Source organism: Ruditapes philippinarum, unplaced genomic scaffold (assembly GCF_026571515.1).
Source record: "Ruditapes philippinarum isolate M1 unplaced genomic scaffold, ASM2657151v2 ctg537_1_1_1_1, whole genome shotgun sequence".
In the NCBI taxonomy this organism is placed as follows: Eukaryota; Metazoa; Mollusca; class Bivalvia; order Venerida; family Veneridae; genus Ruditapes; species Ruditapes philippinarum.
This window is the reverse complement of record NW_026857371.1, coordinates 1-72,089: the sequence shown is the minus strand read 5'-3', so window position 1 is coordinate 72,089 and position 72,089 is coordinate 1. Positions and strand designations below refer to the sequence as shown.

The following is a 72,089-nucleotide window of genomic DNA, read 5'->3' as shown; positions in this document are numbered from 1 at the left end:
CTTCTGTACTTGCCATATTATACACAACAAAAAAAGACGGCTGAGAATTTGGGTCCGATATTTTCAGAGTCACCACATCTTCACTAGCATATTTTATAAGGAGATGATTTTCATCGAGAAGTTGCATTTTCCACATTTTAAGTGCGGCAAATTGTTCAAAGTATTGGTAAAACTTGCGAAGCTCGTACATAGACCCGCTACATTTAGCTTTTGTATAAAGAAACACAAGTAGACGATGTTTTAAACTGTTCATTGTTTTCTCCATGTACTGAGTCTGTGACGACCGACCTGAAATATAAATAAGGCAGCTAAAAATATTAAAATAAATAACATGTAATTTAAAATGTGTCCATAACTGCAAGCAAAGAAAAGTCTGCATTTGGTAAATTGGCTTGAATCATGTTTACTGCAGGAAAGCTGCAGGACCTGCATGTGGTCTTAAATTAAGAGTGGTGGAATTAGACAAATTGCTAAACAGTTTAAGATGCAACACTGTTAGCCATAAGGAGGATCCATTCAGACTTTTATTTTATAGAAAGAAAAAAAAACACCAAAAAACCTTTAATGTATTTTAGCTAGATTGTGAAAAATGCATCACTTATGACTTAGCATGTCTGTATTAAAAGTTCGCCATATTTGAAAACAATATTCACAAATACTCTATACAGTAGGCCAACATATTCCAACTCAGAAATCTTCCAGTTAGACACTGTTACCACTTGATAAATTTTAAAACTTTTTGCCTATATCTTATACTGTAATACACATTTCCTCATAAAACTTTACACAACAGTTCAATACATTTAGTTCTGGATGTAAGTATGAATTAAAGATATGCATAAATTAAAATACCTGCAGAATCATGGAACATATCAAAGTAAAGGCCGTCATCTTCATGGCAGAATCGTCCAATACTTCGAACATCTATAAACTCTCCATTAGGTGTGACATGAAATATATGTATAGTTTGCTGCAGCACTGATAGAACAGCCAATGTGTTTTTATATAAATACAAGCCTTGATTATGTGACAGAAATATTTTATCGTATTTAAAACTCCGAGAGTCGCATAAATGCCCGGTTTCAAGTTCCACAATATGCAGGCAATAGTCTTCCAAAGGTGAGCGAGGGGTTGCGTTGACTGCTTCGTTATTCCTATGAGTCTCGAAAAACAATGGGTGTGGCTCTTCTGGTACATTTTGCGCCGAACCAACTATCACAAACTTACCATCGTCAGTAAAAAGGCTGCACTCGCGATTCAAATGTCCACCGTTTGTAGCTACTAATGCTGTACATTTCAATTTAAAAAACTTTTCAAAAAGTTTTCCTCTGATTTCCATTGTATGCGGGTCAGAGGTGGCGGCTGCAATGTCACCTTTAAGATTTTTCATTATTGTCTCGGCTGCAGACGAGCCTTCAAACGTATAAATTTCAATTGAAGTCTGATCTGAAGAAAACGCAACAAAATATCGCCCATCTGATGAAAACTTTCTAAGAAAACATGGTGGCTTTTCAACATTCACTACAGTGAAGTTTGGAAATATGTTAGTGTAAAATACCCTTGCTCTGTGAAAATGAGACCCTGGTCTACCAGCATGTGTTTCTCTTTGCCTCAACCTGTAAACTGCATTTTGACTATGAATTTTACGAGGTTTAAGATAATATTCCAAAGGCAGTGAATTATCAATTTCTCCTTTCTTCATATTGTCTTTGATTTTTCCTGTTCTTCACTTAATTATAGGGTAGTTTCTGAAAAAGAAATAAATATATGAAACAAAAGAGTTATTATGGCATCTGAGGTCCAAATCTAGAAAACTTCATGGGCATGATAAGTTACATATCTAAACTGTGGGCATTGTAGTTTACCAATACCTATGCTCTAGGCATTGCAGTTCTCAACATTAAGAATGAAATAAGTTTTCCCATGTAAGTCTAATAAAAGAAGAATTTGTAACAGAGTTACCAACGTCGCCGCCTCGGGAAGTTTTATATGAAGCACAAAATTGTCCTATTTCAAAAGATTGAGGTATGGATCTCAGGACTTTCAGTCCACAATTATGATCAATGCTAGATCTGCAAATGCAACAATAAATTTATTAAAGAAATAAAATGAAACACAGAATTAACAAGGGTGCCATAGTCACAAATCAGCCCGTTTACGAAAGCTTTAGATGGAGATGGGGGCATTATGGATAAGTGTTATCTAGCAAGCAAGTTTTTATTCTTGGCACTGTGTTGTTAAATGAACCTTAAAACAAATCAGTAGGGAAGATATGCACAGGATGTGTGACCTTGACCTTGGTCGCAGGGACCTGAATTGTATGCACGGCACTCAGCCTCACAATGATGAACATTTGCGCCAAATTATATTGAAATCCCTCTATGCATGTAGAAGTTTTGCTCCAGACAAGCGTTTTTCTATGAGCTCTAACTGTGACCTTCACCTTTGACCTAGAGACTTGGTTCATGTGCAGGACACTACGTCTCATGGTGGTGAACAATTCTACAAAGTAACATTAAAATTCCTCCATGCATGTAGAAAATATGCTCCGGACAACATCTGGATATTTAATCTTCTCCAGTGACCTTGACCTTGCAAATATTAACCTAAATTAAATGTGTCACACCTGTAGTCATGATAGTTACCATTTGTGCTACAATCCATCAATAAATGATGACTAAATGGTCCCTATTCACATCTTCAAATTTTTATCTGAACCTTGACCTCTATGTGTAACTTTGACTTTGGTCGCAGGGATCTGAATTTTGCGTGCGACACTCAGCCTCACAATGGTGAACATTTGTGCCAAGTTATATTGAAATCCCCCTATGAATGTAGAAGTTTTGCTCCGGACAAGCGTTTTTCAATGAGCTCTAAGTGTGACCTTGACCTTTGACCTGGAGACCTGGATCATGCATGGAGCAATACATATCATGGTGGTGAACATTTCCATAAAGTATTATAAAAATTCTTCCATACATGTAGGAGATATGCTCCAGACAAAATCTGGATATTTCACCATCTTTAGTGACCTTGACCTTGCATATATTGACCTAAAGTACATGTGTCACAGCCGTAGTCATGATAATGACCATTTGTGTTACAATCCCTCAATAAATGATGAATAAATCGTCCCTATACACATCTTCATATTTTTATCTAAACTTTGACCTCTATGTGTGACCTTGACCTTGGCTGCAGGGACCTGAATTTTGTGCGTGACACTCCGCCTCACAATGGTGAACATTTGTGCCAAGTTATATTGAAATCCCCCTATGAATGTAGAAGTTTTGCTCCGGACAAGCGTTTTTCAATGAGCTCTAAGTGTGACCTTGACCTTTGACCTGGAGACCTGGATCATGCATGGAGCAATACATATCATGGTGGTGAACATTTCCATAAAGTATTATAAAAATTCTTCCATACATGTAGGAGATATGCTCCAGACAAAATCTGGATATTTCACCATCTTTAGTGACCTTGACCTTGCATATATTGACCTAAAGTACATGTGTCACAGCCGTAGTCATGATAATGACCATTTGTGTTACAATCCCTCAATAAATGATGATTAAATCGTCCCTATACACATCTTCATATTTTTATCTGAACTTTGACCTCTATGTGTGACCTTGACCTTGGCTGCAGGGACCTGAATTTTGTGCGCGACACTCCGCCTCACAATGGTGAACATTTTGTGCCAAGTTATATTGAAATCCCTCTATGCATGTGGAAGTTTTGCTCCGGACAAGCGTTTTTCAATGAGCTCTAAGTGTGACCTTGACCTTTGACCTAGCGACCTAGTTCATGTGCGTGACATGGCTTCTCATAATGGTGAACATTTCTATGAAATTTCATTAAAATCCCTCCATGCGTGTAGGAGATATGCTCGGACAAAATCTGGATATTTCATCATCTTTAGTGACCTTGACCTTGTATATATTGACCTAAATTATATGTATCACAGCCATAGTCTTGATAATGACCATTTGTGTTACAATCCCTCAATAAATGATGACTAAATGGTCCATATACACATCTTCATATTTTTATCTGAACTTTGACCTCTATGTGTGACCTTGACCTTGGCCGCAAGGACCTGAATCTTGCGCGCGACACTCCGCCTCACAATGGTTGAACATTTGTGCCAAGTAATATTGAAATCTCTCTATACATGTGGAAGTTTTGCTCCGGACAAGCATTTTTCAATGAGCTCTAAGTGTGACCTTGACCTTTGACCTAGAGACCTGGTTCATGTGCGCGACACTGCTCCTCATAGTGGTGAACATTTCTATGAAGTTTCATTAAAATCCCTCCATACATGTAGGAGATATGCTCCGGACAAAATTGGACGCCGCCCGCCCATACGCCCGACCGCCCGCCCGCCAGGGGCGTTCCCATAATATGTCCCGCTTTTCAAATGTGCGTATAAAAATGATCATGTTAAGCTTTGACCTCTAAGTATGACCTTGACCTTGGAAGTAGGGGTGCAGGTTTTGTGTATGACATATTGTCTTATTATTGTAACTTTTTGAGCCAAGTATTTTCAAAATCCCTTGAACTATGAAGGAGTTATGGATCGGACACAAAAATATACCCTATAACAGACTATATTAATCTTTGACCTCTAATTGTGACCTTGGAGGTAGGGACCCCATGTTTTGCGCCTGACATAGCGTCTTATTACTGTGATTATTTGTGCAAAGTATTTTTAAAATCCTTTGATCTATGAAAAAATTATGGACTGGACACAAAATATACCCTATAACAGACTATGTAAATCTTTGACCTCTACATGTGACCTTGACCTTGGAGGTATGGACACATGTGTTAAGCACGACATATCATCTTATCATTGTGACTATTTGTGCCAAGTATTTTCAAAAAATCTTGATCTATGGAGAAGTTATGGACGGGACACAAAATATACCATTAATGCATATAACAGACTCTGTTAACCTTTGACCTCTAAGTGTGACCTTGACCTTGGCGGTAGGGGTGCAGGTGTTGAACTTGACATATCGTCTTTTTATGTGATTATTTGTGCCTAATTGTTTCAAAATCCCGAAGAAGTTCTAGATAGGACACAAAATATACCCTAAAACAGACTATTTTAACTTTTGACCTCTAAGTGTGACCTTGAATTGGAGGTAGGGGTGCAGGTGTTGTGCATGACACATTGTCTTATTATGTGACTATTTGTGCCTAATTATTTCAAAATCCCGAAGAAGTTCTAGATCGGACACAAAATATACCCTAAAACAGAATATGTTAACTTTTGACCTCTAAGTGTGACCTTGAACTTGGAGGTAGGGGTGCAGGTGTTGTGCATGACACATTGTCTTATTATAGTGACTATTTGTGCCAAGTATTTTCAAAATCCTTTGATGTATGAAAAAGTTATGGACTGGACACAAAATATACCCTATAATAGACTATGTTAATCTTTGACCTCAAAGTGTGACCTTGACCTTGGAGGTATGTGACAGGTTGTAACGCATGACACATCGTCTCATTAGTGTAAACAATTGTGGCAAGTATTTACAAAATCCCTACAAAGATAAGAAAGTTATGGACCAGACACGACATATACCCTCACATAGACAATGTTGACCTTGAATGACATTATGAGCAAGTACGACCTTGACCCTGGAGGTAGGGGTCTGGTTATTGACACATCGTCTTATTATAACAAACATTTGTGCCAAGTTATTTCAGATTCCTTTGATAAATGACAAAGTTATGGACCGGACACGAAAGTGTGACGCACGAGAGGACACTTGTTGGGTAATTCTATTCATTCCGTCAGTATTGTTGGGTACTTTTGTTCTCTTATTGGGTACTTTTAAACAAAAGAAGTACCCAATAAACGAATTCCTACGAATGGACATTTATTGGGTACTTCTTTTGTTTAAAAGTATCCAATAAGAGAACAAAAGTACCCAACAATAGGAATGAATAGAATTACCCAACAAGTGTCCTCTCGTGCGCTGGAGGTTCCAAACAAGTGTCCTCTTGTGCGCCCGGATGGACGGACAGACAGACAGAGCCTATTTCTAAATCCCTCTTTTTTTCTTCGAAAAGGCGGGGGACAATAACTGACACCTGGAATGGGCTTTTAACTTTTGTGAAGTACCACATTGTTTAGTCCAATATATAAGACGTTACAGGCTTGTTATAGTTTTTGTCGGTCAAGCCTGACGTCTAATAGTTATTGCTCATAAACACATAGCATCATAAAAAATTCAAAAAATGTCTATTATCTTGCCTTTCAAGCTTTATTCAAAAGCTTATCTTCTTTTCTTTCAATTTCATGCTCAATCATAAATAAAAACTCTCAAACAATGTACTTATCAATTTAAAATAAAATATAAACATCAATCAATTTTTGTCTATCAGCCATACTGGTTAAGTAAGGTGCTTTACAGATTTATTCATGGAAAAATATATTCGAACATGGGCAATTATTTCGTTAAAAAAATAGTCTGTTAGAATCTTCTGACTCAGTTAAACGCTTGCATTTAAATAAGCCAATCAGATTTCGCGCACTGTATGGCGGCCATTTGTTTATCGGCTGTATAAGGAATTTTATTGTACATGAAAGGATTTAATCATGATTTTTTCAGATGTGACAGTTTAATTATTTTGTCCAAATGTATTCATTTTTTAGTTTTGTTCATAAATAGGTCAAAATTAATGTAATTATAGGACTACACATTGTGATGCTACATGCCAAATATCTAAGCTCTGGCCATTGAAGTTTTGAAGAAGAATTTTTAGACATGTTTATTATGTAAATTAAATGTCTCCTGGAAGGGTCCAATTTTGATCCCCAGGAGCATGCTTTAAATATTTCTGTAATTTAAGGACCACAAGATGATGTTAGCCTGGAACCCTGTTGTATCGATCTATTTACCCATAAATCACAACTGCAGTTAAAAAATTTAAATCTCCCTGAATCTTTGTTTTGTATCATTTATTTTTTATTCTTTTGTCATAGTATTTACATGACAAACATCACTGATATATAGTTTTTAGCTTTGGAATATACGGATATTTACAGACATGTCAAACAGGTTGAAGAATTAGGTCACGCCATTATATTGATGCATTGTGAGAATCGCTCAGTTAGTCAAAGTTTGGGAAGCCTGAACCATGTTTATGTTAGATTTTTCAGTCAATTAGAATCAAAGATGTCTGTTTTAAAATGTCAGCATAAATTTAGGAACTTTCAACAGACAGTTAATGTACTTTTAATAAGAACACACTATTTATAAGTCTATTTATAATCTACAAGCAGGCGCGTAGCTGCCTATACGCGAGTACGCAGCTGAATCCACATTATTTTGACCAAAAAAAATTTTTTTAGTAAAAAAAATGTGGTTTGAAATTCAGCCGCGTTCGCCAGATCTGATAATTACCACACTGAATACTTTATAAATCATATAGCCTAAATCGTACACCTGCATACCGTAGTATTTTTTTGTAAAGTTGTCGGCCTTTGCAGCTCTTCAAAGTCGGAAGTTTGCACGCGCCGTATTTTCGAAATGTAAACAAATGTTTACATCGAGTTCTTAAAGAAGTCATCAGCAGAATCAGCGATAGAAAAAAGGTAATTATAACTAAAATGTTACTATGTATGCCTAGTGTTTATTTGTTTCGGTCTGTTTGTTAAACTTGCTGTGAAATGTAGACTAGTTGAAATAAACGAAACTCCATTTTTATGCTAAAATAAATGGATTTTCGTTGGTCAAGAAAGCTCCACGGAGGCCCCAAAACGCACCAAATTGCACCATTTATTTCAAAATTTTCAGGGGGGGGGGGGCATGCCCCCTGACCCACCTAGATTATTTTGAATCCACATTCTTTATAGGCTAGCTACGCGCCTGCAAGGTCTGATAGTACCTAAAACATGTTTTTGATCATTTTTACGCACAAAACAAATGCGAAAGATTTTCGTGATTTGTATGTAAATGTAAGCAATCAGTAGCTAGTGCATTTTGCAAAAAAATCGAAAAATTTGTAAATAGATCGATACAATGAATAGCACGATACAATGGGGTTCCACTATACATGCCCAATATTTTTCTGAAGGAATTTTAAAGATTTGTATGGAAATAGCATCTAGACATATAATTACAAGTTGGAAATAAATTATAACAGTGTTGTTCAAACCATTTGACAGATCATACTTAGTAATCTTTAAATTACTTTATGAAAATATATGACGACTTCAAATGAAAACACTTCAACACTGTTCAAAATGAAAGGATAGCAAGAGATAGCATTAGCTTCTTTACTGTACACTGTCACAAAAAAACAAGATCCATGCCTGTTTACTTATCTTTAGCTAACATATCTTACTTCGTGCAATCAACGCCTGGCAATGTCAAAAATTTCATAAATCTGTTTATTTTCTTATTTTCAGATTGGGTGTTGTTGTTGTTCACCGGCTTGACGAACGCTCTAACACGAATACGCTATTTAAATATTGTTGTAGTCTCATACACCCATTACCTCCCTTGGCAGAATTGTACTGAGTAGGGGAGATCACTGCGTAAAAAATTTCCCTCTGTGTTCCCACAGTTACTTCCCTTTTACGGATTTTTTTCAAATGTTAATGTTAATTTTTGAAAAATAATTTATTATAGTACTGACTGGCTTATTTTCTTTCCCGTCCATTCAGTAGGTGCTCATTGTTGCGAGGCACAGTACATCGGCAGAAGATTTACAGAAGTTGGACGGTGAAAAGGGGATAAACCGAATTTTTGAACCCTAAATGAACACGATAATGGCCCCCAACAAAGTTCATTGGGCGGCAATGTACAAGGAGATTCCACTAGGTACGCAGGTTCAATTTTACGTTTGAAAGCCAAGTCCTTTTAGCTGAAAAACAAACAGCCCTTTTTATCTTATTCCTGCCTCCTGGTCTACCTTAAACCTCCTTCCATTGTTTGTGGACAATGTCCACATGTTTCACGAAGGCAATGAGTCTAATTGACTTCCCAGGCATTTATGGCACAAACCACAATTCTTCTTTACAGCCTGATGCAAGTGATACAGCCGTCAGGAATAAAAGGGTTACACAATATTATAGTAATGTTACGTCTCATTTACATACTTTTTGGCTGAAAATTCATTTTGTGTAGACCTACACCTTACGTTTTGATAATTTATAAAGTAGGCCTAATATATTAAACAATATAAGATTTTGTCCCGAATTCACATACAAATGTAGATTTTCAGTAATGAAATTTATACAATGGCGCAATAGATGCACAAAACAACAATGTTGTTGTTTGTATATTGTACTTCTTATCTCTAACGGAATCAGAAAATATTATTGCGTAATGTCGTCTGCTTAATTTGTCTTGCCTCGAGGTCTGTGTTGTCGTTGTCAAGGTGATCCCCCGCTGTTTCAGCCACTGTGACTATCAAGGCACCTGATACCCCGCTGTTTTGATCAGTCCTCTTAATTTCGCGCTTATGTCTTCAATAATGGATTAATTTCTTTCACTGTACGCTGTTGTAATATCACGAAACTGTTAAGGAATATATCTTATTATTTAAATATTTCGTTTACCCTACACACGTCTTTAATTACGAGTATGCGTACCCGCTGGTCTTGACCTTCACTGGTCGCATGGACAAAATATGTTGCCACCAGTATGCTAAGTGTTTATTGCTTACGTGTCAGCATGTTTGTGATTTGCAAGCTTCATATAACTTCTAAATTCCATTTGTTTTCTCGCTTAGGACACACGCATTCTTTTATTTGAGACCCAAATACCTCTTTCCATGAAGTCAAATAGATGGTTACGTGATAATCGCCGTATGACCACATCTGCGGATGCTTCTAAATCATAAATCTGAAATGTCGTTTCAAAATGTTTGCATGTTATGTTATTGTAAATGAAATAAACTTTAATTTCTTAAAATTGCTCCCACTTTGTTTGTAAGAAATATATAAATTTTGTAAAACAAAGTTTTGCCCAACTATGTTTATATCTGTTATTTATATGGCATTACTAATGTAAAGCAGAATGAATAAATAAATAAATATATATATATATAAATAAATAAATAATATGTATGGGTATGCATCATAATATTGTTTTCATATTTACTTTCATCAAACTTTTTAGCATGGCTTTACGTAAATCGTAACTTTTTCTCTCGCCCACATGCTATGTAACTAAATTATTTACCTGTACTCGAAGATATTTTTCTCTTCGACCTAAGATATAGTTGTTTTGTAAATGCAAATGTTAGTAGCATTCTTAAAATGGAATGTGATAAATGAAGGTATCAATTATTTATCGCTTAGAAGCAGTCTTGGTTTTCTTTGTAGCAAAATCTCTGTGTAAAAAAAACAACAGCCGCCTTACTCATGCATAATGGATGATAATGAATAGAGTCCGCGTTCAAAAATGCACTTTATTATCTTTATTGTGTTTAATATGGCAAAGATATTTGTTTCCTATTTCATCGGTCGCGGATTAAATTTCATTAATGTTAAAAGAGCATGAGGAGTCCGGAACAGGTTCCAGACACCGACACTGGTTAGTTTAGAAAGCGGACGTGAAACGGGTGGAATCTGCGCTACAAATGAAATGACTTGCCATAAAACAAATAAATGTTGATAATTAAAATACATTTAAACAATATACAAATGTACTCATTATTCTCATTTTTTACGTGTTATGAAAAAAAAACAAAAACTATGATTGACGCAAATCGCGTCATGTCTCGCTTGAATAATTAAGTTTTAAGACCCCCTTCGCGCCTGGCATTCGACGTAACTTAATAAGGATAGTAAATATTGTTATTAGTGCGTTCGGTACTTTGATTAGTGTATATTGAACTATGCTGCAAAATATGATAAATGAATGCATTCTGAGGAATTTCTCATATAGATTTGCAAGGTGTTTCAGAAAATATGCTCATAATTATGCCAACAGACACTGCATCATGCAGATGTGCGGAATTCATACTATCATACAATAATTGTCTTGTCTGACGTGGCATATCCTAGCTATTTATTTTCATGTCTTCATTAAAAGAAACGCATCACCGATTTTCTTTTACCAAAATATTACGGAAAGAGCCGAAAAGATATGATTTGTTTAATTCGTGGTATTATCTGCATCAGAAAAGGTAAAGATGTTAGATCGAACATTAACCGGTTGATGGCACATCGTTTGATAAAACATTAGCAATAAATAAGCGGTATAAGTTTAAAAAGCATGTTTGGAAGTGCCTTATCTTGCAAGCTATTTTGAATCTAATCATGTTACCCTATAAAAACAGTAAGATAGTCTGGTATTTTGTACGATGAAATGCGCGAAATCACATAGGAAATAAATCGTGGAAAGTTTTTCATTGTCTTTTCGTTGCTTTTATTTCCTGATGCATTTTGTATTTTTGTACTGACTGTATGGTGATGTTATACCTTTACTAGCGGAGAAATACATCAGCTGCCCTTGAATTGTTTCAGGTACGATCGGGTCCATAAGTAGAATTACTTAGTGAACTACTATTGCAATAAAGTTTGACATTCCGGAAGAAATTCCAACCAATTAGACAAATTCAGCAAGAATGTCCTAGATTTCAATAAACAAATGTTTGCAATAAGCATATTGTTTCTTTACAGATCCTGTAACACAATTTTTTTTCATGTTTTTATATCATAAATATGATGCTCAAATTAAGATTTATCAATTTTGTAGGTTCCAAAAAGCATTAATTGTACAGATATAACCGAATTTATCATTTCATGTAAATAAAGGGAGGTAACAAATAATTATTTTCTATTAAAGTCTAAGTTAAAGTTTTCAATATATTTTAATAATTACTTATAATATATGATATTATTAGATCTAACTGTTACTTTTGATATGACTTTTTTCATTTTCATGATTATTTGAAGGTTTTTCATGAAAATAAAATTCTGCATTAGTTGTGTAATATTTGATGCTTTGATGTATTGTCTAAATAATTTACATTCGTCATTATATATAAAGAGAGTGATTTTTATTATTATAGCCGCGGATCATCCCAAAAATTAAAGACGGGAAAACAATATTTGAATACAAAACAGGAACGGGAATACTTCCATTAGGGTCATCTGTTTAGAAAAATATAACAAACTTAATTTGATGCATGCGGATTGTCCGCATACTTGTAAACTTTTATCAGCTTTTATTCCTTCGTTCGTCGTTCATTCATTAATTCAGCCGTTCCTTCCTACCCTTTTTCAGTTATTTATTTATATTTTCTTTTTCATTTTGTATTAATCAATCAGTTGTTTTGCTTTAGGTATCGCTGGCTGTTGAAAATGAAAAATGAAAGTGGGGGATGTCGAATAGAACTATTTCACATAAATATATAGCTATTACTACATTTTTTGTATTACTTTAATTAATATCCGTTTCATTTCTAAGCATTTGAAAATACATTTTACATGATAATTTTTACATTATAAGTCTAAACAGGTGTGTAGTGAAATTTCATACCCCCAAATTACAGATAAATCTTGCAATAATAAATAAGTTAGTTCCGAGATATTTGTTACTTTTTTATCTCTTTTTTTCCCTTCTCTTTTTTACCTGGGTGAAAACTGAAAAGTATACATTTCGTGAGGTAGAAGAAATGGTATAGTATTTATAAATAGAATCCGCATTATCTTCTAGACCAATATATATAATGTAAAACACAGGAATCTGCGAGTAAGTGCTGATGATATTATCAGATTATATGCTTCAAGGCACAACAGATTTTTCATAGCGTGAACTTTGTGCATATTCATTGTGTATTGCGCAATCTATTGATCAATAATTACAAATCGCTAAGCATCTGTTATCAAGGAAATTAGTAACATTTGGTTGTTTCGTTCTTTTTGTAGGCTCGTGGGGTTAATCAAGTTCATCTCTCGTCAATTATATTGTGGACAGATTTTAACCGATAAGCCACCCTGGAAAATACATTGTTTTTAACGCAAACATATCTGTTACTACATGTATATAAATATACATGATGTTTTTTTTTTAATAATTACATTTGTAAATTCAAACATATTTGTTATAACATAAACATGGGTTTCTAACATTCATTTGTAAATGCAAATTCCTATTTTTACTACACAAACATTGTTTTCTATACTACATTTTTAAATGAATTAATTGTTACTATATATATGCATGGTCTTTTTAAAGTGCATGAACATTTGTAAATGAAAAATATACTGCATAAACTTGGTTTCTATAGAATTATTCGTGAAAAATAAATGAAGACGTAAAATTCGGTTGATATGAATGGTCCGCGACAATGAATTATTAATTTTGTACAACACCAACTTAATTGTTGCAAATGGCAAAACGTTTCTAAATGTAAAATACAGTTGAACTCATCGGATGTATTTATTGCTCGTAATATTTAAATGCAAGTAGGATACTCAATTTTATGGAGAAAAATCAACACATAAACACAATAAAATACCAAAACGAAATACATGCATAGCACGTACTTATGATGTGAACGTTTAACAATTATCATTATGAAAGCAAACAAACTTTATTATCATCCTCTTTTGTAGGTCTTTGATTATGATTTCTTGACTACTAGCAATAACTTTATATAATCTATAAAACATTTGTTTTTAAATATTTTAAAGGCACATTATGCCTCTGAAACAATACTTTTTCTAACATGAATTTTATACTATTAAGATAATAATTATGGTTTTAGAGAATGTTTGATGCTTTTTACTAGAAGAAAGTAGCGATAAATGTGAAATAATTTGAATATGAAAATAGCATAATGTAAACAAAGTAGTATTTTGACATACAAAATACTCATTCAATATTGCCAAAAAGCAACAAATGAAAATATGGTTTAGGTAATTGGACAATGAGAAGCTTTTTGGATGTTATAGAAGTACACCAATATTAAAAAGCTTATGAGAAATAAAATTAAAAACATTTCTGAGGCATTATGGGCCTTTTAAGAAAACGTTTTCTTATCTAATTTTAAAAACAGACTTATGTTGGATTTTGTTATGTACATTTTTTCTATTATATACATGTGACAACTTTTCGATACTTATTAATATTGAGTGTGATTCCCGTTATAAAGTGGATATCTTGTGTTCTCGCGTCCATTTTCCTTTAATGTTTAAGTGTCCTTAAGTATTTTTTACAATGTTTCGACATTAATTTTTTTGTCTTGTTGTTTCTGTTGTTGTTGTTTTTTATGTAATTTATATACATGTGTTATGAAGATTGTCAATATTATGTATTTTTCAAACTAACTAACTAACTAACTAACTAACTAACTAACTAACTAACTAACTAACTAACTAACTAACTAACTAACTAACTAACTAACTAACTAACTAACTAACTAACTAACTAACTAACTAACTAACTAACTAACTAACTAACTAACTAACTAACTAACTAACTAACTAACTAACTAACTAACTAACTAACTAACTAACTAACTAACTAACTAACTAACTAACTAACTAACTTACTTACTTACTTACTTACTTACTTACTTACTTACTTACTTACTTACTAACTAACTAACTAACTAACTAACTAACTAACTGTAACTCAATAAATAAATAAAAACAAATATGTATACATTTGTATTTTAAAATTAGAAACACATTTTGCCACGCTCTAAAATATAACTTATCCAAAACAATACAATTACCTTGTCATGGAACATGCATACTTGTACACACATATACATTATATGTATATAATGTTCCTCGTAGACTAAAATCCTGTATTTCTTCTCAATTATTTTCGAAGTAAAAATAACTGATATGTAATAAATATGTAAGCTTTGAGATTAAAAAGTACACATGCTTAAAAAGTATTTATAACATAAAAAGAAGAAAGTAAACTTAAAAAGGGGTATTTATACGAGATCAGAATAATAGTGCCTTAGCATTAACGATTGTTTGATTGAAGCTTTAGAATTAATTCGTACAGACTCCATCATTGAATCGTCGATGCTAGGATAAAATCTTACGTGTAAATACCACCAGGATATAAGGGCCTATGATATATAACATTAAAATTTATATACAATACCTTATGTACATGTATATATAAATGCAAAACATGTACATTGAATTATTTTCTGTACTGGGTTTATAGTACAGAACAACAAAAAACAGCAACAACAACAACAAAAAACACCAGCGTCATGCATCCAGATTCATGCCATTTTTCATGCACATTTTGAAAAAAAGTCAAAATATGCAAAAAGTCCTTACTGCGTTAGTCACGCGGTAGATTACAGCAAGATTAGTCGCATATAACATGCAAAATATTACTTGAAACTTTTTTCTCAAGTTTTTATTTCTTAAATATTTTAACTCATATGGCGGCATTTCGCTTTAACATTACATAGTATACATGTACGTGAAAATAGTCGTTAGCACTTAGCATTTAACGTTGTAAAGGTTAAACTATCAATTACTTTCCTTTTAGTTTACTCATTTGAAGGTCTGAAGCATTCAGCTTAAGAAGAGAGTCTTTCTTCAAGGGTTGATCAGCGGCGCAATAATACCAAATCATAGATTTTGTTAGTAAATCATTCATATAAACATGTAGAATATATATATGCACGTCATTCTGATTCATATACTCGTATTTTTTATGTGGCAGCCTTGAAAGTTATCAAGAAATTGTGAAATCCATTAAACGCATTTAATATTGACTGCGTCCTGGTTAATTTACCAAACGAAACAGTCCTTAAATGTATAAATTTTATGATTTATCAATAAAATAATGTATAAACAAGATATAGTTTTAGTGAATCATACAGGATTCTAGATTTTTTTATTTATTTTTTTTTTAGTATAAAAAGTTAACAGCTTTAAATATTTACGAGTTAATCACTTTTATTGCGGTAACCATTTGTTGACAAATGAAAGTGAATTGGTCTATAATGGAAGGCTTGTAGGTCTGTAATACTTTTTTGGATTGAGTTTTATCGTCATACCAACACAACATAGGTCATAATTATGGCGACTACAATGAATAAATTATCTTGGTCGAGTTTCAGACACAACAACAAAACACGAAAGAATTATACCAAGAGTACGAAATACATTATCCGATATTACATATGTAGCAGAAATTTAATTAATTGTTCTAGAAAAGAATATTTTGTTATTCATGATACAAATGTTCATACAATATCACTTAGAACTTTATCGATCTATTTATTTGGAAAGAATATCCAAGTGGTGAATTTAATGTTTTTAAATCAATATTTTGAGTACTGAACTGTGCCAATTGTACCCCAATCTACTTTAAAATTATGGGAGGTGTAAAATGTTAGGTGAATATCTTACTATTATTATATTTCCGCTTTCAACAATGTTATTTCCGGTGAATAACTGGGAGGAGTTGGTAGTTATTTCCGCAGTCGCATCTTCTCGGTCCTTTCCGTCAAACTTCGGTTATTATATATAATAACCGAGATGTTCCGGATGTTAATTACGGATAACAGGGAATGGTGTTGCGTATAATCAATTCATTACTTCAACATGGTTATAATTTGCCACGTAACAAGAATCCTCCTTCAACATATGAAATTTTCAGTCATGTGACATTTACACTGACGCTGTTCAAAAAGAAAAAAATCCCCCCTCAAAATCCCCCCAAAAACGTTACAAGGAAAGGAATAGTTTTGTTTTCTTTACTACACTGGAAAAAAATGCTTGGATAAAAATAACAGATGTTTTGTGAATATCAACATTAAAATATGACACCAGACATAATTTGATTACCTTTACAGATCTGTAAAAAATGCTGGAATCGTTCACAATCGTTTAATATACAGCAAGTTGGCGTCATTTCTGAGGATATTATTATTTTTATCTTTTTGCCATGTGTATGTGTCAGGATCAGTATCAATTGTTGAACATTGCATATATTTGTGGTGTTTTATTTTTTACAGCTGAACGTTAACATTAACAACGTAACGTAACGTCGTTCTTACGACAACACTGTACAAGCCTTTTCACAATCGCATCTTCTCGGCCCTTTCTGTCAAACTACGGATAAGTTATTATTGATAATAGCCGAGATGTTCCGATTGGCATTTTCTTTAAATTATAACTAAGATTTTAATTATTATTTGTCTGAATCTGTGTTGCCATTTTTTTGGCAATTATAATAAAATCACAGTTTGATATGTACGAGTACAAAGTAATATTTTGCGAAAAAGTTTTCTTTTTCTTTTCAACTACATTATTGTCTATCACTAAAGAGGTGATCCCTCGGAAGCAACGAAAAGTTGAATAATTATGTATCATGCTCACAAAAATATAACAATTGTTTAGTGTATATAATTATTGTGTATTTGTGTACATATAAGATATTTAACTGATGGCAAATTTTAAATAACTTAATAGTGCTCTTTAGATAACCAAGAAAGAAGGGTATTTGTAATTTTAGTACCGATTCGTAGCATATATATTATATTGTATGACATATATGTGTCCTGATATAAACATGAAAGTACCCGAAAAGAAGATGTAATCGCATCTTTTCGGCCCTTTCCGTCAAACTTCAGCTAAGGAATAATAGCCGAGGTGTTCCGATTGTATTTAGTTATCAAACCCGCTATTTTCGAAAATACAATGTATTTTTTTTATCATGTGCATGAAAATTTAAGTAAGGTACATGAAAGTTGTAAAATACATGAACTCCTCAATTTATTTATCTAATTTTGTAATCGTCAGTTCAATATATATTACAAATATATGGATCCGCGTGTTAACGCCCATTTCGGGTAAAAGAATGGTATATGGCTAAAATATATATGTTTTACAATTAAAGCAGGATACCTCCAGATTCATGCTTAAAATCTTTTTTAAAATATATAAAAATTAAAATATTGTCAAGTGAACAAAGAAAGTAATTTAGACATTGCAACGGCACAATATAGGTCAGAATATGCAAAATAAACCTCTTATTTCGTTAATCACGCAGTAAAGATGTGATGTTAAATACTGCAAAATCTGTCATTAATTGCATATAACATGTTTATCATTTATTGAATTGTGAATGTTTTTGCTTTTCTTAAAATTTTGGTACAAAGTTGATTTCCGATCATTTCCGAAAAAACCGATCATTTGAAGAATGGGTATGCTTTCTCCTATAAATTGCATTGTAAGTTGAAAAAATACGACAATTGTTCTTCTGATTACAAGCATAAAGATTAATCTGAGTAAATCAATCAATTAAATGTGGTCATTTATTCATTTAAAGTTTATGTCTTCAATACCAAAGATTGTAACTATCAAATGCATGAGATTCAATATATTGTATAAGGACATATTTATACTCAATTATTCATATAACAAATTAGTTAAAACTATATTTTAACTAGTATAATTATAAAATTATAAAAATTATAACTATAGCTTGCTTTGCTAAATATGCGAAAATGTATTCTAAAAGTGATGCGTGATATGGTGGTAAAATGACAAATGTTATTTTTTGTTATTATTCGTGTTAGAATGTGGTTTTCTTTTGATTCCAAGTGTTAAAAACATTACACCTGTTGTGTGAGTAACACCTTGCTCTCTCTTACTTTCAGTTCTTGAAGAGTTCTACAAATCTGCTATTTTATACATGATATCTGAAAATAAATGTAAAGGTAGACTAGAAAACGGTGAATGTAAAACATCCTGTGAATACAGTGTATAGTTTCCATGTTCACATATATAAAAAAAGTAGTTATTTCGACCCATTTACAATCATGTGCAGCAATTGTAGCGATTTTGCTTGTCTTTATCAAGACATTTTTCCCTGAAGCTAGACATTAAATCTTCTTCCATCAGTAAAATTTATTTGTTGATGTTTATTCTTGATATCAAATGAAGAACAATGAAAAAACGGGAAACAAATCATTTCACATTCTCTATGAATGCTCAAACAGATTATTAAGGTATATACTTTACAGATAGACTTATAACAAACATCTGTTCCAATTATCATTACAGTCGTGTGTTCCCGGCATGGGATGCATATTTCATTGATAGCCTTCTAAAGATTACGTTGATTCTGATGGCTGCATAGATATGTATGTGCATACAGATGTGTTAATATTTATCTTTTAAGCAACCTTTACGCGCTACACGTAACTTTAACACAATATACCCAAAACCTTTACCACAGATTTTACAGGTTATAACAAACTTTACTTCCTCGCCCCAATGAGTAAGATGCATATGTTAACTTATTATTCTTTTTGTTAATGATCAAAGACAAGTTCTTGTACAATAATGATAATTATACGTTTCCATAGCAACCTACAAACTATGTATAATATCTACACAGAGAGCACAGTGGTACTACTTTGAGAGTTCCATACACCTTGTTCCTGCTACCTGAGCTCATTCCATCCTACAAAAATCGTAGGTAAATAAACAGTAAGTGAAACTTCTTCCGTTTAATTTCAAGGCAAATTCATTACAACCATATGCAAGAAAATAGGCAAAGATTTACCTCTGCGTGTAGGTCAGATAAAAATAATATGCAATAATCACTAATCGCGTTAATAAAAGATAATCAAAGAGATAATGCCTCCCTGTGGATTCTGAGTGGTACGGTCTGCTTTACGTCTGCTTCTTTTGCAGTTTCCAAAGAAGGGTGTAACACAATCATGCCAATTCGTGACGTATCTCAAGATGGCGGCGACCTAGTTAAAGGTCGACGATCATTGGTTGATACAAGCATTCCTGTGGTCTCCCCCGAAAATAACGTTTCAGACGAGAGTACTAGTACTTCAGCATAGCCCTTTCGAGTTTGCGGCAGCAGGATTGTGGTTCTGACAGCTCTCGTCTGCTAAAGTCACTTGTAGCTTCGACATTCCTATTTATTTTATTTTATTTGTGTGTTAGGTGAGAATAAACTAAAAATCAGCCATGGATGCCATCAAGAAGAAGATGCAGGCAATGAAATTGGAAAAGGAAAATGCCTTGGATAAAGCAGAACAGTTAGAACAAAAACTTAGGGATGTTGAGGAAACCAAAGCAAAGGTAAGTGCCATTTTTTCTGTGTTTTTTGTTTGTTCTATCTCAGACACAAGTATACAGTTTAAGTAAAGTATTGTTTGGCTTAGTTTTCCATTACTAGAGCAGAAAAGTTTAAAGACAGGAGTCCAATATATCTTATCTTTACTTATGTTCGATAATTTGAAACTTCCGGTCAGCAAACACATCTTTCAAGGTAAAAATGCAGATTCAGTAGGTAGCAAAAGATTTTTGTTGATTCTTTTTCAAATTCTGCATTTAGAATACATGTATAAGTTCAGAAAGGAATTTGCAAAAGAACTGTAAATGCTGTTAATGTATTTTTGTTCTAAGCACTGATGCAAAACATAAAGAATTACAAATAATTATGAGAATAACTGTCTTGATTTTATATGAAACAAACTAAAATAGAGAGAGAGAAAAGGCTTGCAAAAATACGGAAAGTATATTTCTAGGAATTGTTCTACATCTCAGATCAATCTCTGCATGTCGGCCATCTTGAAACATGAGCTGTGTTGTGCAATGACTAACTCATAGCTTATATGGCATGATATGGTAGACGAAAGTTACATTGTATGCTACGTTATGTCTATTGTTATAAGTAAAGGTTTTTAACGATTATTTGTCCAAGACAATGAAAATAGTTTCTGATGCTTGATAAATAATATATTTTAATTAACTGCACTTACCTGGTATTATCGTACCACTGCACCGTTTCCAAATATGTCGTTTTATAAGAAACACGTGACATTCAGCATGCTGAAAATAGACAAGTGATCTTTATTTGATGGAAATGAAGAAATATGTTTTTAAGTATTTGAGTCAGAAAATGCCCTTATTCTGTTCGTAATTAGCTTTAATTCTGTTTGTTTTTTTTCTGTCCAGACCGTCTTAGTATTTATGTTTATACATATATATACAAGCATGCTTTTCATATTTCTTATATCGTGATTTTATTCACAAAGAAAATGTCTTAAGATTTAAACAGATCGCTCATATCTTTCTATAATTATTAATGATAAACAAATGAATTGCTTTTGATTAACTGATAAACTTAAATTTAACATTCAAGAATTATTGTTCAAGAGATATAGATCGATTCGCCTTTCAACGAATAGCTTTCTTATCAATAAAATATTATTTTCAAACAATTCTGTGAAAAATTACACAATGTAAGTAACGTAAGTAACGGAGATGGCATAACGTAAATGACATTTTTTTTCGTTACAGGCAGAGGAAGATCTTACTCTTCTCCAAAAGAAATACACAAACCTCGAGAATGAGTTCGACCAAGTCAACGAAAAATACAATGAAGGTGTCAACAAGCTTGAGGTCTCCGAGAAACGTGTAACAGAGGTGAGTCCTCAGTTGTTGTTAATTTTTTTTAGATATTTAAAAAGTTTGTAATAAACGCTATGTATATACATGTAATGTTTGTTGCATATGTTAACAGCACGTTAAAAAATCACATAAGTGTATGAGAATGTGTGACTTTAATTTTACAAAGAACGAATCATCGTTTTTATCATTTCAGAGCTTAGAATTATTTTGCCATTTTTCACATGATTGTTCAAAGTTGACACACATATTCATATGCACATACATGTATATCGGTGTTTATTTGTTTTCCCCTTGTACTAATGTGTTAACACAATAACACATAAACTGCTGTGACATCATTTTATTTACTACTTATAAGCATACATGCATATGATTTTCAAGTATAAATAAACAGAATACGTTGAATTATCATTTGAATATTCATAGAATCGAATTTTACTTACAATTATTACACAATGTTTCAGTAACTGAAACCTAAAGAACCATAACGCCTGGCTAAATACGTTACCGTTTCGTTTATAATGAGATAAATTCAAAAGCAAATTCTTATATTAGGCATATGAATTAATGATGTAATAATTGACATCATGCTTGAATAGTTAAATGTCATAAGTAATTTAGTTCGTAGAAAAATGCGTATAATTGCAGATTGCATCTTAAACTTTGTAACGTAGATTGCACTCCTTACTAACTTTACTTACTTGCTAACGTTGTCCCCATTTATTGTAACTTTTTAAATGATTCTGTCGGAACAATATAAGATAAATGCAATGTTTTTTTCTTTAATATTAGTCTTGCATGATTCGACAAAATGAACTATCTGGTCTAACAGCCTATGAAGTCACACTGACGCGTATGACTATAACCTTAACTGATTGTTTTATATGCTTTCTATAATTGTTACAGTTTATTTTACGCTTTATTGTGTGAAAATGTGCTCTGCTTATTAGATGTGATGAAACATGTGCAAATTTGTGAAAAGTTTTGAAAACTGTGCTTACCTTTTTGTGCGTAAGGATACTTCGATGGTGCATTCGGCTGTGGACGGAATTTAGCGTTCTTGACGGAATTTACTTGCCAGAATTAATGTTAATTAGTTGGACTAAATATATGACCCCAAATGAATGTTGTTTTGTTGAAACGGACTTATTTGACCGGACTCGAAATCCGATCTAATCATCTAAAGGCGTAATCTCAAATACGATTTCAATTGTATTTCAATGGATATTGGTTTAACATTCGTGCAATGTTTACAGTATATTTTTTATTCTTAATGATATTGGCTTAATAAAGTATAAGTAAAATGATGTGTTATAGGAGGTGAAATTTGAGAGTGATGATGAGTATTAAAAAAGATGTGACGTCATTGTTTATCGATGTAATGACATGTCGATGTAATTAATCAATATCTAGTTCTTCACATCCCTCCTACATTGACTATAGGCATAATGAAGGCCTTAGACAATAATCATGAACTAATTATAACATGTATCAACATTTCCATATTCTATTTAATTATGTCTTGGAATGAATTATGATCATGGCATGTTACTAATTAGCTATGATATACATATATCAAACATAACCGATAAGATCAAGCTTTCACTGCGTCTTCACATGCTTCAGTCCCTCAACCAAAGAAGCTTTACTGGGGGTTATCTCTGATTACGTATCTATAGACGTTTGCAAGATGTCTGATCTGTGAGGAAAAATGAAACACTTTCCGTCATCGTATGATCAAGGTTTTTTTCCAATTATTGGCACTTTTACAAAAAAAATTACATACATTACTAGATTTTTTGTTGATCACGACATTGAGCCGATATGTTACTGTATGTAATGAATGATTTTTTGGTAAATAAAGTACCGAAATAACACATTTTTAAAGGACTAACTAAGTAACGCCGCAATGAAGATTTCAAAGTTCATGTGCACGTATTTCGCCTTTTTTGGTATTGTGCGTTATTTCCGTTTTTAAAGTACACAGCAATTAAAACGAAATGATATATTTAATTGGAATGCTTTTACAGGAAATTATTTTGCACATAATGGCCTACCAGTGTTATAAATCAATTTTCGGAACTCAAATCTTTTCAATTTCACAATGTTAAAGAAAAAAAATGTTTCTCCTACTGTGTCCCGTTCGTAGTAAAAAGACAGGTGAATACTTTAGATTTCTGTAGGACATACAATATTTGAAAGGAAACTTTTCTTGAAGCGTTTTAAAACGTAAAGAATGATAACGAAATAGATTAAACACTAGAAGTATCTGGAGCTGCCCCATTTACCAGAAAATTGCATTGTACAAAGATTGTTGAATAGGTTGTTCAAAGAATTTTCTGACTATCAGCGGAATTTGGGATATACCTCAGTATTTGACACTTCGCCAGACAAGTGCTTTACTGTGTGTAGTTCTTATGCTGTTTACATGAATACTAGCGGCAATGAGAGTTTCTTAATATTGTTGCTTAGCAACGGTAGTTATCTTTAGGCCTCGCTTTATCGTGTAGGTGATTGTTATCAGAAAATAATGGTGATTAATACCTGTACCGGTAAATCCATCCCAGAAATAATAATTATAGGTATGGAATGGAAAGTTCTGAAAATCTGCCGATATGGTTCTTTTTGAAATTAACGTAACTATGAGAATATACTTGAACTTTTAGAATATAAACATTTGGCTCTTTAATCTACCCGAATAGTTGTTATATTCGAGTGTGATAAATGAGTAGGCCCTATTTTAGATTTTTTTCTCTCGTTAATTCTTACTATTAGCTTGGTGTAGAGGCGATAGCTTTCAAGCATCTGAATTAATTATTGAAGTTATTCGATCTAACAATAATTGCATTTAACAATTAACTATTAATTTGAGATGTAAAAGTATTAATTGTTGCGTTAATAAAATAGTCACAAGGGGCATTACTCTGGGGCGTTGTTAGATCTATATGTGGCCTGAACAGAAAGTACCGATACTGTAAAAAGCAAAAAGTTACAATGAAAAAAAATATGAAGAAACAACAACAACAACCAAAGTAGCCAATATCCAGGTATTTCTTGCGCGGATAGGCCTACATTCGTACATTCTTTTCTGCGAAATATTGGCACGCTCTCAGATATTTATCTTAACATTCTTTCCTCACCTGTTTGTGAGTCTTGTGAGTGACTCAACAGAAATGAATTAAAATCGAATAATAATGATCGAAGATTTTGCTATTGAATTGGTATTAAGGGTTATATTTCTATCGAACATACGGGTCCATCAGAATCTGTGTCTTTCTTTCTTTTTATTTCTGATCACTCTTTAATTTGATTTGATTTAATTATGATTAAATTTAGCATTTTTTAAAATAATAATAATAATAATAATGACATGGTTTTGAAGAATCACTATATAAGGTCTAATCAGTCCCATTTTTTAAACTGATTTGAATTGGTTCCGAAGCTAATTAGGCCTAGATCTATTACCTTTCCTGACTGCATAAAAAAAAATGATACGTTCTATCCGAGGCGGATTGTTTTCATGGAAGGTTAAAATAATGTTACAAACTTACACGTAATAATATAATAGATATACAGTAGTTGAGAACTTGAGATGCTCTTTTAAAACTATCTAGCTATGTAAACATGCGCTTGATCTAGTACTGAATGTTTTTCTGTAGTTCTGCTCACGTCATTTAAAGATACAAATAATAATTCATGCGGTAAAAATTCATATCGGTTAAATGCGCAAGTAATTCATGATATAAATAATTGTGTTTTTCAAATTTTTGGTATTTCAAAAATGCTCTCTGGGTCAATCCTACTACTTTATGCAAATGACATACCATATAAGGGCATTACACTACATAAGCAAGTCATGTGACATCATTTAGACGATAATGTTTGAATTTTAAGCGTTTTGCGGCTTTATCTTAATAAAAGGAAACTACAACGATTTATTTTTCATTTACATTTTACATCGATGTTAGCTGGTTATTTAGGAATAAAATAAAAGTATTTTACATTTTCTGTGTGTTAGAATTCGGGTTTACTTTTTTCGCGTGTTTAGTCATTTGTGTGTTCTTCGGCCCATCCGGTTTTGACAGTGGCAGCCATTTTCTGTTGGATTTATTAGGAATATTAAAATAAACATGAATGCCAGACAAAATGCAGTGGCGGGCGCTGGCCCGCTTAAAGCTCTTAAAGACAAAATGACCGGTTTACGACAAGAACTGGAAGATTATAAAGACCGGTGTGAATTAGCAGAAAAAAAAGCAAAGGATGAGATGATCGAGAGGGAAAAGGTGTAGCCTCGTATTTTCATTTCCGCGTTGTTTCGTTCAATATTTTACTCGTTCTTATATGTGATTGGTTAACATACGCATTGTTTTACGTTTATTTTATAAATATTGATTCAAGGGCATGTTTAATAATGTAATTGCTAGCGTATTTCACACAAAATCACAAAATTTACCTGCCGGTACGTTTTTGAAAGTTTCCCTTAGGTGACCCCAGTTGTGTATTGACGCCGGTATCTTGTATGGTCATGTTTATAGATCATTTCTAATTTTCAAATTAATGTCAACACATGAGTGCATGAATATGTCATGAAATGCAGATTATATTTCGATATAGTAGCTTGAAAATTGCAGACAATTTGATATTATTTATAAATTGGTCACAATGTCTTTACCTGTCAAAAATGCAAAAGTAGACAAAATACCTTGAAATGAGGCCCCTTTTAAATGAAGCATTAAGGTTACTTTTAAATTTAGAAGTAAACAAGTTATATATGTTAGCTAACATCATTTCATGATTATTCAATGAATCTCATGCAAACATGTTAAATCTATGTATTCTCATTTATATATAATGCAATTTGCATTTGTATGACTCACTAGCAAAGAGATGGTTTAGTTTCACTTCAGGAGAATTAAGGTCAATCTCTACTTAACTTGCAAAAGGGTTTATTTGGAAACACTCAAAAGATACAAATTCTGTGCTTGTCAATATTTGTGAAAATGTTTGTTTTTTTCCCCAAGGTTAATGGTCATTTTATTTTTTATTAAAGCAAAGTATCATTTTCTGACTGTTTTTGTCATAATGGCAAGATTGTTTTTTGAGACAACTTTCTTAATCTTGTCCAACTTTGATAATTGTTGGTGACAATGTAATCAAATAGTAATCATGTTGTTAGGACAATATTATCTTTGTTTCAATAATCCCCTGTCAATGGACATATCAAAATGAAACAGGTGCAAACAGTCCTATCTGTGAGTGTTATCATGTTGGTTAAACATTTCTGTTTCATACCTAATTATGTTGTTGTTATTTTTGTATACTTCAATGGCATCTGATTTTAAAGTTCAGAATAAAAATATAACAATCATTCTTTTCAAGACTTTCAAACTGTCAGAGAAATTTATTCTTTATCAACCTTACCCACAGGTTCATTCTTCTGTAAATATTTTGTATTTGCATGATTACACACATGTACATTTTGCATCCAGGATCTGTAGATAGATATGTAGATAATTTTATTATTATAAAGAGTGATCAGGAAGCAGCTGTATACAATAGCAACATGTGTGTCAGATGACATAGTCGGTGGTCGCTGTTAATAGATAAATGTTTTATAAGCAGTCATATAGAGATGTTTTGTTTTAGTTAAATAGTTTGGTTAATAATAATATTTTGTATGCTAAATTTATGACTTGTCACAAGTTTAAATGATGTTGGGGTATAAATTTGCTTAAGCATTTGAGGACCATTGATTTCCCTTAAAAATTCAGTTTTGGAAAATTTTAAGTTGTTCAGCATAATTTTATTATGTGAAAGAATGATATTATTATCCATTCATGTTTATCTCCATTTTAGGATAAAACCTTTAAAGCTGTCATCTTGCGTTACTGTCTATCTTTAGAAATGGAATTTCAAATATCACAATTAATCACAGTTTATGTATGGTAAAGAATGTACTTGCTAAGCAGTTTTTGTTTGACTATAGTGAGTCAGTCAGGCCCATAAAAGGAAATGCCTTCAGTAGTATGTATTTTGGCATGTCAAGTGTTTTGTTCATTCTTAGGATGCAGTTAATCAATAGGATCTTTTGAAAGTATAAACTCTCTCATTTTGCATTATAGACATGTAATAGGGTATTTCCTAAATGTTTACTTGGGTGCAGTTTACGGTGTGGAAAGGGATTGGATAGGTGCAATTAAACATTATGTAGTCAGTCACTGCTTTAAAATGTTAACATATCCTTCACACCAAATCGAAGTTAGGAAGAAAAAAACTGTACTATTACATGGTTTATGTCTTTCATATCTGTATACACGTTTAAATTGGTGTGTAGGCATTTTATGGGCTGTTAAACATGGACATTTTTGTTAAGTCAAATAGTTACATCAAATATTATCTACACACAGCACATGGTATATGGTGCATATCTGCATATCTTTACTGTTGAGCGAATGAGGAATGGCTTTGTGAAATGTAACAAGGTTACGCATAATATGAGTAATCCAGAATGATGTCATAAGGTATAACGTTTAATCGTTTTCAAGTCTAGAAGGCATTTTATTACACAGTATCTTACAATTACTTTAAGTACCATTAATCAGTAACTGGATAAAGGGTGTGTAAAGTGGCTGAAGTATTTATTCCATTTACTTTTACAAGTTAAGGCCCATACTGATAAAACTGCCAGGTTATCTACACTTTGTAAAATTCACTTTTAATGGGTGTAAAATAGTCCTGAAGAATTCTTGATATTAAACTTGATACTGCGCCCTGGTATAATGCAGATTGAAATTTTACGCCTTAAATGTTACCAAAACTATTTTAATGAGCCTTTAATTTGATAACTTAAGTTAAAGACCAGAAGGAAATATTTTAAAGATATATATACCAAACCGATTTAAGGTTCAATTTTTTACAATTTTCAGAAATGGAAAAGAAATCTTTTTTTAAGTCTTGGTTGGATAAATCTAGTATAATATATAACGCTGGATTTTATGTCATTATCTCTAGTGAATAGTAAATTACCATTTCAATTTTGTTGTAATGTGATGTTACATACCGTAACACAATGACCCATTTTTCTATTTAAAGCATAGAGCTTGGATGCCATTAAATAATAATTACACATGTATGACATGTTACCTCAGTTTTTCTTCTTCACAAAGCAGGTAGTTTTTATTGTAAGATATATCAGATTTAAATGTTCTGCATATTTGAATTTTTTCTACGCACGAGTAATCTTCACTTTTCTTACATACGATCAAGTTTCACATAAGTCCAAAGTTTCACACCAGACAGTGTTATTTTCAGTTCAATAATTTTTTTTTATAATTTATGTCGGTATTTTGCATAAAGGTTGTTGAACAGCTCTAGTAAGATCATTAAAATACTTGGGAGTGCATACAAGTACATACATTGAGTGATACATATGGGAAGAAAGCAAGATTTGAAGGTTTAAAGAAGTGGTGTGTAGTGTAAAAGACCTTAGGATAAGATAAAGATTGTGGTTGTATTAAATTGTTGGCTAATCGATGATTGATTGATGTCATTATATATTTTTGTCAATATATATTATATCATATAAATGGGTCCGTCAGATCAATATCAAATTGACAATAATGTTGTAAGTTTTCTCACAAGAAACAAACAAACAAAAATGCCTCCGATAAAGGAGCAATAGGCTTGAAATATGAGACGTTGAAAACTAAATATAGACCATTCTGATCTGAACCAGTTTTAATTTCGTTACTGTGTTGTTGTTTGAATATAATTTCCTTGTTTTGTTATCCATAGCTAATACAGGTACATGCAGTACATTCAAATTGTATGTCATTTTGAATATTGTCTGATTCTTGCTTATCGCAATAGGTTTTTCGTGTTCTTATCAGGGTGTATCTTCAGTTTTTCCCCTTAAGCATAATTGAAGAGTTTAAAGACAACAGTTTTCACACATAACATTTAATATGTTATAACCGATGCATTTGAAAATAAAAAGTGTAATGATAAAAGGACCGGGATTGCCCGAGGCTGAGCTGAAACAGTTTATTATTAGGAAGGCAATTTGCTTATACATACGATTATGTCTCGTTAATTTGTCACTAGCCAGTACTTACTGTCATAATGGGAACAGGTCGGTTACACTGACAAACTGAAAGGTGCAGCATCAATACGTAGTTCAGCTTGTTGATGTCATTGTTTGTTTGTTATTATCAAATACTAGAAGTATGTACCAGTATGACATTTAGGGTAATCCATTCACTTTTTGTAAGCTGTCAGAAATGATTTAAACATGATATATGAAATGCAAACAACTAGACGTTTTAGTAAGTAGCGGAAGTTGTCGCATATATATAAAGCCTGTTGGGTCATTATTAGAACCTCGGTCATTATTAGAACCTTGTGCAGATCTGCATAAGTACTGTTTCAAAACACTAAAAGGCAGTGAAGTATAATCAGTGTGTATGCCTGTTACAGTGTTGAATGGATCGAGTATGAAAATTATTGAAACATGATTAATATAGATTGATTGCTGGTGTCAATTTACTCCATATGTCATATATCTGCACGTAGGTTAATTATATAAATATATATTCATTTTATTGTACGCACCATTTGAGATGGGTTTATTAAGATAATTGATTATAGAATACATGCATAGACAAATATATCAGAAATAGAGTTCGGTATCTGGTCATAACCTGTAATTAGTCAACTTTTTATTCCATCATAAATTTTTCTAATTGCCTGGGGCTTTAAAATTTGCATTTCCAAACTTCTTTGTCAAAACTTTGCATTTCCTGACTTCTTTGTTTTAAGTTTGCATTTCCCAGGCTTGTTTGTTTAAAGTTTGCATTTCCGGACTTCTTTGTTATGCAATATGATGAAGTTGTTGAAGATATACATACATGTATGTATATGTATTTTGCTCAAAATCTGTGACTTTTCTAAACAATAATCTTTATTGGTTATACCTAATACTTTTTTAAGCACACATAAACATTTGCGCGAACCTCAGTTTATAAGCTAACCTAAAATGTACATGTGTTTTACCCAGCATGTGATGTAAAAATTTTTAAACAAGGCGCGAAATTTTGTTACACCTGCTTGAAACCTAGCAACCAATATGTATGCAGTCAGGTATTTCAAAAAGATCATGTCATATTTTAATTTATGCTGTTTCATAATTTAGTGATATTGTTTCATGCATATTTTGATTGAGTGTTGTTGAGAAAGATTTTTCTACTTCCTGTTAAATAAGTCTACAAGAAACTTTTTTAATCAATAAAAAATGTGATATAAAGGCAATTACTCTTGAAATCTATTTATGTATATAACTAGATTTATCCACTTAGAAAGTTGTAGATAATTGTGCAGTAGTCTGATATACTTTAGTGATTCATTGAAAGGTGTATCGCAAAGGAATCTTTTATACAAATATTTGAATATTTACTTTAAATATTTGAAAATTAGCTAGTATTTCCCGGGTGTAAAGTTTAGTATCAGAGAATGGTATCTGATATATTTGCAGTGTATGGTAGATTTGTTTAGAAAATGAAAAGTTAAAATTTGCGTAATCAGCATTTTTAATTACTCTGTCATGCAAACTCCAGTAAGATTGCTTTTTCTTAATTGAAGTCTAAATGAAGTCAAAATGAGCCATAAACTTACTTGACTAAGGAATATTCTGTTTGAAACTAAAGAGTAGATGATGTAAAGGACAGCTTCAGGGTCTTTTAACTGTGCCATCATTCAAATGTTGAATTTCATAATTCATTAATCGTAATCACTCATTCTCGGGTTGTTTTGATGGAATTTTATGCTGATTAATCTTGTATCCAGGCCCAAGAGAATACATATAAAATTGTATATATACATGATTATCCTCTGAGTTGTCAGATGGCATGAACATTTGTATGCAGATATTCCAGGAATTTAGTTATGTACCGCTAGGTAAGGCAAACATAGACTTCCTGAAAACCATTGGAATTTCCGAAGTTTGGTATCATCTGTTACTGTTAAAAAAGTTTTAAAGTTGTTAGTGAACTGTAAATGAAACAATTTAGTTCACTAACAATTTAGAGTATATTATTAATAAAGGAGAGAAAACTGAAAGATTATTTAAAGCACACTTGAAGTTGAGTCCACTTAATAGAACCTGCCAGTTCTTGTGTCATATGTTAACGAAACATTGTCATGACTTCAGTACAGATCGAACCCACAATCCCATGGTTGTGAGGCAGACACCGTAACCAATGGTCACATCTGCCCTGTAAAAGTTAACCAATGGTCACGTCTGCCCTTTAAAAGTTAACCAATGGTCACATCTGCCTTGTAAAAGTTAACCAATGGTCACATCTGCCCTGTAAAAGTTAACCAATGGTCACATCTGCCTTGTAAAAGTTAACCAATGGTCACATCTGCCCTGTAAAAGTTAACCAATGGTCACATCTGCCCTGTAAAAGTTAACCAATGGTCACATCTGCCCTGTAAAAGTTAACCAATGGTCACATCTGCCCTGTAAAAGTTAACCAATGGTCACATCTGCCCTGTAAAAGTTAACCAATGGTCACATCTGCCCTGTAAAAGATATACTTTAAAGGGATGAATTAAACACAAAGCATAATGATGAATTGTAACATTTTTTCCTAAAACACTAGGTTGTTTGTGTATACATGCTTCAGAGAAAACCAGATGCAACAAACCACTCAAGACTGGTATTTCTATTCAGGAAATGTTATAGTGAAACTGTGATCTGATACTTGACTTGTATACTCCTGTGAAATATTGTACATTTAAACCATGAATATATAAATCTTGTGGGGTATATATTATAGATCATACTTTAAATATGTTTTGATAGGGAGGAGGTAGTGTCGACCCTCATTAAAAGTAGATATTAATCCTAACACTGTATTATGCTTGGTTGAATAATGTATGTGGAGAAAAGTTTACAGCAAGTATTTTGATGCTGACAATACAAAATATTTTCACCATGAATGAAACTTATTGTAAACCTTTTAAAGCAAGTATGTGTATTATACTGTAATTTATCTATATAGGCCAGGGGTAAAGAATTTGATAGCTTCTTGTTTGCAGCTTAGAAGTTGAATAATTTTAATTTCATTGCAAAATCTTGGTTTAATGTTTTGCGAATGGTTATTTTGTGTTAAAACTTGTAACAGGTTTTTCTAAAAGTATTTCTCAAGGACATTTCTCTCAAATATTGTTGCAATATAAGTTCTCAAATATAAGTTATTACAGTCAGTTGTAGGCCACTTGTACATTTTCATAGTTATTTTATTTTGTTTGTTCATCTTGTTTGTACAAAGGGGTGGTGATTGTTTGTTTAAAATGTGATAGATAACTTTTCATGGGGTGTTATTTTTTTCTCAGGGAGGTTAACTATTTTTACACCCTATACAATGTGCATGAGCATGCCTGTGTGAACTACAAAGTTTTCATAGCTTAGTAGGCCCTTAAGCGGAAATATATCGGTATCCGGAAACAAACATATCATTTGACCCGTTTGCTACAGCTGATTAATGTGTGCTTAAAGTTGTCAGTCTGGGCTTAGGCGCTTTAGGAATTTGGGTAATTTTGAAATGTAACATTTTACACACACACTGTGTTCAGTGTTATGTGGGAAACAGTAAAATGATTTATTGTTAAGTACAGGTGTAGAGGGATAAGAAAATGTTTTTATTCCCCCAAATACTCTTATGAGATATCACGATTTGGTGAGATGTCACGAAGTAAATTAAAATTTGCTGCAGGTTTTTTATGATAGTGACTCATTGAATTATACAGTCGGTTTAAGTTAACATGCACCATGATTGAGTAAATGAACTCCTGAAAGCGACCTATGCTGAAACAATTACCAATTTTTCTGCATATGTAATTTTTTTTTTTATCAAGATGGCTAAAAGATTAAGACTCTGAACCCGGAAAATATAAATTATGTATGTTTACTAATGTATGAGTTTGTAGTTTCACTTTGTATTATCTGAGGTTAAATTTTTATGTTAATATTTTAAAGTTAAAACTGCCATACTTTTATGAAATACATCTCCTGAGCATTGAAATCCTTTCACTTTATTAAACTTTCTGCCATGTTTATTTTGATTCTTTTGTGGTTTTGAAAAGAATATTCAATTAATGTGTGTGTTATTTTTTTCTGTGACCTTACAGGCAGAAGATGAAATCAAGGGCTACACTAGGCGTATCCAACTTTTAGAAGATGACCTTGAACGTACACAAGTCAAGTTGGACGAAGCCACCTCTAAGTTGGAAGACGCAACCAAAACAGCAGATGAGAGTGAAAGGTAAAATATTACACATGCAGCAGTGGTTCTGGTATTTCCAACGAGCTTGTGATCTCCATCTTAACCTTTGACCTGCAAAATTTGCGTATTTGATTTGACTGTTTCGATCTGGAACAGTCCGTCACTGTAAATTTGCGTCTTTGATTTGACTGTTTCGATCTGAAACAGTCCATTCACTGTATTAAGGATAGTAATATCAAAAGACAAAAGTACGGCTACCAACAGTATGAAGCCTTTTCAGACTGCACGGTTTTGCTGGCTGAAATGTCTTCTATATTTGTGGTACCACTTTTTGTTTCCAGCAGGTTAAGGGTTTAGAATAAGGCAGTTCTTTCCTGAATCAAGATTTTATTAAATTTATTTTTAAAAATATTTAAGAAATTCAAAGCTGAAATATATAGATCTGCATTTAGTATCATCATCATGTGTTATCATTAAAGCTGCATAAATTTAATTTTATACATCACTGAGCTGGTTTGATTTGCGCTTTTAAGAGATTCAAGTGCACCTTTTCATTTATTTGAAGAAAAAAAATTAAAGTAATTGATACTATGGGTCTAGGATCTTTCTGTTTCAACTATGTCTAAGCTGTGTAGGTAGTTTTAAAACAGCTTAATAATGAAAATTATACTTATTTGAAAAGACAAGGACTTTACATTCTGTGCAGTATTTACTGTACATTGTATATATCTATATAAATGTAATTTATATCTATACCTATATATTTGTTTTACATATGATCATATGATATATTTTATATATGCCGATATTATTTTTAATCCCAAGCAAAGTCAAATTTGAGAATTCATGTCTTACAGTGGTACAAAATTTTCATTCAATGGACATTTGCATGATTCACAATAATTTTTCATTGGACAAAGTACAAACTTCATGAAGATGCAGGATTCATCTCTTCCTTAAAATTTGATATCGTGAGAATAAGCCTAGCAGATATTCTGCTATCTGTGGTGTATTTCCATGTTTCATCAGCCACTGATGCTTATAAAGTTATAATATTCTTTTACCACTGGGCATTACATATTGATCTGTAATGTATTTGTCAATAATATTGATCACTTCCCGGAAAGGAATGCAGGGGGGCTTTAACCATTTCACAGATAGCTTGCTTTTTCCAGTCGGGATAAGTTCCAGACACCTAAATTGATGAAAATTGCAGAAGAAATTAATAAGCTATAAACTGTAGAAGAAATAAAAATACATAAGTTCTTAATTTTTTTATTCATGTACGTTCTTGATTTTCCTGATATTGAGGGTTAAGTGGACAATCAGCACACCTTTTAAACTCTTTGCCCAATCTTATTATGAAGAATACTGGTGAGGGGACATAATACTAAATTTAAAGCCTTTGGAGTAAGCTCCCCTTGTAAGCTGCTAATAGAATAATATGCTTAACTTTTCCCTTTCACATCAATTACTTGTCAATTGAATGATTGAAAAAAAATTGTACTTTGAAAGTTTGTTAATCATTTAAATTTCCAAACTGGAAGAACTATATTCTAAATTAATTAATTACTTAACCACTGGTAAAACTTGGCTTAGCTTACCACAACTGCTTGATATTATATTATTTGTATGTTATTTGGTAATATGGAATATTTCTATAACATTATATTTGGTTTATATAATATCAATAAATATTTTAGATTATATAACATTGTATTGCATGAACATTTCAGTTTCTGACAGCCTTCATTGCATTATTTTGGTTTTGCAAATTGCGCTTTTGTTTTAAATAAGTTTTATTTCTAGCAAGCATACAGTACTCTTTTGAAGAGTTTTTGGATAGGTAAAATTACATAGGCATACAAATTAGAGAATGGAAAAGGCGGGGTGAAAAGAGATCTGTTGATACCTCACAGAAATAGTTCAGTTTATATATGAATGAATTAAAAACTGTGGAAAATATTTATCAGATGCTACTGTAGTGGCAAATATCTGTCAGGAAATCTATGTTTGATACTGCTTAAAATAGAATCTTGTTTGATAAAATGAGTGGATTTTTGGTTGTAAATTTCCTGCACTTTAAAATTCTTTCCTGGGGGGGGGAAGAAGTATGCTTTTGTTACCATGGTAGTGGTATATGTATGTAAGTGAAGGTGTCAGAAGCTGTTTTTATGGCAGCAGGTAACAGATTAATCACTGGGAGTTTCAGGGAACATTTTTTTTTATCTCAATGGTTTTGATAATAGAAGTTTGCTAACATTATGTATATAGCTGCCAGGTGATGGATATACAGAGCGTCTGCAAGGAAATTAATGGGTGGAAGTTATTTTTAGAAATTGTTCAAATGACTCACTCATGTAATTCTTGTATTTACCTATGTACTGATATACATTATATGTTTTACACACTGCATCATGCCAGTACTGTTTTGCTAGCAAGCTAATCCAAACAACCAACAATATATTACAACTACTTAACACAATGCTTATCTCAATATATATTATTTGACTTATTATGTTTTCAATGTCGCACACATGTTTATCTTCTATAATTATATGACAGTTGCTTTCTTTTGCATTGATCCTATTCAGTTGGGTTAATTAATTCTGGCGTTCTTTCCAGTAAATATTATTAGGTTCATTGAGAAAGACTTGTAATCACTTAAAAAGCTTTTTTCTCTTCATTGCCTGATTTCCTTGGTGAATAACCTTGACTTTCAAGATTTAAAAGTCCAGATATTGTGACCTTTAGCTTTAATGACCCTTGCGTCTGTAAGAATTTCCCCTTTTTCAGTGCGGAGGGGGACGTGTATTTTTAAGGGTCATTCTACCTGTTTAACATTATGCAGCTGATCAAGTTTATCCAGGTAATTTTAATAATCATCTTGGACTGTTTGGCTTAGGACCAGTCCATTTGTTGTTTTAATGTTTAATGGCCTTGACTTATCAATACTGCAAGTATGGTCTGGCTTTATTCTTGGGGTTTTGGGTCTGTAACTCAATGAGATGCTGGCCAGTGAAAGGAAGCAACTGTCATTGTGGTCCATGTTTGTTTTTACTTATTTAATTAGTTTAATATACATTTTATGAAGCAGCATGCCATTTTAAGCTTTAGAATGTTCACAAATATACTTTATTATGGACCTTTATGTACTGATAATTTATGTTTCACTACAGTTATTATGTACCTTCTGTATACTTCTGTAGTCTACAAAGTAGGTTAAAGCACTTGTCTTTTATGAATCCTCAAATTGACCAAAGTTTCTAAATAATTTCTTAAGGGAAGCAAAATGCGCTTGGCTGTGGGTTAAATTGTTTTCCTTTTTAAAAAAAAAGCATTGTCTGCGCTTAACCTGATAGAAAGGATTTTATTTCTTATTCTGTCCCTGGAAATGATTTCATGCTCATGAGACTGCTTATCAATGTTTAACGTCATTTGACAACCAATGAAATCACTTTAAATTTGAAAATCCTATCCACTGCAAAATAAGGATATTACAAAATAACTTAAAATTTCAATTATTTGGATTGATAAATGAAATTTCATGAATGGCATTACAAGATTTTTTTGGACCGTTTTTAAACTTTATTTGCTTGAAACAGTTCTTACCATGCAATATTGATAATATTCCAGTGTCTGAAGTAGCTCTGAAAAAAGATAAAACAAGCCTTTGGGTCAAATGACGTTTGAACACCCAGCACGTTGGTATTCATTTAGTCAAATTTTAAGTTAAAGTATGTTCGGTCTTTTGGTATCTGTCATTCCATACAAGTTTCTAAAATCTTGACTAAATGAATGCTAGTTACTGCTAAGAAATTGCTAGATATTCTTGTCCCAATATAAAATTGATATAAAGTTTTATGCGCCCTATATATACTTTTGGGTAGTTAATTTGTCAAACCGACATTGCATGCTGCCTCCTGTTTGTAGACAAAGAAGAACTTTGGATTCTCGCAGTAAGATTGATGAAGATCGCAATGAGGAATTGGAGGGTCGTGTTAAAAAACTTGAAATCATTGCCAATGAGGCAGAGACTCGCTATGAGGAGGTAGGTTTCCATGGCAATGAACGCTCTTGATTAGCTTGCTGGCAAAAAATGGTCATGTGATAGTGAATCTGACGCTTGCATGGTACGGCAGTCAATATTTAGGGTGGTTTGGGAAAGCAGGGTGGTTTGGGAAAGCTGTGGGCATGGACTATTCCGTTTTGAGTTAACATTGAAAATAAAAGCTTTGTCAAGATTCACTGTGAATTCATAAAGATTTCATAAGATTCCGAAAAAACCTCTCTTTGGTTTTTCTTCGGGGTTTGATGAAATCGGAAAGAGAAAACACATGCAAATTTTATTAAAACCAGTAGTTACTTCTCTAACAAATTTTCGTTTTTGAACAGAGCTAGGAGAGGATTAGAAAACAGAAGTTACTTAGATGAAGGGCGTATGGAAAAATTAGAAACAGGTCTTAAACAAATGGAATTAATAGCAAATGAAGCAGAAAGTAAATACGAAGAGGTAGGACTAGATAATCTTTGTCATTGTCACAAGATTCATACTGTTGTGATCCATTGGAAAATCAAGAGTTCTGGATAAGATTTCTTTTCTTAAAAGAAAAACAACAAAAAAAACACACACACACAAAAATCCACCAATGTTTCTATCACTATTGATATTGATTAGGAAACAGATACAAAATCTATGAATTAAATGCCCACACCTTAATATGGATGATACAGTTAGACATTCAGATCAGTGATTTCCAATGGATTGCAACTGTTGGATGATGTTTATTGAGAAACAATTAATGTTACAGTTTTTCCCCCTTCAGAAACAGCAGTAGACTCAAAGGCAGTGTACAGGTTATAACAACTGGCAAGAAAGCGGCAGGATGTTTGTTTGTACTTTTATATTTTTATTAAATTTACTTTAAAAATTTCTCTAACAGAGGACGCAAGGTACTCGAGAGCAGAAGCATTGCTGATGATGATAGAATTGATGCATTAGAAAAACAAGTGAAAGATGCTAAATATGTTGCTGAGGAAGCCGACCGTAAATACGATGAGGTGAAGAATCGAATGCCGCATGAGAATGAAATACGCCCACGTCCCTCTTTTGAATTTTTTATTTAGTCCAATGTTTATAAAAGAAGAAAAAAGATTTAGTTTGAATGGAATGCAACTGTTTGTCATAATGTCTGATAATGATATAAAAAAGTGAAATTTGTAAACTTGATTCAAAGAAATAATAATAGTATTTGATTTTTTGAAGATTAAGTAAAATATTAAAAGTATTTTCTTGCTTCGATCTATAATGTTTCACAAAAAAGTAATATTTAAAGAATTTAATTCACAGTATAGATTCAGATGAAATTGACTATTAAAGTTATTAAAGAAAAATTGCTACTATTTACATGTATATACTAATAAACCCATCAATGTCCTAACAGTCAGTGTTTTTTTGAACACGTTTTGAATGTATAATAATTATTATGTCATTTGAAAATTTGGGAGATGAATGTCAGGAACTAATTTTCTTACAGTTTTGACAGCATGAATGCAGTTTTACCAGAAAGCGACCAGTTTCCGTAGTATTAGTTCTTGTTTCAGCATATTTTATACAAAATCTCCTCAAAAAGGGTTTAAAAATCAACATAATATTTAGCTTAAGACTGTACATTTGACTTATAAGTGTCCTAGTTTTGGCTAAAATGTGCTAAAAAGGTTTCAATATTTTATGAATTTTTTATCGTGAAGTATTTGAATTGTCAGAAGTAATTTTGTTTCTAATAATTAGATGCTTTGAAGTTTTGAACACGAAGAACATAGTTACATTTTGGGGAGATTTTGTTTTTGTATTGAAAAAGACCATTAGAAAATGTAAATTTCCGCCAGACAAAAAAAACTTCCTTAGTATGAACATTGGAGAATTGGCTTTGTTCTCATGATATTAGGCAGAGATATGCATTTTCTGAAGGTTTAAATGCATTTGTATTTTAGAGTATGTTTTATTAATTGTCCATCAAAGATCTGACTGGCAAAGAAAATAATTTTGAATAGCCAGTTTTGTATTTTAAAATGACAAACTTTTAAGCTGCTGAATTTGTATAATGGTTTTGCTCAGCTTTGAAGTTGGAACAGTTTTCATTCAAAGTTTAAGGGATTTCAATAACAAAATGCAAAAATTGAGCTACGATTACTATAGAGCCTGGTCAGACTTAACAAATGTGCAGGCTGGCTTGCCTGTAGTCTATATACAACTGTTGGTTAAAGCTAAACTCTTAAGGGTCCAGAAGATTTAGGGTTAAGTTCCACAGTAACGATAAAGATGTCAAGAGAAATTTCGTATAAAAATATCACCAGTAGAGAATACTCAGTTAATGCTTTAATCATATTCATTGTCAAATGCTTGTTTCAGCAAATAAGAAAGAACTTTATTATCTTGTCAGATCTTTGAGCTATTAACTAATTTGCATCATGTATAGACACACTGAAAACGATTTTCATTTTAATAATTCACTTACATTTCAACAATGGTCAGGAAATTTTCATTGTTATTATATAATGAAATTTAGCATTGTACTTGACACTTTGTGAGAAAGAGTGTGACAGGTTGAAAGATCTCAAATCTAATAGGTTACAGTTGAGTGAATTTGCTTTATCGGATTTTCAACAAACCAGGAACAAAAAAGAATCATTCCATAGATTTCTTTCAGGTTGTTAACAAGAAAGTCATTTTCAGTGTGTTATTTAGTAGATATGAAAATCCTGACTTAGTGAAGGAGCTTTATTTGAATATTGTAAAATTATTTATATCTAAGTACTGTAAGTTTTCATTTCTTTAAATATCAACCCTGAGTCTTTCTTGATTTTGTACTTACCATACCGGTAATTTGTTCAAAAGAAGTTTTGGATATAGCCATATTGTCTGATCTAATAGACAGAATGATTTTACAATATATGTTTGATGCAAAACATAAAAATTGTGTATGAAGAAAATGAATGATTGTTTTAGACTGTAGAAAAGTATTGAAAATAAAAAGTCCTGAGCATGCATATTAGGGTTATCGTATCCTAAAAAATGAACAAAAAAATGTCAAAACTGTTCCAAATGTAAGGGTACAAATTTTGCTAACCGCATAGAATCAAGGTCAGCTTGCCTAGTTGTGTAGTCAAACTAGATCTCTTAAACAGTCAGCTGCTTACTTTGGTCCCATTAAATTGATTTAATTTAATAAATTTATGATTGGAAATTTCAAGCCTAAATAATGATATTTAATAAACTTGAATAGATTATCTTTATCGTTAAAACGAGGAACAGTTTTGAATTTTCTTGTACCCAACACCCCATTTGTCTATTCTGCATGAGGCATGGCTCGTTTACCCCACACGTGTGTTGCATGGTACAAAACCTAACCATTTTGGTATCACACACAAAGAACGTGGACGTAATCAAGCTGTGTTCTCTACCCTCAGGCTGCCCGTAAACTTGCTATCACTGAAGTAGATCTTGAACGCTCCGAGACCCGATTGGAAGCTGCTGAAGCGTATGTATCAATTCTTACAAACTGTCAAAAATATTTTCGGCCGGTGTGAATTTTTCATGCACCCACTGCTGTTCAAATGTACTAATTTTGTAAATGGAATATATACCATTTTGGGAAAGTTCAGTCCAAACTGTCATAATAAGTTAAAGAGATATGGTTTATTTATTAGATCATTTCGTTTATGCATAAAAGTTCAGTCAAAGAAATGCACGCCCACTTCTGCTTTGAAGATAACATATGAAATTTTCTGAAAATGGGAAGTTAACCTAAGTGGGAATATCCTTGTAGGTTGTAAAGCAGTCCTTTAAATAGTAGTGAGTGCAAGATTAAATCATACACGCTGTACATGTTTTATATTATTGATTATTGATTTATATAAACAGCTATGTTGAAAGCATTTGTCCTGTAAAGAAATGACTCAGGATGAATGGTTTTGAAATCATAGCAAAGTGAAATGAAAATGACTGCCTCATCACACGTTTCCAATTTTCATAATAAATTTAGTGTGCTCGGAAATTGGTTGTAGCAGAAAGTGCGTGTGAACGTGCAGAAGATCAATTATCAGCATGCCAGAGGTACGTTGCACAATGTAACAAAAGTAATCAGCAGTTTACACTGCACTTGTGGTGCTTATCTCCCTTTTTAACTCTTCTTCTTTGGTCTATTGGTGTAAAGGTGTATTATACTCTGTGCAATTAATCCCCATATATAAAGAAGAAATTAATGCTACAGCATTGTTTAAAATTATTTATCATGAAGACAGTATCAACAATTTACTGATTTATTTTTATTACGGAAAATATCCTGATAATCTTATGAATTCATTTAAATAACAGATATATTTTATCCATTCATTCCAAAAAAAATTTAAGGTGTATAAAGCAATATATCAGCTGCAGTAATAATTGCTTAAATTTTGAAAAAGAATAATTTCACGATGTCTGTATGAAAGGTATAATTATGTTAATATGTTTCTGTAAAAATGAATAGGGCATGCACAAAATCATTGCTTAGTGTTAAGACTTTACTTAGAAAAGCAGCATAATATTTTGTTCCTGAGCATTTTATACTGGTTACATACAGTATTCAAGTGTCTTAAAATAACTGAGACACAGTCCATATACAACTTCTTTGGAGAATCAATGATAAGATTATGGAAACAATATGTTATTGTGAATACATTTCATTAAATATAGCTTTATACCCTTAAAGTGTTAGAAATTTCGTATACAGTATAATTTTGAATATTTGTCTTCATGGTATGTTAACACTTTGCAGATTCAAGTTTCTATAACATAGTCTATTTTTCTTCTTCTCACACTTTTTGCTAAACCTGCTAGTTATTTATTATCATTTTCTTTACATATAAATTACTTGTATCTTCTTGATAGGAATATAAATATCTTTTTAAGTGAATTGAGAATTTATTGCCAACTTTGAAAAAAAGGTCATGTAGAAATTCCATGCTTATTTAAGAAAATATAGTCTTTAAGTAAAGATTTCAATACATGTATTTTATTGCATTCGTTTCAATATGATTAACATAATTTCTAATATTATGGGATAACAATGAAATTACTTGTTTACAAGTTTGACTACCCATAAAGAAAAATATCATATTGAGTTTCCTTTAAATGCATTTAAAAGCATATGTAAGCATTAAAGTTTTAAGAAAGTGTTTGTAATGCAAACAAGGTATTTGATGGGTGTGATGAACATGAAATAACAAATTTGTTGGTGATCATGAATAACATATTTCTATGAACCTTTGAACTAGAGCTTGGAAGTGGTGTTTCACATATAATTGGACTTATATTGGTATAATGTTTGTTTAGAAATATTGGTGAATGGTATGTCAAAAAGCATCTCTGGACACTTTTTAAAGCTAAAGATGTAACAGAATATGACTTAAATTTCAAAGAACGATGTTTCTGTTTTGCTTAGATAAATGATCAAGTTAAGTGTTTTGTTAGTAAGCTTATAAACAGGAAAATTAAGTATATTTTGCAAGTTTGATTTTTTTTTACAGAGTTTTTAAATGTCCTGATAATCTTGTTCAAGGATGGTTTGTGGCATACTTGTTCTGTTCTCTTTGCAGGTTCTCTTTTCTTACCATTTTATATGATCTTTTTGTTCTTTTATGCATGTATCTTAAGTTACTGAAGATGTTTAGCATGTAACACATAGTTTTATAATCAACTTTTATTAGTTTCATACGGCACAGTGTAAGAAAATCATGTAAGATTTTATTAAAGAAGCAGATACTTATAATACTACAATGCAAAATAGAAAAAGGCATAGATTAGATTTAAGATGTCATTCTATTAATTTAGAATTTTCTGAAAATATTTATTTTAATGACTATTATTTGTGGTAAATTTCATAAAGGCACTGTGCTGTACACATTTTGTTTGATATTATAACCTCATCTCTGTCATCTATCTCACTGAGAGCAAACTGTTGGTGGTCTAGTGAAAGATAAGATACCAGTTTCCTTGAAAAACTACAACACCCCTCCCCTTAAAAAACAACCGCAAAGAAAACCCCACAACAACATGCAAACTATGCCAATGTCAGCTTAGGATAGCATAGGACAGAGCAGATCCTTGCAGCTGAATTGGATTGATTGTACATTTAGTTGATACTTTTATATTTGTATATTAGCTAACCAGAGCATAACCCCTTTTGGCAAAGAACACCTTGCAAAATCTCTTGTAAACTCGTGAGCCACCTAGGACCTTTTTATGGTTATCAAAGCTCTTCTGTGTTTCATGTATGATTGTAACTGACCTACGTTTAGAGAAGGGTGAAACCATGTATGGAAATCTGTAAATTTACCACTGTGATGTACCAGTACAGTTTGTTCGAAGACGAGATTGAAACCCTCTTTGTGTTAACAGCTGCTTATACTTAGTATATTGCAATGATGCCTTCATTAATTTTACTAAATTCTTTTAAAATTTCATCAGCTATAAGTAATACATTTAGTAAATTTATGCAGAATAATGATGTGTTTTTTCTCTCACTAATGAAGGCATCTTTAAACGTTTGTTTGTTTTTCAAATTGAAGAAAAAAAATTCTTACCCATTTGATGATTTTGTTTTAAAAAACAAAACAATTAACTATAAGTGTATTTCATACAATCGGACATTCAAATTTATATTGGAAAGTTTTAATTTACAAGTACATTTTAATTAAATTCAGCTTTATTAATGTTCTACATCCATAACACTAGTGTGGAATGTGCATGTTTGTTATTTGTTTGTGCTTGACCCACTTTTCAGACGAATAAAAGAATTGGAAGAAGAACAGATTAGTTTAGGCCAACAGGCTAGAACCTTTGAATCTGAAAATATGAAGGTAGGTTACCCCACCAACCATTACTAACATAGACTACGAAACAGTGTGTCTGTGAAGACAAGAAGCTGGTTCATAGATTCAAAATATAAATAGACTGGTGGAGTGAAATATCTAAAATCATAAAACCAGTTTATTTCTGCTACATTAGCTCGAAAAGATGGCATGTTTTAAAGTTCTTCCTTATTATGTAAATGGAAGTATAAACATAAAGTGCTTTCGAGACTAGTGTAGTTATGTTAAAAATATGCTTACATCAGATATTTTGTTTGACATTTGGGAGTTTTTGAAAACTAAAATTGAGGGAGTTTGTCAGACATTGTCTGGAGTAAGCATTGTTATGTGTGTTTCATACATGGATAAAACTGCAAGTCCCCTGTTCACGTTTGACTTTAATCCACCCCCTTTTTTAGCCCCTAGGTACATGAACGTCGTGCAGTGTAGCTGAGCATGATACAAAAACTAGCATGCCGTCATTGGTTGAAGTGAGTGTTATTTACACTGAATCCTAGCAACCAGTTTGTTTTTCTTGGTGTCGTCATCTTTATTTTCTTCCACCTTTGCAGCCGTTGCATCTGCTTACGCTGTCGCTGCGACTCGACACCTCCCCCGTTCACATGACCAGTAACGGCCTCTCTTACTTTTCAGCAAAATTACCGAACTCAGTGAAGAGCTGGCTGTGGTTGGTAATAACTGTAAGGCCCTGCAGAACGCCGTAGACCAGGTAAGAGAATATATTAGGGGACTTGCAGTTACCATGTATGTTAGTGCTAACCGTAACATTTGCATTGCAGGAAAATTCTCGAGCTGGAGGAGGAATTGAAGGTTGTCGGCAACAATATGAAATCACTTGAAATAAGTGAACATGAGGTAACAGATCGTGACACAAAACAAAAACAAACAAAAAAAATCACACGGGCATGGTGTGAATGCTGCCTGCCGAAAAAAAAAATGAGCCAGGCGTCTGTGCTTGAAATCTCAAAAATGTTGATATGTGCATGTGTACAAATACACTGCAATGATTGTCATAAATGTGTAATCTTACATGTTGTACTATTAGCTCTGCGCATTTATGATTTAATAGAATAAAAACCTTCAATAGTTCTTGTTTGGCTAATTTTCTTAAAACAAAAATTTACATTGGCAAATGGTTATCAAAACACATGTTTTCATTATTAATCATTACAAAGTTTTGTCATGTTTTTAGAATGAAATTATTTGATATATATTGAAGGTTTAGATTCAGAGATATTTTTGTTTCCAGTTGATATGAGGGATTTTGTCTGCGGACGTCAAAGCTGACTTAGCTCTTTGCCAGTCATGTCTTGCTTGTATCTACGTGTTGTCAGTTCAATGTGTTTTCTTCTCTTTTTACACGTCTTTCTTAACATTCATTTCAGTTAGCATCGGACCGTCGATTAATAGGCAAACCCTTTCTTAATGCTATTTACCAAATTACAGTTAGAAATAGTTCGTTACAGTTTAGAATGTGAAAGATTCACACTAAACTAGAACATTGGGTTTGCTTTTGAGAAATACATATATTAAATTTGGTATCTGAAACAAAAATATTTTCGTTAACTTGTTTCATAGGAAAAAAATAATCTTGAAATGAATTGGTTGAATAAGAGTTTGTGTGAAATCACGTCAGTGATGGAATCTTGAGTAAACTAGCATAGAAAGGGACATGCCTAATTTACATGATGTAGTATAGACTAGTATATGTAATTTTAATTTACAGCCTGTAAACAAGTCTTTAATTGTGTTTCAGATTTTCGTGCGCATATTTTACATTACTGCACAAGCTAACAGGAATGCCAATTATTTCAACATTTTTTTATGTCAATTTGTCAAATATATAAGTTGCTTTGACGCTGCATGCGATATGCTCATTTATGACAGGATACTTTGGTAGTACTAGCTCATTAAAACTAGCTTTAATATTAGTACAATGAATAAAACAGTATGCGCTCATTCATTCAGATATTTCATTTATGCAAGCTGATTTAGATATTTAACATAATGGTATGTCATGACAGAAACGAAAATTAAAACAAAACCAAAAAAAAATCTTGTGTAAAAGCGTCATAAGAAACTTATACCACTGTATGGTTTTAAAATATGCCAATCTGCCGGAAGATTTATTTTTGTCTTCTATATAACAGGTTAGGTACAGGTCATCGTTCATACATAATCATTTGAGGTGCATTGCCTGCTTGATTTCAAACATTGGAAACTGCTTCATTTATATCAAGGAAGTTGACAACAAATATGGTTAATTAATGTTAAATATTACTGGTTTAGAAGTACCCAGTATTATTGCTGGCTGCTGCAGACTCACCTGCTGGCCTTTTCTGCCATAAATAAAGTACTTAAAAATCACGGTCAGTACTTTACAACAAGTCACCTTTAACTCTTTAGCAAAACACTGTAGTCTCATGCATTAATTCTCCATGTCTGGGCCTGTGACACCATTCGTCTGAGTATTTGATCTATCATAATAAAGTCTGCACTGATATTTTCAGTCAATTAAACACAACACACTGCATGAAAACACTAAAGTTAGTAGTATTGAATTAACATGACATATTCTTAAAATACAGTTGATACAAGTCATTAAGAATGCGGCATGCGACATTTGTGCAAAGCAATATATTTCTTATTTTTTATACATTACTGTTATTATATGAAGTAGGGCTTTATTTTTAAAATAAAACTCTAGTTTTCTGTGAAATGATAAAGAAGAGCATTAATCTAGATTTTATAAATCCTGAACATGAAATGGACTTGTCAAGTTCCAATTAATTGGACTGTGCATTATCAATTTTGGGTAATCAAGATTAAAATTTAAAGTTGCAACAACGAAGATTCTGGTTAGTAGACCTGATACACGGGCGTTAAAGGATGACAATAAGTTTTACTGTTTAGCTAAAAAACAAAATGTTTTGTAAGATAACGTTCTTTGAAGATTTCACAGAAGACTTGTGTTTCATGCTATCGAAATTGTTTTTACCTGTTGTTTTCTTATGAATATTACACATATATACGGTAACGATAATTTATTTTAAATATGAATGTAAACTAGATCTTTATGATTATTGCATCAATAAAATTAATAACATTATATTTTCTTTCAAAAAAGTGACCTGCTGTAGAAAAGATATGCTTTAAAGATGCATCAATAAGATTTTGTTTATTGTCTTAAAATGTTACAAAGATTTTTTTCGTAAATATTAGAAACGAGTTGCATTGAGTTCAATAAATTATAATATAAAAAAATGTCTAGTCCCTGCTCTCAACATCTCTGAATAAATAATCATATCTTGTTTTACTTTGAAATGTGAAAGAACTTTATACAGTCGAGAGTGAAGAATGGAAGTAATCTGTCATATTTTTGTGAAAATTAGAAAAATTAGAAAATCTGCCATCTGTTCTTACAGACCACAAACCTGTAAACTGAAGGTTACTGTTTTGATGTGGCAACTCTGTATAAAATAGATTTAAATTTAAGGCCACATTCTTAGGTACAATATTGATAACTAATTTGTGTGCGTTTTGTATTTTAGGCATCTCAGAGAGAAGACAGTTACGAGGAGACTATCCGTGACTTGACCCAGAGACTCAAGGACGTGAGTACTGATTCTTATATATTTGGGATGTCTCCGGATGTCTCAAGATTCAACAGTTTTATAACATTACTTGACTACACAAATATAAATTTTGTCCCAAATTCTCAAATCATGATTTAAACGAGGGGGCAATGGCAGAGTTATTCACTTCATAGTAATTTTTATGTTTCGGGAAATTTCTGTCAACAAGGTGGTTTGTGCAGGTAGAACTATTTTGGAATTAAGAATTGCACTGTAAAATGTGTAAAATGTTGAATCATGGTCATCCGAAGGGACTTCTCAGAGTTTATGGGTAGTTAATATTAGAATATGGTTGATAAAATACAACTTTATTAATGTAATAAAAAAGCAAAGTTACTACTGTACTATCAAAATAGGACACTTGTCAGATAGGGACCGGGGGCAATTTTAAAATGTTCTGTTAACATGCTGTGTAGTACTAGTATTTAAGTTTATATGGATCCCCCCATACATAGTTTATGCTTTATGAGACATGTATGTAACATCTTGTACACATTGTATGATTTATATTGTATAAATCAGTAGGTAATGTTTGATGGATTGGAAAAATTTCAGGAAAAAATTGTAAATATACTGATTGTTTTATATATGATACTATTTTCCATTTTGCTGCCTCAGAAATAAGGGGATGCATCTGTCTTTTTTATCACAAATACATTGTTTTAAGCTGATTTAGATTTATACGTAGGGAGTATTTTTAACATCAATATGGAGTGCTGGTTGAACAAAGTTATTAATTACTGTTTACTTTACAAAATTGTGTGTGGAATTTTATCAACAACTGGTGCGTCTGTGGTAAAAGGGGCATAACATATGTATATGGCAAAAGCAAGTGAGATTTTCGTCTTTTGCTATTTGTTTTTTGTAGTCTACATTTAGACTAGCTTTACAGTCAGTGCCAGATGCTGCAGTTGTTGGAATGCACATTGTCTTTCGCTGGAGCATATAGCATGTTTAACAAGAGCTTGGCATGCTGAAAGTTTAGAGCAAATCTTTTAAGATGGCTGACCAATATGTTCGTTCCTTTAGTAGACAGTTTCAGTTTCTTTATACGTATGAAAAAGTCAATTATGAACTTAATTGTTGTAAATAACTCTCAGTATATTTACAGTTAAAATGTATCATAACTGTTTATTATTATGTTTTATTTGTATTCCCACAAAAGACTGGTGTTGTAGAACTGTAAAACTGAAACATTCTTTTGTCAAAGGATTTTGCGGAATTTGAATGCACAGCTGTTGATTGTTATAATAAATATAAACTTACTTTGATATAGGCCGAGAATCGTGCGGCGGAGGCTGAACGCGTAGTCAACAAGCTGCAGAAGGAAGTTGACAGATTAGAAGGTAAAGGATGAAACCGCTGACTTGCCCCTCTGAAGGGGTGATGAGCCCCCTGTCCTGAAGCTGCAACATAGAGATATCCCAGTTGAATTGGAATAACACCCTGAAAAAAATATTTCCATCCATTTTAATCATATGTTGTATTTTCATGACTGGAAATTTGAGACCTTGATTTTGATTGCAAAAGATCGTAAAAGTTTTATAATATAATGAACTTTTGGATGTTTTTTGTTTTTTAAATCGTTCATATTTAACATTAAATTTTGAGAAGTAAATAACCCAAATCTTACTTGTTTTGGGGGTATCCTGCTCTTAGAATTGGACTTGACTTGGCAATTTTTGGTTGGCTTTAAACTGGAATGAAATTTTTATTTTACCAACCTAATAAAGTAGGGCTTGAAGGGATATTAAATGATTAATTTAAAAATATAGTAATATTAAAATCCACAAGTAAATATAGACAGTCTAATACAATATCATTTTGTGAAGAATATTAAACACATTGTTGCTAAAGCAACTGTCAACTTCTATCAATTTCAGACATGGCCGAACGGCCAAAAAATGTAGAATTCACTTCACCAATTCCGGTGAACTATGACCCCAAAATGTTCAAGGCTCCTGGTCTTTCCCAACATCAGCTGTGCCGGCAAATTATTACTCACAAGCATTCGACACCTCAGACTTTTAATGGTACACATTCTAGAGTATTTGAATGAGTCCTGTTTACTATCCTCGGAGTGCTTAAGATATTTTATGCAATTTCCCTTCTTATTTATAGACAGCCTGTTATCAACCATACACCCATGCCCCGTCCAAGTATATTAACCTGTATTTTATAAAGTAGCCAGGAGCGAATTATGCATTTGATATATAGTTTACTATTATCTATCCACTTTATTTGATAGTCTGTTACAAGGTTTACATAAACTTAATTATAAAGTAATTAGAAATTCAGCATAAGGTTTTTTGAATGAGTTGACAGTTGCTCGTCAGTTATATGAAGGAAAGGGTAAAGGAAAATTTTTAATTTATGTTATTTGTGCATCTTGTATAATAAACAAGTTGCACAAAAATGGAACACAAAATTAGAGTATTAAAGTACCCTCGAGATGAATTTTGAAGAAAAATCTAAATTTTAACAAACCTTGCTACAGATGGTAAATAAATATATTAGAATTGTGGAAATTATTTCATCCAAGCCTATGTGCCATTGTCTGTAGAAAAAAACTAACAGCATGTTGAAAATTTGTTTTTATTTTTCAGACAATTTGCATCAATAGACAAGCAGTGTTTTGTTTTGTTTCCTGTTTTGTTATTTTCCCTTGCATGAATTTGTTCTTTTGTTTCAGGAAATTTAAGGAAAAATTGCAAAGTCGTTTGTTTAGAATCTGAACTGAAATGTACACGTTTTATATTGGTTAAAATATGTACAGTATTTAGAAAATATCCTAACAAAATTAATATTGTTCAAATACTTCAACAACTTTGCAATGTTTCAAGCTTATGATACTGAAGTCGTGTTACTGTCACCAATAAACGTGGTTAGTTTATAAAATAGCTAACTTTATACCGTGTTTGACCGTGTGCTGCATTTTGATTATTCTTGTAGTTATATTTAAAAGGAACATCCAAAAATAACATTGATGTTGGGAATTTGAAAACTTGTCTTTGCTATAAAATTTCTTAATCAGAACATAAGATCAAGGCTTATAAGCTCAAAGACAATGACAATTAAAATGAATTTCCAGAGTAATGTTATTTCTGGATGTTTGAGCATATATAGTTACGAAGATATTCAAGAATGAATGACTTGTTTTGTGTTTTAATTGCATGTAATTTATGTTTCCCTACCAGAAAGAGCGTCGTTTGGAGGATGCTGAACGAGAAAACACACGGCTACTCGCGGAAGTAGATCATTGTGAAAGTATGTTTAAATATTTATCAAATGATTTCTCATTTATTTCGGTATCTTAATGTCTATTTAAAAAAGAATGTTCTAAGATATATCTTAAGACTAGAACTGCATTAGATGCAAGATTGAACTGATTTCAAATTCAATATACACAAATGAATTTGTAACGTCCGATTAGCAAAAGCAAACCCCATTCTTTTTCATTAAGAAAATATATGTGCGTGTGTTACATGATTAAAATCACATCATACGCTTGAATCATGCAGAGAGATGTGATAAAGTACGTGAAGACATTAGAATTGTGGAAAATGAGCTTGACTTTGCCTTACTCGCTGTAGAAGGTTTCTAAAGTATGTCTGGCATCACCACACTGTTGGAACAAATGGTTTTACATAAGGGATGGTCACCAATTCACTTTTGAGGAGTAATTTCTCTACAAGGACTTTATATTGCTTGTGATGTCTTGTGATCCAAGTCACAAGGGTTAAAAGATATTTTTGTTCGCATTACATCACGATAAGTAAATGAGTGTATTTAAATGTTTGAGACTAAAATTATAAAATACTTGATAGATGATATCTCATTAGTAGCTCCTCAAAAGATTGCACCGTGTGTGCGTGCGACTGTATGCAGGATAATTGTTTTGATGCATTCGATTTTAATGTTGTTACATATCAGTAAAGTGCAGTGTGGGTAGTGTTTTCTTACTATGCATGGCGCTATTTCAGGGAAATACGACCAATTGATGGAAAGTCATGAGCAAATAAAAATGGAATTGGAGAACACATTTGCTGATCTTGATAATATGTGAGCATGTACCCATTCCATTATTTCATCATTTTATATTTAAAGGTAACTAATCTGCCTTTACTAATTAGGTGATGAATTCATTTGAAATCATCAATCTTCGTGTATCCAATTTATAATTATTATGTATAATCTAATAATGATAATGAAAATGTTATATGGATGTAAAAAAAGGTTACAAGTACTTGTTAAACACGACTCAATTTAATATTTTAAAAGAAGTTTACAAGTTGTTAGGGATATTTCGTCATGAATTAAGCTTTGTCTCTTAAGCAGTTTCAATTTATAAAAGTAATGTCCGGCAAGTTAAGTATATGTAAATCATAAGCATTTTGAGGTGACAGAAAATATGAAAGATTTCAAAATTTACAAAAGTACAAAATCGTTTGCAAAAAAGGGGTGAAAAATTTTCAGGGAAAATAATACTTGCATTTGGTTAACAAAAGAATGGTTTTGATATTATTTATTAGAATAGATGATGGTTGTTGTTGTTTTCTTGCATTGTGTAATAATAACAATGATTACTAACATGAATAGTCTTTCCTTTTTGGTATTCAATAAACCTATAAAAGAATAACGGGACTGTCTAAAATGTTATTTGACTTGTATTGCTTCCTCTTAAGATTTTATAGGTTATGGAAAATCCTTCCTTTACTGCCAGGCTGACCATCTCGACAAGTTTATTTCATCGTACTAAAATCCGTTGAATTATCACGGATTCATTTCCAAATATAATAATAATAAGCGAGCCCATTTCATAAATAATACAAGGATATAGTACTGATAGTTATCAAATTTCATATTATTATTTATTGATTTGAAATTGAATTTTTGAATGATCCTGTTCCAAAAGTACATTCTTGTTAACGATCTAATACATCGAAATGGTCAAATCCCATATGAGAGTATGTGTGGTTATATTTTGAAAACATTCAGATTTCTCACTACATCGTTACTATTCGTACTTTTCTGTACATGTAAAAGGCTCTATAAAAATTCATTCTAATCCCCATGTCTTTGTTGCTGCCCCATTCAGTGAACTATTAAGTTCCTATTTTATTTAAAATGCATTTACAGTATATTCTATAAAGTTCATAATTAACTAATTTGATGTCTTTTAATTTCATAATTAATTGGTATGAAGTTCTTCTAGTTATATAACTCTTAGATATACTAGTATATAATTCTTTATAAATTCTTTATAATTCTTTATAAATGATGAAATAACAATTGCTCGTAGTTTTGTAAATTCTTCATTGTCTAAGAGTTTTCTTTCTAAATAATTTGCTGTATTTCAAATTTCTAATTAAAAGATGTTTCAATTAATGCACTTCAGTTTCCGTTAATGTTCAATCGTACAGACGTTTAAAGTTTTTTGCTTGTATTTTGGTTTCACACTCGATTTGTTTTTTTTTTTTGTTTCAGATGAATTACTTGCTGAAAAGGAGAAGTACAAGGCGATTAGTGACGAATTGGATCAAACATTTGCTGAGTTAGCTGGCATGTGAGAACATCAACTTTTGTCAGACAACAAGAAAAATACACTTCATTTACATTTCTACAAAGCCCTGTTTCGCTGTTATTGATGATGGAAAAAAAAAACATTCTATGCAAAATGTTAACTTTCGGACAAAAGCTGAAGTGATTTTTTAATGGAATATGAAAAGTTTATTTATAAGTTTCAGACTTTAATAATGTTATTTGTATATTTTTAAGGACAGATGTAGAGTAATTGATACATGCTTTACGGCTTATATAGTATTGTAAATTTATGTGTATCTGTGTGTTTTCCGCAATATCACAGGAAAGAATTATAAGCAACAGTGGTCTTTCTTTCATTTACTGTTTTTTATTTAAGGCTCTTCGTGTTGCTATGTTACTGTTAGGTCTAAGTGGGTGTTCTTTTTTTCTTTCATATGCACAGAGAATTCAGCAAATGGATTTTAAATAGTCGCTATATTTACTAAATGATACAATGTATTAACAGACATATAACTTTGAACAAATAATTTTTTTATTACGGAAAACGTCTCCTGCCTTAACCACAAAAAATTGTATGTATGTATGTATGTAATTAAAAGATTGACTCTATTCAGCCAAATCTTTTTGGGGTTACTTGCTTCTGACATACACCAGGTTTCATTTTGCGGAAACTTTCGGTTTTAACTGCAGCAGCTGCCGGTTTACTGAGAACATGTTGTTGTGGAAACTGTCGGTACTGCACCGCTCCTTACGCACGTGTCCTTTTATATTGACTTTGTCTATACGCCATATGTGAATAGATGTCAAGTCATATTGAAGGCTTTATAGGGATATGTGTTGAAAGGGTTTCGAATGATAAGTAGCCTCAATAAATTTTGGCTATGTTAATGAGAATGTGGGAGCCATTTGGGTTAACAATGTTGAAGTGTGTCGAGCCTGAGTGGCAAAAGATATTGTTATAATAAGGTCCGCAGTGGACTTACTAAAATTATCTGAAGCGTATTTAACATCAAGCTTGATAATAAAAAAAGAAACACGCATCATTTACCATCATGATACACTGAACCATCTGTATATTGAAGAGAAAATAAATATGGCAATATCCAGCCCCCTTCTGCCATTCCGCTCATCACCTTCAACATCTCCCCATTCTTAAGGTGTATGTTCTGTTATAGAAGTTATTTTGATCATTTTTTCGTGTAAAAAATGACTTGTAGCCCAAATATTAAGATCTTCATTTATATCATTTACAGAAATTTATTTACTGTGTAAATTGCAAACTATTTTGTATTAAAAATTGGTACCAATTTTAACTTTTTTTGTGTCATAGACAATTGTGTAATCATTTTTATTATCGGTAAACAGTTTAGTTTACTAAACTTGTTCGGAGATGTTCGGTGTATAGGGAGATGTTGTATATTATGTCTTCGGAACTTACGTAGATAGCTTGGCCTTCACTGCATTCTTCCTGGATATTGCCAACTTTGATTTTTAACCTTCAATAAAAAAAATCATATTGTTATGCTTAAGTATTGTTTTTGTTTTATCCCCACTGTAAGAGAGATAAAAAAAAGATGTTATGGAAGCGAGCTATGTGTCAAGAAAAATAATTGAAAATAACAACACTATGTAATGCACGTGACGAATATATATTATGTGGGGGAAGTGTTAAAAATTACCTTAAAATTGCCTAAATACACATTTTTGAATAACTGAATCCCTTAATAAATGCATTGCGTTTTTAATAATCGCAGCAAATGAAATTAAAGTTGATGATAAAAAAAGTGAGCAATCCTAGCTATAAGACCTCAAAATTATTCAAGCATTGTTGTGAATGGGAAATGAAGGACGGTTTTGGAAACCGAGGAAAGCTTGGTCTTTTCCCTAACTCTTGTTTTTAACAGACCCCGTGGTAATCTTTTGGCCGTACATCATTAAATATCTAAGCTGTAAATTTTATAAAGGGAAATAACAAAAATGATTAAGAAAAAAATCTGGTGGTTTAAAAAAAGCGATACTTGAATAAAAGTTTTCCTGGCCACTATAATGATTGACTGGGCTTGTAGACAATTATTTTGCTTGCCTTTGGTCGGAGAATCGTTGTGATTATCCAACGCCCATATTTCAAAGTCGGTCATGACTTAAAATCGGATACATTTGTGTAAATAATTTTAAGGTCAGATCTGGATTTGAGTTGTAGCACAATGTTGCCGCTCACTGGACTCGTTTCAATTTTAGTCCTGGGTTGTGCTTACTGTGACTTGACAGCAAAACATCACAAAGGGCCATGATGCCACAAAATTTAATTAAAAGTCGTTTTACAAATAACGTTTGGCAAAAGTAAACCGATATTTAATATTTTTGCGAAAGGTCAGCATCACTTAAAATTCTCGTGACCTGTTTTTAACCAGCTCGATCTGAAAATGATAAGACTTTGTCACCCGTATAGAGCCAGACCAGGAAGGCACTCTACTGTCAGTAGCTCAGTATCAAAGAGATCCGTAATGCAAATTCAGCAGGCTAAGATTTAATAATTCACAGCGATATGATGATCACTATATAGAGGATATTGAATGAGTGTGGGTTCAATACTAAATTCAATGAACGAGTTCGATAAAACCATATGCAAACCTCTGGCGAACGAGCATAATGTCTTTTCATTCAACTAGTTCAATAAATTTAGTATCGAATGTACACGAATATAGTATTCTGTTTCAATAACATACTAAAAATATCAGACCTGTTTACAGCGAAAAAGAAACACTTTTACAGTGACGTTCATACAATTTTTATAGTGTGACGCATACATTCAACGCGTCTTTACACTGTTTGTATTACGCAAATGACGTCGCGTCAAAATATATGCACGGGGCGTGCAATAACGTAAGCGGCACGGGTGTGCGATAAACTATAAATTGTCACGGAAAACAAGTCGTACAAGGGAGGGAACACAGTAAGACTGCATTTCAGATAACGTAAATTAGTTGGTTCTATTGGTAGTAAGAAGTCGACTTGGAGCTTTACTCGTTAAGGAAAACCTCACGTGTGCCTCCACGCATTATACAAGACAGAAAGGGGCACCTGCGTAGAATCACCATCACTCACGTAAAAGAATTCAAAGTCTCTGGCAGGAGTCGAACCTGCAACGTTGAGGAGCAAAGGGTTTGAAGCCAAATACATGTACCTTATCCACTCGGCCACAGACGTCCCAAACAGTAATTCAACTGTAAAATATTTATTATTACGTAAACGTTTTCTGATATAACTGGAATGAATGTATATTCCTTTAGTTACATAATTATTTAATAGAAAAAAATGAAATATAGATGTATACTACCCAAAATTTGTCTAAGATTGTATTCATTCCTTATATAATGTTTAAACGTAAGAATATTTGCTGTGATCCTGAAAATTTGTTAATTTGACATCGGTTTTGCGCCGAAAAGAAATAAGCCGACAAAGTGTTGAAGCGGAACAGGAGTTGAAACTTGGTTGATGCAATAATTAATTAAATATAACGTAAAAAAAGATTAGGCCTTTTGGCTTTTTTCTTAAAAAAAATGAGGACGGTGCCCGAAGTGGGCTTTGGTATCAAGTGTGGTGGCCACTTGATTGGATTACTGCTAATGGTGTGTGGTGGGCTACGAGCCCACTTGTCCAGAAGTGCCTGTTAATTGGAGCTCTGGAACCGTAGTTGGCTGGACTGGCCGGGCAGATATTGCGGTCTGCATCATGCCCTTGACATGTTAAATTGGATCAAGGTCTGGAGACTTTGCTGGCCAGTCATTATGTTTTATTTGTGTTCTGAAATGTTTTTGAACCCCAATAGACTGGTGTTCAGTGCTGTAAAACTGAAGGTAGACTTGAATGGATATTAAATGATAAATTATCAATACTAGTAATAGTTTATAAAGTCCACATTTAGTAATAAACTTCGATCATTTGGTGAAGAATATTAAACAAACACATTGTTGCAAAAGCAACTGTCAACTTCTATCAAGAACGGCCAAAAATGTAGAATTCACTTCACCCATTCCGGTGAACTTACATCATCTAGGCCGGCAAATTATTACTCACAAGCATTCGACACCTCAGACTTTTAATGGTACACATTCTAGAGTATTTGAATGAGTCCTGTTTACTATCCTCGGAGTGCTTAAGATATTTTATGTAATTTCCCTTCTTATTTATAGAGAGCCTGTTATCAACCATACACCCATGCCCCGTCCAAGTATATTAACCTGTATTTTATAAAGTAGCCAGCAGCGAATTATGCATTTGATATATATAATTTACTATTATCTATCCACTTTATTTGGTTGTCTGTTACAAGGTTTTCATGAACTTTTTTTATAAATTAATTAGAAATTCAGCATAAGGTTTTTTGAATGAGTTGACAGTTGCTCGTCAGTTATTATGTAGAGGAAAGGGTAAAAGAAAAATTTAACCAAATGCTATTTGTGCATCTTGTATAATAAACAAGTTGCACAAAAAATGGAACACAGAATTAGAGTATTAGAGTATTCTCGTGATGAATTTTGAAGGAAAACTAATTTTTAACAAACCTTGCTACAGATGGTAAATAAATATATTAGAATTGTGGAAATTATTTCATCCAAGCCTATGTGCCATTGTCTGTAGAAAACACTAACAACATGTTGAAAAATTGTTTTTATTTTTCAGACACTATGCATCAATAGACAAGCAGTTTTTTGTTTTGTTTCCTGTTTTGTTATTTTTCCTTGCATGAATTTGTTCTTTTGTTTCAGGAAATTTAAGGAAAAATTGCAAAGTCGTTTGTTTAGAATCTGAACCGAAATGTACACGTTTTATATTGGTTAAAATATGTACAGTATTTAGAAAATATCTTTACAAAATTAATATTGTTCAAATACTTCAACAACTTTGCAATGTTTCAAGCTTAATATGACACTGAAGTCATGTTACTGTCACCAATAAACGTGGTTAGCTTATAAAATAGCTAACTTTATACGTTTGACCGTGTGCTGCATTTTGATATTCTTGTAGTTATATTTAAAATAAACATCCAAAAATAACACAGAGAGATCCGTTATGCATATTTAGCAGACTAAGATTTAATAATTAACAGCGATATGATGATCACTATAGACCCTTTCATTTATTTAAGACCGTATTCAAGTTGTCGCTCTTTGATGATCTATCATTGGGGGATACGAGGTTCTTTGCCGATACGACTTAGTACAAAATTAAAAGAGATATGAAGATCTATATCCTTACTCTTCTAAGACGGGCTGTTTAAATTGCCGAAATTTAGTATTTTTCATAAAAAGATGGTTAAATGAATCACAATTAGTTTATAACGATATCTTCAACACTAGATCATGGCTTAGTACCTGTTTCGTTTGAATCAGGGATTTTAGAGGATATTAAATGAATTAAGGTTCATTACTTAATGGATTGAACGAGTTCAAAATAAAAACATATTACTAGTATGCGAGCCTCTGGCAAACATGATACGGTTTTATTCAACAAGTTCAATAAATTTAGTATTGAATCTACACGAATGTAATACTTTATTTATCACATACCAAAAATAAGAACTGTTTTACATATATAGTGTAACGCTAACATTCAACACGTCTTTACACTATGATTATGTAACGCAAATGACGTCGCGTCAAAATATATGCAGGACGTTCAAAAGCGTCACGTCACGGGAAACAAGTCGTAGAGAGAAACAAGGGAGATAACACAGTTGCACTCCAGATCATGTAAATGAGTTGGGTTTTTGTGGTCGAGTTTCATGTCGCACAAACACTTTAACGTCAGAAGTCGACCTCCAGCTTTACTGGTTGATGAAAATACAAGTGTGCTTCCATGCATTATTCCAGGCACGAACGGGCACCTTAATAGAACCACCAACATTTGATCAGTAAGCTAGCTGGACAGCTTCCTCACATGAAAATGATACTTGTAACTCTCACACACACGTGAAAGCATTTAAAAGTATCTGGCAGGATTCGAACCCACAGCAGTGAGGAGCAAGTGGTTTGAATTCAATTACCTTAACCAATTGGCCACGGCCGTCCCAGATAGTTATTGTAATTATAAAAGATTCAATATTCTGATTCATAAGGAATGTGTATTTTTTTCTTTCTTTAGTTGTATATTATTAATAGAAAATACCAACAAGAAAATGAAATATATATGTATACTACTCAAAAATGTGATAAGGATCTTTTCTTAGATTGTATTTATTCCTAACATTATGTTGAAACTATATCCCAGGCCATGATTGAGACGCCGTCAAAACGGTCATGATTAGACATGCGTACGGGTACTAAACGCCCATTAAACGATCTCCATACCAATATTCGTCTATCAGTTAGGTTCACACCAAATTTTAATTCGACAGTGAACAGTACTGGGTAATGCCATTCAACGTCCATCTGTCATGAGCGTGAGCCAAGTGGAAACGTTTTTTGATGTGGTTTCAAGTCAATGGGGTTCGAATTGTTGGTCGTCTGGTCCCCATGTCAGCTCTATGACGAATATTGCTGATTGTTTGCATAGAAATTCATACGCCAGTGGTACCCTGCAAGTCAATTTGCAGCACAGTATCTATCAATAAAACGGTCTTTACGCCGAGTTGTGACCTTCTCACGGCCACCACCTCATGCCTCACATTTCCGTGAGTTGGAAACCGTTCACACATCCTTGCAACATTGCTCTAGCTGGGGCACCCAAATGCCACTTGCCACATGCTGTTAGGAACGCCTTACCTCAAACATCCCTATTCCCTATTAATCTCTTGGGTGTCAAGACACCGTTTTATTCTTAAGTAAGCCATATCCAATGCTAGCTTTGAAATAAACGTTACAATGCACAAGCAAAGTTTGAATATAACAGATGTGTACATAAAGGTATATGTCGATTGCGCACGCTTTTTATGGGCTTCACTGTAGGTGTTAATTAAGTTTATTCAGGTTTAAAATCAGCATCTACTGGACAGGTCAGGTATGCCATCAGCATTTATGGCAACAATCCCTTATCTTAGGTTGACCATTAATTTAAGAAATATTTAAGAAATAAAAAGCGATCCCTTTTAAGTAGTTTATTAAAAACAACGATGGCATGTTATGCCTAAGAAATTCTTATTTTCTTAATTCTTTTGAAATGTCAAATATGTGTTTAATAATGTTGAAATAATGCATTTTGGCACATTATGCCTAAGAAATTCTTATTTTCTTAATTCTTTAGAAATATCAAATATGTGTATAATAATGTTTAAATAATGCATTTTACGTGCATGTTAGATATTTTGAACTGAAAAAGTAAGATAAGTACGTGTGGTAATTAAAGATAGCAAAATGTAAAGTAAGTAGTATTTTAACTTCCATACATGATTATACCAAATGCTTGCAGAACTAAAGATAAGAAAGATAGCTCATGTATATATAGCAAAGGAGTAACAAGATACCAAAAATAAACAGGCTTTCTGAGAAGACAAAAAAATGATAGCACTTCTGGGACATAATGGGCTTATATAGATATGCTATACAATATAACAAACTACTTTACAATAAGCACATTTGTTTATATTTTAAAATTCAAAAACTTATAGTATTGAAGAATGAATGCTGTTATCATAAAATAACACGTCTCTCACTGTAATAATGCATAATAGCAACCATTGAACTAAAATAATACCGTCGGCGACAATCCGAGAACTGAAATAACACCGCGGGGGGCAGAACAAATGGTGTTATTTCAGTTTAAGGGTTGCTTTAATTATATGCCCGAGAGACATTATTATTTTTTATAATACCAAAATAGTAACAGGGGAGAGAACTAGTACTGGTACATATTTTTTATAGTCTATATAGATTACTCGCTCTTGGGGAGTATTGCAAAAAAAATATTGACCTAGAAATAACATTATGTGTCGTCACATTAGGCTATATAGTAAAAAGTTTGAGTGAGGTATAATAAAAGCAAATGTTGTACCTTTCACCAACTCTCTCATGAACAAACATGTATTTAAATTAAACCGAGTTTGCAATGCTCGCCTTTATAGTTGTTTCATTGCTATCCATGCCAGATAGTTTTTCATCCAAAAGAGAATATGAAATAATTTTATCAAACACAAATTTTGATTATACATATCAAGCTAAATACATAATTACATGCACCTATTTTCTTTAAAAAAATCGGAAACTAGGGCAAGTAAACTAAATATCAGACAGATGGTGTAAAGTGCAAAAGTCAAGCACCGGCTTTTGCGGTATTTGATCTTCCGGGCCAACACAGGAACACGAAGGACCCGAAAATATAACTCTGTTATGAAGAACGGTTGAACGGATTAACATTTTACATTTGCCACGGAACATATACATCTGTAGTTGTGAGGAAAGAGGTCATTCCTTGAAAGTTATTAAACCAAAAAACAGGGAAAAGTGTAGCAACACCTACTATTTCTGTACTGGTAATAACTTGGCAACTGTCTTATAATAATGGGAATTCCACATGTCACACAAATGACCTAAACTATATTAGCCTATAATCTGATATATATATATATGCGTAGCATAATAAAAGAATGCTTACTCGTCATATGGAGTCAGATATGACGTCAAAAATTAAATTCAATTAACCAAGGCCTTTCGACCTTCGTGATTTTATTCCTGCACATTTGAGCCCTATTCTTGCACAATTCTGGAACAGCGCACTCAACATTGATATCTATAGCCTAAAGAAATTGAATTGAAGTGAGGAGGTAAAGAAAATGATTTGAGGTTTGGAAAAAAAATAACAGTGGTTCATATTTGATAACATCAAATAAGTTTTCAAAATTCAAACAATAACCAGCTAATATTTATATTATTTGTTGATTGTTTAATATTGTTTTAGACACTGAAATTTTCCCAAATGTTAGGAGTCGTGGCATTATATTATTATTGTACAAAACCAAAGGTGACAAAAATGATACAAACTATTAACGTAGTATAACTATTTAAAGTTGTTTTGGCAAATTATTTATAATGGGATAGCAAGACATTATTAACTTAAGCAGGAACAAGTCAGATTTCGCAAACCTTACAGTAAATCTGAAATATATTCTCGTTCAAAAAATACTTGATTATTATATTGATTCTGATATAACAAAATTAGTAGGTCTATTTGTGCAATGACTCTGTAAATCTTTTACATCTATGGAGCAAACTAATATCACATACTTTTGACGGCAAATGTCTTAAAACAATTTTACATGTAAAGTCGAGCTAAATCATGAGTTGTTCAAGAAAATAATACATTGTCAAATTGTTTCACCAGTGATACTGATGTCCGGTATTTTGATTAGTTGCCTCGTGTGTTATTTTCATTTTTCTAAAATGACTTAGCGAACTACATGTTCACTAAGTTTGAAGACCTAGCATCAATGTCAAGGTGTTCTTTTGACAGTCTCAGTACTGGTGATGCTAAAGGATATTTCAGAATAGTTTTTGTTTGCTGACAATACTGTTTTGCTTGTTGAAAGTCATAGCTATCTTCAAAATGCTTGAAATGTCTGAGTATTGTATAATGTGGGATTTATTTGTAAATGAATCCAAAACAAAAATTGTTGAGAAAGTGATCGCGCGTTATTTAGTTTTCATTACATTGGCGTTATATGTATTTTCAACAACAACGGTAGCTTGTTTAAACCAAGGTAAGATTGATTGAATAGACGAGAAAAATCGTGTTCTCATTGATAAGTAAACGTGTATAATCATTGTTCGTACATTTTCATTTGTTTGGTTCTATGGTGGCACCTATTTTGATGTATGGCTGTGAAATTTCGAAAAGGGCTTTGAAAACATTAACTAATAGGGCAATTCTAATTGAAAAGTTGCAAACAACGTTCCAATGGTATTTTATCTCGGATGTGAAAGTACAGCCAAATTCTTTAACTATAAGTCAGTGTGTTATGTTACTTGGCTAAAGCTATTTTGTCATAGGACAACAAGATATGTTATATTTTAAATAGCACTGCCCTGTCATTACGTAATATTTAATAATCATTATTGGTTTTTATGGATTCATTTTGTATAACACTTTTTAGATGGTTTTGGTTTGTCTGATTTCTGTCATTTATATGCATTACAACAAATGTTGTTAATGCTATTTCCCCTTCTAATTAAGATGTCTGATACTGTGCTAATGAGCAGGGAGATTATTACATTACAGACATACTATTGAATAAAAAAACCTTGGACACCAATTTGCGTAAATCAGTTTACAAATTGAAAAAAAAACAAAACCAAAAAGCACTATTTTTGTACCCTGTTTAACTATATACTATTCTTAGGTAATTTGCATTTTTAAAGATTTATATAGAAAATGATCATTTTTTAGTGATGTGCAGCCGTAACTAAGGATAAACCATGTATCACAAGTAATTGGAGGGGGGGGGGGGTGTTTCTGACTGCTACAGTTCTCTTTTTCTAAAAGAAAACAAATAAAAGGTTTAAATAAATCTTTAAAAAAATATAAATAAATCAGTTATTCCTTTAGGTAGGTCTAGTCACACTTGTTGTTCTTTCCAAGTATGAATCATTTTCATAATGTTTTATGTTAAAGTTTACACATGGTCTAATTTCATAGCTGTACATCAAAGAACAAGTAATTAGGGAAGGTCCTTGGTTATCATCTAGGTAAGCTGATATCTAAATTCAATAAACATAGAAAGCTATACACACTCTCCAAAACCATCAAAGGACAAAGAAAGAAGACACTTTATCAAAACCTAGGTCAGATGATATCAAAGTTCTTGCAATTTTACTTCTACAACTGTGTACATGGTCCAAATTTCATTTAAGTTAAAGATGACATCTGAATAATTTTATATGTTTGTTTGGTAGAAAGTCTTGTTTTGTCCAAGTATTAATCAAATTATGACAATTTTACCAATGCTCAATAATTTGACATTGCCAGTCAATGTCGTTTAAAGATAAACGTCACATCTGAATTATTCAATATGTTTGTTTGGTATAAAATGTTGTTTTGTCCAAATATGAAGATAATCCACTACCAAGATTACCAAGATAAGTCAATTATATCAAAGATCAGTGAAAATTCAATAACTTAACATTCAAGGTCAAGGTCATTCATGACTCAATATTAATTTGAGTTCGATATGCATACCCTCAAGTATGTTGTGTCTTAATATGAAGTAAATCCATTTATTAATAACAAAGTTAAAGCCAGTAACTGTAAAAGGGGAGAAAATTTCAATAATTTGATCTTCAAGTTCAAGGTCATTTTTGAGTGATTGTTAGGGTGTGTCTGGTTTACTTGAAGGGCCTATCCTAGAAGATTGTTTTGTAAAGGTCATTAATGACTCAATGTGAATTTGAGTTTGATATGCACACCCTCAAGTATGTTGTGTCTTAATATGAAGTAAATCCATTTATAAATAACAAAGTTAAAGCCAGTTATTGTAAAAAGGGGAGAAAATTTCAATAATATGACCTTCAAGTTCAAGGTGATTTATGAGTGATGGTCAGGGTGTGTCTGGTTTACTTGAAGGCCTATCCTAGAAGATTGTTTTGTAAAAGTTTGAAGACAATCTATTAAACAAAACAAAGTAATAGCCATTAATAGCAAAAATCAGAAAAAATAAGATATTTGACCTTGGATGTCAAGGTAATTATCAATGAAAGTCAAGTTTAATTCGGTCGACTTGAAGGTCTTGTCCCAAGGGTTGTTGTGATCTAGTATGAAGGCAATGCACTAACAATGATTAACGTTAGAGTTTTGGGGACAACGGGATTTGACTGTAACAATACCTCTTAGTTGTTAGATATTAGGGACCCAACACATGCCGGTCATGGGATTCTAACAAACTTAGAATAGGTATCTTTAGTATGGGATAATTGTACTAAGTTTGAAAAAGAAACATATTAAAAAAAATCAGTACGAAGCAGCTCGCATAGTAACAGGTTTAACAACATCCGTATCAATTCAAAATTTACTTAAATATATAGGATGGGTTTCACTTTCAAACAGACGACAATTTTAATGTATAAAGGAAAATATAATTTATTACCATAATATCTTATGTAACTTTTTCCACCATCTGCCGAGATGGTGTTAGATACCTTTTACTCGTTAAGAAATAATAGTGACAATATTTCCTTAGCCAGACAAACCGAAATTTATTAAATTATCAGTTATTCAATTCGATAAACATTAACGAATTACAGTCGCTAGCTACATTTAAAAAAATTAAACAGTTATATAAATCACCAGTAGTTTTATTTTTTTCTTATACGGTGAGCGTGTCTAAAATGTTTTTGTTAACCATGTAGTTACAAGTCCATTATGCCAATGAGGCAGACATTGAAAATAAATGCGCAGCACTTTTTCCGATGTAACTTAGGGGACCTAAAAAAGATCAATTTTGTAGTTCAGTTTGGCTAGGAACACAATTCCAAATATTTCAAAATCTGTTACACAGGCAGATATTTTTTGCACAGCATTATTTAATGATATATGACATACAATGTACATTGAAGAAAATAGTAGTTTGCATGCATTGCTCCTATAAATAATTATCATACCAATTTATATTTACCCCATTTTCTAAAATAGATACCAATATTGGCAATCATTGGCAATCATGATGGTGCAGCATACTCCAGAATTTGCTCGATTCCTTTTAAAATATCACTAACACACAGTGTAATCAATGGCATTTTAAAAATACCCAATTATGTGTCTGTCATACGATTAGATTTTCCCCAAAATTTATCCAGTTTCTTACTTGTTTGGCGCCAACTGTTTCTGGTAATTGTTTAGCGGAAACTCGGCAGAGCCTCGTTACCACCGTAAACAGTTATCCTCGTGTTAGTCATTCCGGTCTGTGCCGGCAGGCAGTATTTAAACATTAAAGTTGTGAAATAAAGAGAAAACTATATACAACTAATTATGCTGAACCATAACACTTACTTAATAAATGTGTAGACCCTTAAATGATTTGACCTGGTTTTAATCTAAAAAATCCAAAAAAAAAAAATCACAATGTATTTCCCGTTTCACTTTTGGGCACAAAATAAAAAGCCTAACATCAACAAATATATACTCTGATACTGTAAAAACTGTAAGTATGAACTGTTTAAAACATTTCAGTAGTTTTAACACATTTAACATATTCACGTTATCAGTTTTATTTGTTGTGATTAGTGATTTTCAGTAGCTGACTTCTCACAGATTGGGCAGGGAACTAAGATTTGAGAACACTGACCATTTTTCTTGTTTTAATGTTGAATTCTGCTTAAGCCGGTGCTAGGGGCGTGGACGGTAACTTGCACTTTCCATTACCGTCCATGAACAGGCTCAATCAAACCGAGCCTACAACATTTTCAAATTTGTTGTGTTGGGCTTTCTTAAGGGATTCTGTATTTCTCTTTTTTTGTGCAAAAAGACAAGTGAACCCAGCCATATTGCACTGGTCACACTTTCCAAACTTTACCTAAAATAAATGGCATTTTGCTAGCATCAGGGCTGAATCTTTTACAAATGATGCACTTTTATCATCAGTTATTTCCTCATAAGAATTAAGGCTGTTCTCTACATGCTCAATCGTTGGCCTTGATTTTTTTTAACCAGATGTTCTTTACTCTTTAAAAAAGCACTGGATGCCTCTTTTGTGTTTTGTTAGTATATGTTTCAGACACAATTGATTCTGACTTTTTGATTTCATTGTTTTTTTCACTCAGTTATAGCTAATTTACTATTTTGCCACGAGTTTTCCTTAAACTTTTTGCAGCTGCAACAATTTCAAGGAATGTGCCCCCTTTCTCTAAATGGAAAGTTTCAGCTGTCTTACACACACGTCATAGCTTGGTTGATCATGCCTACTGAAAGAAGTGGCTGGTGCAAATTGAGCATTAGAAATTACGAAACAATTATAAGGATATATATCTATTTTTTGAATGCAGCTGTAATGTTAGAATCGAAAAGTGTGCTTGACCCTCTTGAGTAACGTTGGCCTTTAATGATGGCCTGTTTGTTACAGAAGAAGAGTCAAACGGGCTCGTCAGGGTCATGCTTAGGTTAAATTACAATAGAGGCGTATACACATTTTAACAAATGTATTTATGCCAAGGAGTTATCAAAGTTAAACAACATAAAACAATGACATAAGAAACATTTCAACAGTAACATCAGACTGGTGTTAAAGAACATATTGATAAAAATATGCATGTACACAAACTATATAGAGGTACATTTACCTATAAAGAAATGGGTGGGGTACTATAAAATAATATGCATTGCAATTCCTATCATCAAAATACACATATTTCACAATTCACGTGGTTATTTATGCATACATTACATCAATATCTACATAATACTGCTTCCAAATCATTTACGATTACACTAAGCTGGTATACATCGGATTGAGAGACAGCTATGAGATTCAAGGGAATCCGGGAACCAGTCCCTAGCTCTTATTGAATAGATCCCTTGGTTCTTTTACATGCCCAATATATTACTGATACATGCAAGGATAATGAAGGATTACCTTGATTTCTTTTCAGTACACCTCTAGGTAGGTAGGTGGGAAACACTGAAAGTGTCTCTAAAACTGAAACATCCCAAGGAGGTTACCCAGGATCGAACCCGGGACCTCAAGAGGGACAGTCAGAGGTCTTACCAACTAAGATTTTGTGCCACCAGTATTATATACTTACAACATAATTATACTAGACCTATCACTTAATGTGATTATAAGTATCAACTGTATACAAAAGAATTATTTCAATTAATTGCAATCCCAGTATACTTGCTATAAACCAAGATTGATTACAATATCTCATTTCTTACTCTAGTTATTGTCCAGAAACCATTTTTCTATTTTTAGTAACGTTGACCTTGACCTTAACCCCAGGGGATATAAATGCAATAATAACCGGGGTCTTCACATAAGCTTGCTATACATCAAGTTTTATTACAATATCTTATTCCTAACTCTAGTTATTGTCCAGAAACCATTTTTCTATTTTCAGTAACGGTGACCTTGACCCCAGGGGGGTCCACATGCAATACCTACCGGGGTTTCCACATAAGGTTGCTATAATTCGTGTTTGATTACAATACCTCAATCCAGACTCTAGTTATCGCCGACAATCTGATTCCTACATACCACACTCCCACTTACTTAATATTATTTATGATAATATTGGGTCGTTACACTTGTATAGACGTGGCATGCAAAACAACAAACATTAAATATTGTAACCACACAGCCTCCAGATTCTGCAAGAAACATTTTAAGCTATTTGGAAAAGACCAAAACAACTAATGGCTGGAGCAGATGAGGACAGTGGGGTGGCAACACAATTAAATTTATATAATTCAATAAGGCCCAATGATACATGGATAATATCATATTATGTCCATCATATAGGACAAGAACATGGGTATTTTCATCTCTAATTGGTAGATATTTTTGGAGGTGATACTGCATATATTTGCAGAAAACTAAGCGTTAGAATAACCATTGTACGTCATTGTTCCATCACAATATGGAATGGCAAATTCCCTCAAGTTATCAAGCATCCTTACACTAGAGAAGGCAAAGAATGGCTGAATAAGTTGGCCAATGCTACTTACACAACCCATAAGGGTATTCAGTAAAGCCTTGCCAGAAGTGACTGCTTGTGTTTTGTTGAATTTACTAGCAACAACTTTGGAGTTTGTGTTCTGAACTCATGGCTTTTTCCATCTACAAAATATCAAATGAGGTTTGTCTTCAATAGCTTAGTCTTTAATATTGTATTTTACTAGAATACGCTTTAAGTTAAATAAAGTAAATTATTAACCAAATTCTGGTTTTGCGCACTTTTAATTTTAGCTTCGAGCCTAATATTTCCTCTCTGAGAATAGTGGATTAACCCCTGACTTGACAACATAAACACTAACTTTACCATTAGTTCGGTGTTGTAAGGAACTGTAGGGAACACTTATGTTTTAGAGGCTTTACTTACAGATACATTCCATCATTTCTGACATTAAGAAAGGCTCTTGTAAGGTTGTACGGTTAATAAAACCTATATGACCCTCTTACAGCTTCATTACTCTATATAACAGAAGAAAATACACCTCGCAAGACATATAATACACTTTACATGACAAATATAACTTTTCAATTTAGCCAATTAGTGATGTCTGACATAAGAACAGGTGTTTTTGTAAACCAAACTTTTTTCTCGTAGTATACTATAAAATTGACTACTTCCGCTTGTAAGGCCCCGAAAAATATCCTTTGCAGCAGGCGGTATGTAAACATTGATAAAAACTAAAGTTTGATATTTCTGATGTTTATGAATGGACAAGTTTGGGAATTGCAAACATTTATATTATCACCATCTACGGACTCAAATTTATTAATGTATACCTTTCGAATCTCCATTTTGAATAAGTTTTACATTTCTGATTTCTGGGTCACTATAGTAAACAAAAGATGCGCGCGCATAGTGGCAGGTAATATGAATCTATTGCACGGAAGGATATTCTCAAAACATAAATATGCGGAAAATATGAGCATTGTACGTGTATAGAGTGATTCTATATTTTTGCAACATTTTCTGTCCCAAGGCAACATTTTTGTATATTTAAAAGATTTTACTGAAAATGCAAATGGACATGAAATGTTTAGCTGAAATCTCATAATTTCAACAGTTTCCAATATTAAATGGTTATATAAACCCTTCAAAAAATTAACAGAAGTGACAATAAAAAAATATTAGTGCTGTCCTTGTACAAAAATAACAGTATTGTGAAAAATTTTCAAATCTATTGACAATTTAACTGTATAAATTCCTTTTTTGCTTTATTTAATGTATAATCCAGTCAAATATGATGTTAAACACACATTTACATTTTTGTTTTTTTTTGTTTTATTTTCACATAAACTTTCTCAGCTATCTTCTTTTACCATGGAGTCAATCCAATTAAATAAGCATTTTAGAAATACTTATTTATAGAATAACTGTGACAATAAAACTTGGAGTTTGACAAAAGTGAATTTTACAAATTTAGTATTCTTCCCTTTGTATAAATAAATTTAACATAAGTTTTTGAAATTGTGGGAAGTGTTACAATGCTCACTGGCTGTAACCGAATTGCTTTCCTGTAACTAAATGGTCAATCCATGTATCCCAAGATGTAACATTACTATTTAACCCGGTCTCGTCAAGATGATATTCAAACACCACATTATAGATTTCAGATAACATTTTATCGTAAGATATATAAAACATGTGTAAAAATATATATGTAAAAGTGCATGCTTATTTTGTGCTACTGCTGTAACAGAAGTGTCTTTCTTGTAACAGTACCTGTCAATCGAGTTACAGCACATAAAAACGATTTTTTTTATTTTACCAGGGTCTTATCAGATGGTAATGAAGTAACATTCATAACATTCAGATGATCTTTACAATTTAAGACAATAAAAAATACATCAAATGCGGTAGGTTATAATTATATAAATTAAATACTTCTAAATTTATGTTTTTAAACATTTCCAGGTGTATTTATCATTCTTAAATTCAAAATTTTTTTACCTTTTTATTATAAATTTAATTGTTTTTGAAAAAAAATAATAAACCAAAATGTGTTCCACAATGATGCATGTTTTTTGCATCTGTTAGACAACATTATACATTTAGTTAATTGTAGAAGAGTTCAGATGTTTAATTTACATTTTTCTGACATGTATTCTAACTTCTATCTTTTTTTGATACATTAAAATAGAAACCCGTTTAAAGAGTACATGCAATATAAATGTTTGGAAAAATCCCTTAAGAGAGGGCGTGACATATATTTTAACGCGCGGGATCAAACCAGTTAAGGCCTTAACATTTTCTAGAATTTACAGAAAAATATCAGTATAAAAAAAATGAATGGATAATATAAACGTTTGCAGGAGGATTTTTGTCTTTAAAAAAAAGAACATATCATTTTTTAAGAAAATACTATATGCTCACAATATTGATATTTGGGAAAAATACTAATTTAATTTCTACGGAGTCCTTTTTTGTAAAATATTGAAATAAAACGTATGTGAAGAAGTTAGCATTAACAGTGAGCACTAAGCAAAAGGCATTTGCAATTTATATAGGGAAATCAATGATCTTGCTGCTATGGCTCAGCTTTGGTAAGCAAATCTAGCGGGCGGCGCATTCCAAAATATAGTTGCGAAAACATGCCTCTTGCTTTCCTATGCTCAAGCTGGGGTAAACAATCTTAGCGGGGCATTCCAAAAATAAG

The 72,089-nt window shown here is 32.4% G+C and overlaps 2 protein-coding genes across 11 annotated transcripts in view; one reads left to right on the top strand and one right to left on the bottom strand.

The window, feature by feature from the left end:
- The window catches only part of LOC132749531 (DET1 homolog), a 10,743-nt gene extending 2,244 nt beyond the window's left edge, over positions 1–8,499 (bottom strand). The window contains exons 1-3 of the mRNA XM_060739336.1: positions 8,365–8,499; positions 853–1,748; positions 1–288 (exon numbers count right to left, since the gene is read on the bottom strand). The exon at positions 1–288 is cut by the window's left edge and continues 192 nt beyond it. Coding sequence (XP_060595319.1) covers positions 1–288; positions 853–1,702 — 1,138 coding nt within the window. The 5' untranslated portion in view covers positions 1,703–1,748; positions 8,365–8,499. The remainder of the gene's footprint in view (positions 289–852; positions 1,749–8,364) is intronic.
- Positions 8,500–19,777: 11,278 nt separating this feature from the next.
- LOC132749529 (tropomyosin) lies at positions 19,778–55,308 on the top strand. Of its 10 annotated transcripts, none has more exons than XM_060739332.1 (10): positions 19,778–20,074; positions 21,299–21,424; positions 33,599–33,732; positions 38,089–38,206; positions 41,739–41,809; positions 44,520–44,595; positions 48,159–48,221; positions 51,440–51,509; positions 52,226–52,304; positions 53,730–55,308. In XM_060739332.1, exons 1-10 carry the CDS (start codon positions 19,961–19,963, stop codon positions 53,731–53,733), a joined length of 855 nt encoding a protein of 284 aa, XP_060595315.1. In that variant the 5' UTR covers positions 19,778–19,960; the 3' UTR covers positions 53,734–55,308. The 10 variants fall into 10 exon arrangements, with proteins under 10 accessions (XP_060595315.1, XP_060595313.1, XP_060595312.1 ...); XM_060739331.1 differs by lacking the exons at positions 38,089–38,206; positions 41,739–41,809; positions 44,520–44,595 and adding exons at positions 38,637–38,754; positions 41,164–41,234; positions 45,387–45,462 and having other exon boundaries at positions 19,783–20,074; XM_060739327.1 differs by lacking the exons at positions 38,089–38,206; positions 41,739–41,809; positions 44,520–44,595 and adding exons at positions 38,637–38,754; positions 41,164–41,234; positions 45,241–45,316 and having other exon boundaries at positions 19,786–20,074.
- The last annotated feature ends 16,781 nt before the right edge of the window (positions 55,309–72,089 follow it).

What these genes read in the sequence shown, in the direction of transcription:
- LOC132749529 (XM_060739332.1), top strand. Translation starts at nt 19,961, where the DNA reads ATGGATGCCATCAAGAAGAAGATGCAGGCAATGAAATTGGAAAAGGAA. An exon ending in TTGAGGAAACCAAAGCAAAG is followed by an intron (nt 20,075 to 21,298) that starts GTAAGTGCCATT and finishes TTTTCGTTACAG; the next exon opens with GCAGAGGAAGATCTTACTCT. An exon ending in TGACCCAGAGACTCAAGGAC is followed by an intron (nt 48,222 to 51,439) that starts GTGAGTACTGAT and finishes TTTCCCTACCAG; the next exon opens with AAAGAGCGTCGTTTGGAGGA.